The 72,089-nt window shown below is 33.7% G+C and overlaps 1 long non-coding RNA gene across 1 annotated transcript; it reads right to left on the bottom strand.

Moving 5' to 3' along the window:
* Nucleotides 1-35,194: 35,194 nt before the first annotated feature.
* Nucleotides 35,195-45,193, bottom strand: LOC309635310. Its single transcript, XR_014248753.1, has 2 exons — nucleotides 37,949-45,193; nucleotides 35,195-37,629 (listed from the first exon to the last, which is right to left on the bottom strand). It is a non-coding gene; the product is annotated as an uncharacterized lncRNA (long non-coding RNA).
* Nucleotides 45,194-72,089: the final 26,896 nt, after the last annotated feature.

Raw genomic sequence — 72,089 nt, 5'->3', positions numbered from 1 at the left:
TTTTTGTTTTCCAAATGCAAAAGTTCAGATCTTTTCATTCTCTTCTCATAAGATGAAACTACTCTTTTCAGTTCTCACTCCTATTTCTGGAAGTCTTTATTAATATTTTCATGAATTATTTCCATCTCACACTATAGTAAAAATTCTTACCCAGAGGTAGACTTTTTAAAATAGAAGAAGCAAGTTTCCCTTTGATTCATCTTGTTGTTTTAATGATATCTAACAGTTTGTATTTTTACTGGACTCAGCTCATTCCAGGAGAAATACAACATAGAAAAATCTATAGCCAAGTTTGCTCAGTGGTGTCTCCTGACTCACTCTTTAAAAAAATCTGTTTAGAACAGTGTTACTGAGATACAATTCACACACCATACAATTAACCCACTTAAAGTGTGCAATTCTATAGTTTTTACTATATTCACAGAGTTATGTAACTACTACCATCATCAGATTTAGAGCATTTTCACAACCACCACAAAATAAAACCTACAACCTTTAGAAGTCGTTCTCCATTTTCTCCCAAAGTCCTCCTCCCTAAGTTCTAGGCATCTATTAATCTATTTGTGTCTCTAACTGATATTTCCCTATTCTGGAAATTTCATCTAAATGGAATCATGCACTATATGGTTATCTGTGACTGGCTTCTTACATTAACATAATATTTTCAAGGTTCATTCATGTTTTAGCATGTAGCAGTACTTCAGATTTGTTATTGCTAAATAATAATCCATTGTATGAATATATCAAATTGTGTTTGCTCATTCTTGGGTTTTGGCTTGTTTCCACAATTTGGGTATTATCAATAATGCTTCTATGAACATTCCTGTACAAATTTTTGCATGGGCATATATATTTTTTATTTATTTTTTTGGAATGTGCCTAGGTATGAAATTGCTGAATTGTGCAGTAACTCTATGTCAAACTTTGGGGAAATTGTTGGGCTGTTTTCTAAAGTGACTGTAACATTTTACATTCCACAGCAGAGTATGAGGGTTCCAGTTGCTTCACATTCTTGCCAATACATTTTGTTATCTCTTTTTTTGATAACAGCCATCCCAGTGAGTATGAAGTGGTATCTCAATTCAGTTTTGATTTGCATTTCCCTGATGACCAATAATTTTGAACATACCTTCATGTGCTTTTTGGCTATTTGTATATATTCATGGAGAAATGTCTATTTAAATACTTTTCCCAATTTACAATTGGACAATTTGTCTTTTTCATTGAATTTAAGATTTCTTTATTTAATCTACATGCAAATCCCTTACTAGATACATAATTTAAAGACATTTCTCCCATTTATGAATCGTCTTTTCACTTTCTTGATGGTACCCTTTGAAACACAGAAGTTTTTCATTTTAAAAAAGTCCCACTTGTATACTTTTTTCATTTGTCACTTTTGGTTTTGGTGTCATAAGAAAAGTCCTTTGATTAAGGTCATGAGGAGGTACTTCTATACTTTTTTCTAAGATTTCTATAGTTTTAGCTCTTACATTTAGGTCTATGATACAGTTTGAGTTAATTTTTGTGTGTGGTGTGAGGAAGAGGTCCAACTTGATTCTTTTACAGAATATCCAGTTGTCCCAGCACCATTTATTGAAAAGACTATTCCCCCTTCCCATCATTGAATTGTCTTAGCACTCTTGTTCAAAATGAATTGACCATAAATGTGAAAGTATATAAATGAATTCTTAATTCTACTGAATTGATCTATATGTTTATTTTTATGTGAGTACCACTACAGTTTCTTGACTAATAATAACTTTGCAGTCAGTTTTGAAAGGAGGAAATGTGAATCCTCCAACTTTGTTCCTCTTTTTCAGAATTATTTTAGCTTTATGGGCTCCTTTGCAATTTCATATGAATTTTATGATCAGCTTTTTCATTTATGTAAAAAATACCTTTGGGACTTTGAAAGGGATTGTATTGAATTAGAGACCAATTTGGAGTGTAGTGCCCTCTTAGTCATATTAAGTCGTCTGATCCATGAACATGAGATGCCTTTATATTTATTTATGTCTTCTTTAATTTCTTTCAACAATATTTTGTAATTTGCAGAGTACAGATTTTGCATTTCTTTTGTGAAATTGATTCCTGTATATTTTATTCTTTTTGATGTTGTTATAAATTCAGTTGTTCTCTGAATTTTATTTTTGTGGGTACAGTTGATTAATGCATATTTCTCTTTAACCCTTCAAACTTGCTGAATTGGCCTATTAGTTTAAATATATTTTAAATGGATTTATCAGGATTTTCTGTATATAAGATCTTATCACCTAAAAATAAAGATAGCTGATTTCCCCTGTTCAGTGTAGATGATTTTTCTTTTTTTTTCTTTGACTAATTGCAGTGGCTAGAAACTTTACTACAATCTTGAATAGAAGTAGTGAAAGCAGACATCCTTGCCTTGTCTCTGATTTTAGGCAGAAAGCATTTAGTTCTTCACCATTAAGTATGATCTTAGTTGTGGATTTTGCAGATGTCCTTTATCATATTGAAAAAGTCCATCTATTACCAGTTTTTTGAGTTTTTTTAATCACTAAGTGAGGTTGGATTTGTCAAATGTTTTCTCTGTAACTGTTGAGATAATTATGTGTTTTTTGTCTTTTATTCTGTTTGTATAGAACATATCTATATCTATATATCTCTATATATGATCTTTTATTAGCTGCAAATGTTATAATTTTTTATATTTTCCTGATAATTAAACATTTTTTCATTATAATATAGCTTTATCTCTAGTAAGTTTTTTGTTTTAAAGTCTATTTTGTCTGTTAGTCTAGGCATTCCAGTTCACTTATGGATTTTGTTTGCATAGTATATTATTTTTCTAACCTTTTATTTTCTATACTGTGTCTCCTGTGAGCAGTATGGTGGTATAGAAGTTTTCTACTATTATCCACCCAAAGAACATTGATTTTGACCATCACCCACAAATGAGAATACTTTTGTAGGAATCCAGGAATCTTAGAAGAAAAGTTTCAGTACACTGTGAGAGCAAAAAATGCATAAATAGATGAATTGAAGAGGGTAAGAAAAAGTTTCACTTAACTAGTGTCACCCCTCCCCTAAGGTGGCACAGCTCAATACCAAGAGAGACCTCCCCAACTTAGACTTCAGTTTCTCCCATTGGAATAATGAGAGCAGAGTGAGTGAGTGTCTGGCTTCCCTATCTGTGTAGGATGCTGCCCAAGAGGGCTACTTCTTTCTAACCACACTCAGAATACTGAGGTTATCATCAGGGCTGAGGGGTTGGGAAAGGCAGGGAGCACAGCATCCAAGGATTGGAACTCATCAAAGGTCCATGTATCCCACAAATCACTTTACAGACTCCATCAGACCCATGACCCTCTTGGGACACCTCATCTTCAGAACCCATAGGTTGGCCCATGGGCACCTCTGACATTCTGCATACCTCACCTGCAACCCAGTGGCTGAATCTGCCATGTACCAGCCCCTATGGATGGTGCATGTAAACCTTTGCACATAGTTTGAGAGCATGTGCAGAAAGCTGGTCCAATTTTGTGGGATTGGGAGAAAACACACAGTCTTGAGCATTTCAGGGTCCTGCCCTAAGGAAAATAACTGAGATGCTCTCAGCACTTGGTCTGGCTTTGTGGAATTGAGAGAAGGCATACAATCTTAAAAATTACCCCCTAAGAGGGAACAAGAGTTCCCTCTTGTAGGTGGGATCATTCATAGAAAACATCTGAGAGAGCCTCATAATCCCTAGTCAGACTGACTGATGAAGATGTTTCTCTCCCAAAGCCAGTCAGTAAAGACTGAAGGAAGTGACTGCTTCTCTATATGTGAAGACAGCACTGCAAGACATCAAGAAATATGAAAAATCAATGAAACATTATAACACCAAAGAAACACCATAATTATCTAGGAACTGGCCCTAAAGAAATGAAGATCTACAAACTTCCTAACAATGAATTCAAAATAATTGTTTTAAAGACCCTCAATGAGTTACAAGAAATTACAGATAGACAACTCAGTGAAATTAGGAAGAGAACACATGTACAAAACAAGTTTAACAAAGAGATAGAAATAATAAAAAAAAAGAACCAAACAAATTCTGGAACTGAAGGATAGAGTGAATAAAATGAAAAATGTAATAGAGAGCATCAAGAACAGAGTTTGATCAAGCAGAAGATAGAATATGTGAATGCAAAGAAAAGTCATTTGAAATGATCCAGTCAGAGGAGACAAAAGAAAAAAAGTAAAGAAATGAAGAAAGCCTATGGAATTTATGGGACACCATACAAATAATAATATACACATTATAGGAGTCCCAGAAGGAGAAGAGAGAGAAGTGGCAGAAAGCTTATTTAAAGAAATAATGGCTGAAAACTTTCCAAATCTGGGAGAGACATGGGCATCCAGGTACACAAAACTCAAAGGATCCCAAATTCGTTCAACCCAAAGAAGATTTCACATGACACATTATAATCAAACTGTCAAAAGTCAAAGACAAAGTGAATTTTGAAAGCAGTGAGAGAAAAAGAGACTTACCACGTAAAAGGAAACCACATAAAGGGAAACTACTATGTGACCCAGCAATCCCACTTCTGGCTAAATATCAGAACAAAATAAAATTACTATCTCAAAGAGATATCTACACTCGCATGTGTATTGATTCACAGTATGCAAAATAAGGAAACAGCCTAAGTATTGATGAATGAATGAGTAAAGAAAATGTCACACACACACACACACACACACACACACACACACACGATGTAATACTATTCAGCCTTAGAAGGAAATCCTGACATTTACTACAACATGAATACACCTAGAGGAATTAAGCCAAGCGAAATAAGCCACAGAAAGGCAATTACTGTATGATCTCACTTATAGGTGCAATCTTAAAAAGTCAAACTCATAGTAACATAGAATAGAATGGTGTTTACCAGAGCCTGAAGGTTAGGGGCAATGTGGAGATGTTGGTTAATGGGTACAAATTTTCAGTTATATGATGCAGAAGTTCTGAAGGTCTAATGTACGGTATGGTGACTATACTTAATGTATTTTATATTGAAATTTGCTAAGAGAGTAGATTTCAAATTTTCTCATTAAAAACAAACAAAAAGTAACTGTATGAGATGTTGGATATGTAAATTAGCTGGATTGTGGTAATCATTCCACAATATATATCAAAACATCACATTGTACACTTTAAATATATACAATATTTATTCATTGATTGTACCTTAATAAAGTTGGAAAAAATGAACTGTGTGTCTTGTAAATGGCATGTAGTTGAATCTCATCTTTTTCATATTTAGTCTGACAGTCTCTGCTTATGATTGGATTGTTTAATCCATTAACATTTAATTTTATTGTCAATAGATTTGGTTTTATCTCTGCCATATTACATTTTGTTTTCTATGTAACTCATTTCTTTTATGTTCCTCTATTCATCCTTTATTTCTTTCTCTTTCATTAGGTGAATAACATTTTAAATACTTCAAGGATTTTTACACTATGTTTTAGAGTAATTATTAGTACTGGTTGCTTTAGGGCTTACCATATACATCTTAATTGACTCTAGTTCAGAAATACTAATTCTGGTAATATATAGAAACATTCTTATATAACTCTATTTCCTTTTCCTTCTTTTTGTGTCATTATTATAACACATATTACATCCATATATATTGCAAACAAAGCATTGCATTGATATAACTATTTATATAATTTGTGCATTTATCTTCTGTGAGTCTTTTTAGTGAATTATTGAACTTGAGGGTGGTTTTGGGTAATCCCCTGTATTAGTTTTTCTGGGATGCCATAATAAAATACCAAAAAACTTGTTGCTTAAACAACGAAAGTATATTTTTTTAAAAGTTCTGAAAATTGGTAGTCCAAGGTTAAGGTGGCAGTGTTTTGTTTTGTTTTGTTTTTCTTCTGAGGCCTCTTTCCTTGGTTTACAGATAGCCTCTACGTTTGTCAGGGTTCCTCAGAGAAACAGAACCAATAGGATATATATCCTTTATTTGCCCCTTTGCAGGAGTATTTTTTGAGGCTGGTTTTTGTGGTTTGTTCTCACCCTAGAAGGACTCTTAGTTATTTCTCTTTCTTTTCTTGGTTGTCTTTGGTAAACTATTTGACCTATAAATAAGCTTAATTTTTTAACGGATCTACTAGCTTCCTCTTAATTGCTTACTGCTAAAATTTACATAGTTTTTAAAAGTATCCTATACATGAACTTCCCAACACTCTGTTCCAAATAAATTTAGTTACTTTGGAGAGAATTTTGGATCTCTCTCATCTTATGATTTGCCTCTATCATTAGGCAAAATCTCTTAGTTACTACCCCAGAGTTGGTGGCAGCGATACTGGCCCACATCTCTGGGAGTGATACTCTTGTTTTATGAGCAGAGCCTAGGCAGAGGCATTAGTTTATAGTCTTCTCAGCTGCTTCTCCCAGCATGGATGTTCCATCCTGCAAGTGACCTAGGCAAACGCAATCAGGACCCAGTATTCTTAGTCTGCTGTGTCTGAGGCAGAAACTCTACCATACAGGAGAGTGCTGGGTTAGGGAAAGGAACCTTCAGTTTCTCAGCATCCCTTCTCTGGAATACAGCCTGTGAAATACAGGCTGATGTGAAATGCTGGTGACCTGCTTCTCCCTGAGAGATACTGTAGCCCTTGACTGGAATTTGGGGGAACAGTGAGATCTACCTTCTTGGTCATACCTACCAAATCATTGGTTATTCTTGCTCTAAGACCTTATACTTGCTACCTTTCAAGCCTTACTTTACTCTGAGAGATTTTTTCCTCCCATGCCATATGCTTTTTCCATTTTTTCCCCCTGAACTGCTAATAGAAATGTCTAAAGTCCTGGTAATGTTTTATCCAGGCCAATTGAGCAGTGACGTTTAAATATCACCCACCTTCACTGTGTTGACTTTCTAAATCAACAGTAGCCATCCACCATTAAAATAATATTTATCTTTTCGAAAGTAGGAATACAAGTATCTTCTTAATTTCCCCAAAAGACCAAGATTTTATTTCCCATGAAATGTAAACATCTTACTATTTCCTTTGGGTTATACAAATTCGCTTTCCTATTTTCTGCTCACTGTATCAGATTTTTCTCACATTTTATCTGTGGCTATAAATAAGAATTTTAACCATTCATATTTCATACTAGGTCTTTAAACTCTGGTCAGATAATCTATGACTCATTGTGATAACTCTTTTATAATTAACAGACATTTTAATGAAAATTATAGTATAAGTACTTCATTAAGAGTTATTTATCAATGATTTTTATAAAAAATAATAATTTATCAATTATGGATCTACTGTGGGCATACCCTTTTACAAGTGGTTTATCCACATCATATCATTATTGGTAACAAAAAACACTTTTAGGTGGATATTGTCATTATCATTGTATCACTGAGTAAATAATCAGCCTTTATAAAATAACACTATATTCCTACTTAATGCTTCTCGTACACAATCTATAGACCGTATTTACTCCAATCCATTGATTACTTTTTGGTTCTATACAAGACAAGAAAAACAAATATGTTATTCATATAGTCCCCATTTGTCCTATTACCTCTTATTTTCGTTCATCTTTTACCTCAAGACTTTTGTATTTCATTTGCCATTTATAGTTGCCTTAGGCAGCTTGAGATATGTAAAGTAAACCATATGAGCTTATAAACCATTATGAGTTTGCTTCAGTTTTCTGGGTGGAGTTAATCTTCCTTTCAAAGAAGATATCTGTTCTGACTCTTAATTTACAACATGGAGTACTTTGACAGTGATTAGGAGATTTTCCCACTGAATAAATAACAAATATCATCACTGAACGTGCTTCAGGGCAAGTAGAAGGTATAAATTTATGACATTAATTTGAAGTAAGAAAACACAAACATACATGAACTCCCCAAGCTTGGCTATAGGTATTAGTTACTTAATGTTTTCAGGAAAATAATAATATAGAACAAATTATTATTTACTCTGAAGGCTACTAATGGTTGCAATTAGATTTTGCAATAGATGAGTGAAAGAAAGAGATGCTGTTATTTTGTGTGAATCCATTTGTGTTAGCATTGTGGATTTTTAAGCAGGCAAATAAGTTCCTATCATTCTCTTAAGAGAAAGAAATGTTTCCCAGCAGAGTAAAATTGTGTGGATATAGCACCCATATTGATTAAACAAGGATCCACTAATATCTAGAAAATAACATTTAGAAAACTCAAAGATCTCTCTAAAGGATTTCAGACACAATAGGGACCAAATTCAAGGTAAAAGTAATGACAATGTTAAATTTCTTGGAAAAAATATACTTTATATACTAAAAAATTTTGATTTCAATCAAATAATTTTAATATTAGAAGCAAATAACTTTTTAATAATACTGACTTGCTATATAAATTTGAAATTTATCCATAAGAAATTGCATGATATGTTTTATCTTAAATATAACTGCTTTAGTGGTTATGAAATGGTACCTATGGACTAACTGTCCATAGTTTTAATTTTTCATCCATTAGTAATATGTTAACGGTGACAAAATACTGTATTTTCAACATGTGTGTTTACTTTGGTGGAAGTTTATGTATTCTTAAAGCTTCCACTCAATCAATTAATGAGTTTGAATTTGGTAAGAATAAAAACAACTGTGACCATAGATTTTATCACCCTGTATGCTTTGGGTGAAAATGTGGTACTATGGCTGCCATCAGTGGGAATCTCAAGGCAGAAGACAGGATATGCAATAAAAGGTAATGCATTGTGGTAGCTGATGAGAGAGAGCATATCAAACATCCTTGGGCAGCAAAGGCATTGTATTCATGAAGCGAATTTCTGTTGCATTTTCCTGCTTTACCTGTTCTATAAGATTTAATTCAAGGTCCTCTTTTCCTGGAAAACTTTCATGCCTTCTCCTACCTAGAATACTTGTTCTTCCTCTTCTTTTACAGCACCTTGAGTTTATAATGATCTTAGCACTTAACATGCTATATTATAACTCTCCATTTTCTTGTTTCGTCTATTTGACTAGACTGTGAGCTTCCTAAGGGACAGGATTGTGTTGGATTCATTTTAAATATCCAAAGCCTAGAATGGTGTCTTGCCCGTATGAGACATTTAAAAATATTTTTGGGTGAATAAATAAATGGATGAACTGAAATTCTAAAAGCTTCTGTGTTATCTAGGCTAGTAAGTGTAACTACATTTTTAGTAAAGAAAAAAACAAGTCAATTAAAGGTTATTTTCAAAACCAATAAGATTGTTTCTTTAGAAGAGTCATTAAGTTAACTTGGAAGCCAGAATGTTTTTAGATAATAGAAATAGAACCTTGGAGAAAAGAGACATAAGAAAGGGCTTCTCCTTGTTATATTGATAGGCATTTTAGACCTGTGTTGTGACTTACTATATGTTTAAGGTATTTACTTCATTAATGGAAAGAAACTTCATGTATCTAGTAAGTATTAAGTTTCTAGGAATATGTGGGGGTGGACTCCAACCAAGATTTGTCTTTCCGCTGTTCTGCTCTGACTATGAAGTGAGACCTGCCTTAGGGCAACGAAAATTTAGGGAAAAGAAAAGGCTATTTGCTAGATCTCATGCCACATTTGTTGTCATTCAGCTGTTGTTACCATTCACTTATGACTTAAATTCCTTTCATTACATCTCCATTTCACCACATGGGCATATAGGGTAAAACCATTTTTAGTGCACACAATTTCCTGTTTAGCCTCCAAAGACTTAGTTGAGTGCTTTTTCAATATGTGAGGCCTATTCAGCTTTCCAAATTATGTGTTCCTGGGGCATTTTGCCTACATCTTCTGAATTGAAATAAAAGATCATGGAAAATAAAACAGTGGGAAGCTTTTTTTGCTCTTAGGATAAAGGAATAGAATGGACATTTGAAGAATTACAGCAAAGAAACTAAAGAAACTAAATTTTAAAACTTTATTTTCCATTTCATGGGGCTTATGAATACAAATGTTGGATAGACATTTCTTCAAAGACATACAAATGGCCAGTGAACACATGAAAAGATCGTCTGCATCATTAGTTATTAGAGAAATGCAAGTCAAATCTCCAATGAGGTACCATTTCATACCCACTAAGAATTGGGGTATGTATTAAAAAAAACACACACCAAAGAGCAACAACAACAACAAAGAATAAAAAACAAATGCTGGTGAGAATGTGGAAGAATTAGAACCCTCATATATTGCTGGTGGGAAGGGTTCATTCTCTGTGTAAAAGAGTTTGGTGATTCCTCAAAATGTTGAACACAGAATTATCGTATCACCCTACAATTCCACTCCTAGGTATATACCAAAAAGAATTTTGAAAACAGTCATTCAAACAAGTACATGTACACATATGTTCGTAGCAGAACTATTTACAAGAGCTAAGAGGTGGAAACAGCACGATGTCCATCAACAAATGAATGGATGAGTGAATTGCGGTGTGTATATATATATATATATATATATATATATATATATACACACACACACACACACACACACACATACATACACACACACACACACACACACACACACAATGGAATATTGTTCTGACATAAAAGTCAATGAAGTACTGATATAAGCTACAATATAGAAGAACCTCCAAAATGAAAGAACTTGATACAAAAGATCCCATATTTTATGATTCCATATATATATGAAATACCCAGAAATAGATAAGTTCATAGAGACAGAGTACAGATTTGTGGTTGCCCAGGAAAAGGGGAAGAGGGCTAATGGATAATGGATTTTACTTTGGAATGATGAAATGTTTTGGAACTAGATAAAGATGGTAGTTGTACAACATTATAAATGTACTAAATGCCACCGAATCGCTCTAAAATGGTTAATTTTGTGTTATGTGACTTTCACTTCCACGTTATTTAAAAAATATAAATGTTGACAAATATTTATATATGCAAATGAGTTTAAGGAGTGGGATGATGGCAGACAGAGTTTGGATGAGATCTTAAACTTATTTTTAAGACTAAGTTGGTTTCTTTTTGAACTAATTGCTGAGTCTTAGGAACTGTGATTGTAGGATTTGAAAATGAGATTAAACCACTCTAAATATAAAGAACAATGCCAAAGGCATTTAATTACAATAATAATAAAAATAATAGTAATAAACATCTGGAGAATACATCGTCAAGGGTCCAATTCCATTAACAATTACCAAAACAATAAGTTTGTTCCTATTTCCTACACATCTCCTCAAAATTGCTTCTAGTTCTAAATTTTCTCTTAATAAACAACTGTTAAATTACTAAAGTCAAAATGATGTTTCTCTATAAAAGAAATCATTTTCTTGCTACTTTTTAAAAAATTTGCCTTTTATACAAGCCGAGAGACAACGTATTTTATCCTAATCTGTCAGCCTCCTCTCCATTATATGGCTATCACCATAATAACCCTCAAGGAATGATTTAACTTCATAATTATAAAGATTCAAAGAATGATTAGAACAATGTTTTCCTTCTGTCTCATTTCCTCTTGTTAATTCTCTAGCCTGCAATTCGCTTTTCCTTTAATGTTCACTGTCAGGCCCAATAATGCCCCCTGGTAGAAGCAGGATGAGGAGTTTATTCACTGCTGAATGATGAATGTCTCTGCATAGCAGGGGGATGCACAAGCATATTGAATTGATTGCTGGCTTGCTTTCCCCATTTCCTTTAAAAATTTGTTGTTTAAAGACCTGTAGTGACAAATATTAACTCTGACTTTTTGGAAAATATCAACAGCTATTTTTAGAGTTCTACAGAGCAATATTGACTGAACATATTTTATATTATTTTAAATATCTCGCATTTATATAATTGGCTGTAAGTGCACGTTCTAGTTTTAGGCCATGTAAACTCCTGGACATTTTATCACAGGGATTGAATTGAAAACAATGGATTGTGTAGTTGTGTCTGCCTGTCTTTTCTTTACTACAAGTCCTACTTAATTGTACACAAACGTTTTATTTTTATAGCTTGGTTAATAAATTAAGGCAAAATAAGGGTACAATTAAGGAGGAAATATAAATACATTATTAAGATGGACTCAAAGCAGGCTAAAGAAAACTGATATTTTAAAGGGATTATAACAGAATGCAAAATAGAAACTATTAAATAAATGCTTTTGGAAAAGTTAGCTATCTATTTGGGTCAAAAAATAATGTTAACCCCCTGGATAATACTATACCAAAAGTTGAAGATGTTCAAATAACTTAAATGTGGAAAAAATGTGCACACACTAGACTGGAATATAAGAAAATTGTTTCCTTTTTTTTTTTAAACATCTTTATTGGAGTATAATTGCTTTACAATGGTGTGTTAGTTTCTGCTTTATAACAAAGTGAATCAGTTATACATATACATATGTTCCCATATCTCTTCCCTCTTGCATCTCCCTCCCTCCCGCCCTCCCTATCCCACACCTCTAGGTGGTCACAAAGCACAGAGCTGATCTCCCTGTGCTATGCGGTTGCTTCCCACTAGCTATCTATTTTACGTTTGGTAGTGTATATATGTCCATCCCACTCTCTCTCTTTGTCACATCTTACCCTTCCCCCTCCCCATATCCTCAAGTCCATTCTCTAGTAGGTCTGTGTCTTTATTCCCATCTTGCCACTAGGTTCTTCATGACCTTTTGTTTTTTTTCCTTAGATTCCATGTATATGTGTTAGCATATGGTATTTGTTTTTCTCTTTCTGACTTAACTTCACTCTGTATGACAGACTCTAACTCCATCCACCTCACTACAAATAGCTCCATTTCGTTTCTTTTTATGGCTGAGTAATATTCCATTGTATATATGTGCCACGTCTTCTTTATCCATTCATCCGATGATGGACACTTAGGTTGCTTCCATGTCCTGGCTATTGTAAATAGAGCTGCAATGAACATTTTGGTACATGACTCTTTTTGAATTATGGTTTTCTCAGGGTATATGCCCAGTAGTGGGATTGCTGGGTCATATGGTAGTTCTATTTTTAGTTTTTGAAGGAACCTCCATACTGTTCTCCATAGTGGGAATTTACATTCCCACCAACAGTGTAAGAGTGTTCCCTTTTCTCCACACCCTCTCCAGCATTTATTGTTTCTAGAGTTTTTGATGATGGCCATTCTGACTGGTGTGAGATGATATCTCATTGTAGTTTTGATTTGCATTTCTCTAATGATTAGTGATGTTGAGCATCCTTTCTTGTGTTTGTTGGCAATCTGTATATCTTCTTTGGAGAAATGTCTATTTAGGTCTTCTGCCCATTTTTGGATTAGGTTGTTTGTTTCTTTGTTATTGAGCTGCATGAGCTGCTTGTAAATTTTGGAGAGTAATCCTTTGTCAATTGCTTCATTTGCAAATATTTTCTCCCATTCTGAGGGTTGTCTTTTGGTCTTGTTTATGGTTTCCTTTGCTGTGCAAAAGCTTTTAAGTTTCATTAGGTGCCATTTGTTTATTTTTGTTTTTATTTCCATTTCTCTAGGAGCTGGGTCAGAAAGGATCTTGCTGTGATTTATGTCATAGAGTGTTCTGCCTATGTTTTCCTCTAAGAGTTTTAGAGTGTCTGGCCTTACATTTAGGTCTTTAATCCATTTTGAGTTTATTTTTGTGTATGGTGTTAGGGAGTGTTCTAATTTCATACTTTTACATGTACCTGTCCAGTTTTCCCAGCACCACTTATTGAAGAGGCTATCTTTTCTCCACTGTATAGGCTTGCCTCCTTTATCAAAGATAAGGTGACCATATGTGCGTGGGTTTATCTCTGGGCTTTCTATCCTGTTCCATTGATCTATGTTTCTGTTTTTGTGCCAGTACCAAACTGTCTTGATTACTGTAGCTTTGTAGAAAATTGTTTCATAATTAGTGACAAGGTAGGCTTTCTATTTCTACTTAAGTTTTAACTGTAAAGCAAAAGATTGGTGGGTTTTGCAATGCAAAATTTCAAATCAGCACAGTGAAATATAAAAGGTACAATGTAAAATACAGGTTGAGAATAAATACATGAAAAACACTTGCTAAATAAAATATCCATTATATATAAATAGCTTATAGAAACCTATATAAAATGTTCGGACTTACTGAAAATTGTTAAAGGCAAAATGTTTCACATCAACAAATACGATTTCTTACATCTCATATTGGAAAAAAAGGATTGATGATATCTAGTATTGAACATGAGTGGTAATGTATATTTTCATACATTTCTGAAAGAAATATAAACAATAAATTCTTTTAAGGTCTGTTTATGAATAACAAAATTTTAAATGTGCATTCCTTGGCTTAGCAACCCTTTTAGAAATACTCAAACTAAAGAAATGTTTGTACATGTGCTCAGCTCCTTCTGTATAAGAATATCCAGGTAACATATTTTAAGAGGAATTTTCAAAAGCAACGTATATATCCATCTCTAGGAAATATTTGGATAAATATTAGTACATCTGCCCCCTATAAAATGGAATGAAGTAGATTTGTGATAATGTGAGAATAATATATTCATGATTTTTTGTTCCATGAGGGAACTTTTTAATTTACAAAAAATATTGATAGTATGATCTCATTTTTATTTAAAAATATCCATATGGCTGTGTGCATAAAAGTCTCTGCAACTGCATAGAAAAAAGCCCTGGATGGTTATTCAAATATTATCTCTGATACACAGAAAATAATGTATTGAGGACTGGTGAAACAGGACATGTAAGCTTTACCTAATATACCCTTGTACTGTTTGACATTTTTATAAGTGAGTAATATTTTAATAAGTTTAAATATTATAAAAAAGAGTAGAGAAAAACAACTGAGACATTGGAGTTTTACCTTTTGCATAATTTTTAAATTGAGATTTTTCATAAATTAGTTGTCTAAGAAAACTCCCCAAAACATTGGTTGCCCTAATATGTAAAGCAATTAAAATGAAGTCACTTTTCAAATTAACCTTTTGATGACATTATGGATTGAAATAAAATGGGTATATTCTAACAGGGCTCTAGGCATTTTCTCTGCATGTGTATTTCTGTGAAAGAGCTTAAAAATGTGAGGTGTTTAAATCAGAATGTCCTTGAGGGAATATGGACCCACGAATCCTCTGAAGTGTTGGAGAAATTACAAAAATCAAATTATTCATCTTGTGAAAAAGTAATCTTCAATTGTTACAGATTTCCTTGGATCTGGAAAATAACTTCGTTGCCTTTCACCTTGCCTGAACTTGTAACTCACAGTGCACTCCTTTTTTCTGACTACACAAACTCCTCACTAATGTTAAAGCAAAGCTTTGATATTTGTACATGATTTTCATATATGTGTTTATGCTAATAGGTACACTCTTATAAGGGATTTGTCTGTTTAGCTGCTCTTTGTACATTCTCTAGCATGTCATAACACACATTCAAAATACCTTTTATGAAAATAATTGAATTATATACTAAATTGTAGAATATACTTTCCTAATATTATATGAAGAGGGACTTTAAATCCTTTTTAGTTTACAATTACTGTTTTTAAATGAGTGTTTTTAAAAAAGTATGTTTAATATATGCCTTTTATTTTCTCTATAATTGGTTAGTTGATCACTGTTTTTTAAAAATAATCTCAATTACTGTGAATTTCATAATAATAATATAACAGTCGTGGTAACTTATTGGCTATACTGTGTGTGACTTGCCAGAATATAAATATACTTGGACATTCTCTATTGCGGAAAAGAAAATCTCTAAGGGATTCTCAATTAAAGGGGCCACTTGGATAATGTATTTTTGTTTGCTGGTTTCTCAACAGGTTTATCTCCATGAGTTAGAAAACTAGGAAGAAAAGAGTAACGGATTACAGAAAACCATCCCTAGATGATGCTCCCTTTTAACCAGTACAAAAGAGAGGTAGGAATGATACTTTTTTTTTTTTATCATTTACTTGGGCATGTTGTCGTGGATCTATGTTTTATAGATGAAAAAGGTTGTTAAAACATGGAAATTATAGCTAGAGACATCCTCCTTATTCTTCTCACTTTGCGCTCTTTTTGTTTTTCCTTTTCCTTAGAACTCTTTCCTCTTTCATTCAAGAAATGTAGGCATTTATTCTAAATTAGTTGCTGTTACTAAGAAAAATCCATGGGTCTAAAGTACGTTTATTTTTGCACATAAGAGTTATAGTCTGGTTTTTGCAGAATTATAGGTATTCAATATCCCATTAATCTCTGTGAAACCTTCTGTAATAATACAAATGAAACAACATTGCTGATAACATTCTGTATCAATCAACTATAGAAGTTGTTCTTTAGCATATTGCGTTTAGTTTATCTACAGTAGTTATAGTCTTGTCTTTGACAAGTTGCTTTCTAGGTTGCAGGGGTACTATTGTGAGTTTGTCCCTGTACTATTCTAGATATCTTCTTGAACTTCTAAAATATTAATGAGTGGAATTTGGCATAAGGTAATTTATCTGGGAATGCATGTTGCGATAATAATTTGGGACTAAATGATTTCCACTGTTGCCAGTTTATGCAACACTTAAACTGTTCGGTTGTGGTCTGCTTTTCTGAATTAAGGAGTAAGTGAAAGTGGTTATAAAGTCATTTTGTAAATAAGACAGGAGATTGGTAAGGTGCATATTCTGACTTAAATTCAGTGTCTTTCAGTAGACTTGTAGCCATAATGCAGGCATACTAATATGAAAATTGCCAGTTTGGTTTTCTTACCAAATATCTCTCACAAGTTCATTTTGATGATTATTGTATTTACTAAAACCTCAAAAAAACCTGTTTATGACCAAAAAAAAAAAAAAAACCCAAAAGACAGAAAACCTGTATTGTGTCATGTTTTGAGGTAAAATTTAACAGATATTCAAAGTAAGAAATAATACATATGTGACATTTTTGTGTGATTAAGAACAATCCCATTAGGACTTTCAAAACTTTAAGGGAAAAAAAAAATCATAGCTTTTCAAAATCTGTTTTTATATTACTTTATATAAGTCTGTTTAAGCATTTTTTTCATTTTATATATTATGGTCTCCAAATTATGTACCAATATAGCTGCCTTTTTTTTTTTTTTTTTAAGAAACATATGTTCAATCAAAAATAATTTCAGGTAGTGTAGATTCCTTGCTGGAGATTGTTTTAGAAGAAGATATGGTCAATATTGAGGAAAATTTTTAAGATATATCAGGACTTTGTATGTTAGATTGCTGTGTAATGATTGATTTATATTATAAAATTTAAGAGAAATTACCAATTGCAATTAGGTAAACTAAACTTTGGGAATATAAAAAATTTACAATTTCTAGTCCAAACTCATTAAATGATTCTTGCACTTTGTTTTGCTACTAAGGGGATAATCATTTATTTCTCTCAATGACTGGGGCTTTGAAACAATTGAGTCTGTACTAATAAACTAAGTGTCTTATTAAAGTAACCAAGGAACAAGAAAACATGTTTAGATGGTGAATCTATCATGACTTCTCAATTAAATTCTAATTCCATATATGCATGGTTAATATCATTCAATGCTGTTTTTATTACTGAGCCACAAATTACTGGTCATCGTTTTCCAATCTCAAACAAATTTCCCCACTTCATATATATATATGATAATATATATCATATTTATATATCATGCAGAATAGTTTCACTATTCTGTGAAAACAGAAATCCTCTGTGCTCCACCTATGCATCCCTTCTTAACCCCTAATCATCGGAAATCTCTGATCTTTTTAGTGTCTCCATAGTTTTGCCTTTTCTAGAACGCTGTATAGTTGAAATCATACACGATGTAGCCTTTCCAGATTGGCTTCTTTCACTTAGTAATATGCATTTAAATTTCCTCCATGTTTTTTCATGGCTTGATAGCTCATTTCTTTTTAGGGTTGAATAATATTCCATTATCTGGATGTACCACAGTTTATTTATCCATTCACCTACTGAAGGACATTGTGGTTGCTTCCAAGTTTTGGTAATTAAGAATAAATCTGTTATAAACTTCTGTGTACAGATTTTTGTGTAGGCATAAGTTTTCAACTCCTTTGGATAAATACCAAGGAGCACAATTACCGGATTGTATGGCAAGAGAATGTTTTGTTTTGTTGAAACAGCCAAACTGCCTTCCAAAGCAGCTGTACCACTTTGCGTTCCCAGCAGCAATCAATGAGTTTCTGTTGTCCCCCAACCTCACCAGCATTTGGTGTTGTCAGTGTTTTGGATTTTGGCCCTTCTAAGTGTGTTGTGGTATCTCGTTGTTTAACTTTGCATTTTCCTGATGACATATGACAAGGAACATCTTTTCATATGATTATTTGCCATCAATATATTTTCTTTGTGAAGTGTCGGTTAAGGTCTTTGGCCCATTTTTTAATTGGATGGTTAATTATTGTTGAGTTTTAAGAGTTTTTAAAAATATTTTGAATAACAGACCTTGATCAGATTTGTCTTTTGCAAATATTTTCTCCCACTCTGTAGCTTGTGTTTTTATTCTCCTGACAGTGTCTTCACAGAGCAGAAGTTTTTAATTTTAATGAAGTCCCAGCTAATCAATTCTTTCTTCCATTGATCATGTCTTTGGTGTCATACCTAAAAAGTCATCACCAAATCCAAGGTCATCTAGATTTTCTCCCATGTTATCTTCTAAGAGCATTAGAGTTTTGAGTCTTACATTTTGGTCAGAGTTCCATTTTGAGTTAATTTTTGTGAAGGGTGTAAAATCTGTTTATAGATTAAATTTTTTGCATGTGGATGTCCAGTTGTTCCATCACCATTTTCTTTATTGTATTGCCTTTGCTTCTTTGTCAAAGATCAGTTGAGTGTATTTATGTGGGTCTATTTCTGGGCTCTGTTCTGTTTTATTAATCTGTTTGTTTATTCTTTTGCCAATACCTCACTCTTAATTATTGTATCTTTATAATAAGTCTTGAAGTCAAGTAGTGTTAGTTCTATGTTTTTTTCTTCTCCTTCAATATTGTGTCGATTATTCTGGGTCTTTTGACTCTGTATATAAATTTTAGAATCATTTTGTTGATATTCATAAAATAACTTGCTGGCATTTTGACTGGGATTTCATTGAATCTATAGATCAAGTTGGGAAGACTGACATCTTGACAACACTGAGTACTCCTAAACATGAACATGGAATATCTGTCCATTTATTTAACTTTTCTTTGACTTCTTTCCTCAAGAGTTTTGTAATTTTCATCATATAGATCAAGCACATATTTTGTTAGATTTATACCTAAGTTTTTTATTTTTTGGATGCTAGTGTAAACAGTATTGTGTTTTTAATTTCAAATTCCACTTGTTCACTGTTGGTATATGGGAAGTGATTGACTTTTGTATATTAACGTTATATCCTGCAACCTTGTTATAATTGTCTTTCAGTTCCAGGGATTCTTTTTCTTGTTCTTCTTCTTTCGGATTTTCTACGTAGATGATCATGTCATCTATGAATAAAGACAGTTTTATTTCTTTCTTCCCAAGCAGTATACCTTTTATTTTATTTTCTTATTTTATTACATCAGCTAGGATGTCCAGTATGAAGTTGAAAAGCAATGGTAAAAGGGAACACCCTTGCCTTGTTCCTGATCTTAGTGGGAGAACTTTTAGTTTTTCACTGTTAAGTATAATGTTAGTTGTAAGTTTTTTGTAGATATTCTTATCAAATTGAGAAAATTCTTCTCTATGCCTAATTTACTGAGAGTTTTTGTAGTGAATGGGTGTGGATTTTGTCAAATGGCTTTTCTGTATTCATTGAAATAATCTGTGACTTTTCTTCTTTATTCTGTTGATGTGGTGGATTACATTAATTGCTTTCCGCAGGCTTCTTTCAAAGTACTAATTTACATTTTCCTATGGTTTAAGGGGAGGACTTGCCTTTCCATTTTTAGGTGCAGGACACATAGGTAAGGCTCAGATAATAGTTCTTTAACTATTTAATCAATTGACAAAACAAATACTCATGTACAATTTAAATCAATGATTGAAATATTTGCTACTAAAGTTTATATATGTGTATAAATGGCCCTATTTACTTTTCCACTTCTGCAAATCAGAGTGTATGGAATTTTCCCCATATCTGGAAATTATTAGTGTATTTTACTTGAAAGAATTTAAAATACAAACCATTATCTTATTGTTACCTTTCTGTAACCACAAAATTTATATAATTTTTTGTTGTTGGTGAAGAATGATAAGCTTCCACTTAATGATTCATATTATTGTTATCCATTGGAATAAGATTTAGAGGAATATCTCTAGAACTGTATATATGCTAGTTCATTGATATCACAGATGGAATGCTAACTTGGGTTATCCTCATATCATTCTTCCTACTTAAGAGTCAGTCTAGTCAAGTACCTGGTATGTTAACTTATCCACAAAACTGACTTGCAATTACAGTGCACTTAATGTTGACTGTATATATAGTTCTTTCTTTTTGACATACTCATTTGAAATAATTTTGTTCATCATATTTTCTTGCATCTAGTATTCATTAAATATTTTTTTGAGAATCTAGCAAATGTCAGGTGTTGTTCTAGGTACAAGGAGTATGACGGCAAACGTACTTTCCCTGCCCTAAAAGTCCTTACCTTTTAGGGAGAACGGTGTAGGGGATTAAAAAAAGGAAAAAATTGATGTGTAATATACTGGGTGTTGAAAAGTGTAAGGGGATATTAAGCAGGATGAGTGGGTGGAGAATGAAAGTGGGATGCTATTTTAAGGGAGTCTGAAGTCTCTGTGATATAGTGATATTTAAGGAAAAATCTAAAGAAAGTGAAGAGGAGAACCTCCATGGATATCTGGGATTAAATCATTACCTGCAGAGGGAGTTACAGTAGCAGTTCAGTGTGTTCAAAGAACAGCAAGTAATCTAATGTAGGTAGACCACTGAAAAGACTGTGCTTTCTTTACATGCTGTTGGAGAACTCTGAATAAAAGAGTTTTACTTTGTGACTCTGGCTATATTTTGAGAACGAAGAAAAGCAGGGAAAAGATAGAAGCAAAACTGTGAAAGGTGAAGCATAATGCTGGCTTGAACCAGGGTGGCAGTGGTTAAAATGGCACAAAATTGTTACATTTTTAATATATCTGGAAAGTGCATTGTCAGGATTTGTTTATGGATTGTATGTGGTGTCTGAAAGGAAGAGTCAAGGTGATGTTTAAGTTTTTGTTTTGAGTCAACAGAAATTCGGTGTTTCCATTTATTTAATGAAGAAGACCGAAGGAGGAAGCTTTTTGGAGAGAAAAAAATAATTTGGTTTTGGACATGTTAAATATGAAGTTTTAACTTGTTAAACATGTTAAATATGAAATATAGTCAGAAGTGTAAGCTGAATATGTAAATTTGAAACTCATCAGCATATATGTAGTATTTAAACCCTTTTAAGAGTGGATAATAGAATGTGGGGAGTGGGTAACCCTAGATATGAAAATATATCTAAGGACTAAATCCTTGAACAGTACAACCAAGGAAACTAAGAAAGTTAGCAACCAGTGATAAAGGAGGAGAACCAGAAGATGTTATTCTGGGTGTCAAGTGAATATAATGTTTCAAAGAGGGAGTTTTCTCCTGGGTCAAAAGATATATATGTATCAAACACTGCTTATATATAAGCTTGAGTAGGGTCTTACTTTTGAAGGCGTTTTTTTTTTTTTATTTAATTTTTTAATTTGGTGAGCTCACTGCAAGAGAGAAGCCAGGGACATATTCTGGGCTAGCAGGATTTTGTGTCTGGGTTCACTAAAATTAAATTTTGATACAGACAATCAAAGTAATACAGAGTTTCTCATCTCTCCTGCCCTCTGATCCTGCTGCCATAAGGAGAGCTTGCTTCCTGTAAATATATATTTTCTGTGTGATTTCATGTTTACTCCTAATTTTTTTGCTTCTTACAGAACCAGATGGGTCCAGAGAAGTTTTGCCAGTAGAGTACCCCTATGCAATTGTTTGCAAATCAGAATTTTTGCTTTTGCATGTGGGAAAATGAACTTTTCTGGCTCATTCCCAAATATGTAGCCACAGGGGTCTTCTCTGCTTCACCCAGAGCTCTGGATCCAGATCAATCTCCACTATGTCTGGCATAACTCCTACTTATTTTGAGTTAAGCTTTATTTCATTTGAAAATGATATTGGAAGATACATTGTACTTTTTTTCTGATGGTCTATAGAGGAGAGCTTTATTGTTTGTGACAAAAGAAGTTAACATTAAGAAATTTGTACCATGTTTTTTATATTTTATTTTGATAAAAGGGAAGAAAAATAGCTCTAAACTAATGAAACTCAAGATTGTTATGTAATAAATGATTTGACTAAAATTGATCTTACTTGAGATAACAAAATTATTAAATTTTAAATTAAGGGCAATTTTATGGATAAACTGATTATTTCATATGACTACTCACCTCTGGCTCCCTCATAATTCAACACAATGAATCATTATATAAAGTAGCTTCTTTTGTTTATGGGAAGGATCTGTCTCCAGGGAACATTTGAGATCCCTTTTGGTAGTTCAGATTTTGTTGCAGTGGCAGGCACATCAGAATGATTGTGAAACATCTTGTCTTTGTAAGTCATTGCAAAATTTGTGGCTAATGGTCACAGAAAGGGACAGATTCACCTGAAGTATTACAAATCAGACTTTTTCAGTGTTCAAACTGAAACTTAAAATTATGCAACTGTAGCACTATATCAAACTTGAATAAGGGAATAAATTGTTTATTGAAGAATCAGGGAAAACCCACTTAACTTTAACAGAACAGAGGACGTTGTGTCATTTTTTCCTCTTCATCTTCTCCTGCTTCTGTTCTACATGATTTCTACTGGCTTATTTTGGCTTGGTTTCAGAATGAATAGAGGAGAACGTTGAAGAAAGTGTGATTTACTCCATCTTTTCCAGTGTTACATTGCCAAAACATAGCCAGAAAAGGCACTCCTTGCTCCATTTTGGAAAGCAAATTATAACCTCATAGGTTTTAATAATAATATTTAAATGCTTATTTAAAGTTTACACAATTCTACAGGGAACTCAATCAGTCCTCATTTGAATCCCATGAATTATCACATTTTACAGATGAGAAAAATGAGGATTATAGAGGATGCATAATTTTTCCGTGATTAAAAGCTATCATTGTAATTACAACTATAAATTTATTAGTTTGCGGGCTTTTATGTTTCTGGTTTCACAAAGGGAATTATATCAAATAAATACAACTACCTCATCCTCTACTACATAAATTCAGAAGTTTTGAGTGTTTTTTCTTTTTATGTTCTGTTTATTTTTTGAGGTACAGACATATAATATGAGTTCAGATGTACAATATAATGATTCAATATTTTTATATATTATGAAATGATCACCACAAGAAATCTAGTTAGCATCCATCATCACACATAATTCTTTATGTTCCTAAAAAGTACTAGGCACTATGTGCTGTGACATTCTCAAGTAGAGAAATATTCCAAATAGCGCTCAGTTTCAGGCCAGAGAGACATAGATTGAAGATTTCAGAGCAAGGTGGGACAACCAGTGCTAAAATAGAGGGGTCATAATTACGTATGGGAAAGGTACTTAGGCAGGCCCATGGGCTCAGGTGAGGCCTCCTGGGGACAATGATACATGAGCTGAGTTTTGAAGGCTGTGAAGACAGTGATAAGAAGAGTGTAGGTTAGAGCAGGGAGGTGGCCGGTGCCATCCAGTGGTGCGCTAATGTTGCTGTCACTCCTAATCTCCTTATGATGAGTGCAAGGATAAGGCAGTCATATGAATACAGATAGACTTGCTGAGTTTGGTTTTTGCTGTAAATTGAACAGAAGGGAAGGACAATCAAATGGCACATAGTTAAGTTTTTTGATTTTTGTTTTTTGTTTTTGCCAGATCTAACCTTTTCACTCTGTCTCAATTCAAAACTTAGTCTAACAGTTCTAATTATTGTTGAAGAGGCGACCACTCTTCCCTTAAAGAAATAGCTTTACTGTTGATAACTTTTGTCAAATTCAAATAGTCTCACTCTGTGGAGTATAATGTAGAGTTTATAAGTTTACAAGACTTTGAAGTCAGAATGCCCGGATTGAAATCCGGGCTTTATCTGTTGTCTTTTGGCAACAAATTCAGCCTCTTTTTGCCTCTGTTCCCTCATCTGTAAAATGGGGACAATACTAATGCCTATGTTATAGTATTCTGTTTTATGGAATGAGTTAAACATTGGAAGAGTACAATGCCTGGTACTTTGCCAGCACTCAATAAACATTAAGTTCTTTATTATGTAATTGCAAAACTAACTGGAACTGCAGCAACAAGCAAATAGAACCTTGTATAAACTGGGGAATGGCAAGTGTGAGACAGATAGATGCATTTGCCTGGATTCGGGTATGGCTACTTTGAGAATGACTATAAATCCAAATGAAAGTGTCTACGAGAATGTGAGCAACTCACACTTTATCTGTGTTGTCAGTAGTTAAGTGTTTTAACAATGTATGTGGCGGGGTGGGAGAGTGGTCCAGGTTATAGCAATACCCTTAGCCAGGACAGTGTGTAATAGCTGAGGGGAGTAGTGGTGATAAGATGGAAGTAATGAGAATATAGAGAAGCTTTTCCTAGGATAGCAAGTAGCTAAAATCTCAGTAGAGAAACTGAGTCAATCAAATACCAGAGTATCACGCTGTACTGTAGACTGTGAGTCTCTACAAGAGATAGAATGAAAGCTTTTTTGCATAATAAGCAGTAGGATCCTCATTGTACCAGGAGGTCCGTGAAAACCCAGGACCTAACAGAGTAAATGAAAAATGAATACCTGGGTTTGGTTCATTCACTCCAGGCACATATGTTGCCTTAGGCAAGATACCTCCTAAGTCTTTCAGTTATTTCAAATATAACACAAGTATAATAATATGTACTTTACAAGGTTTCTGTAAGGATGGGCAAAAATCATGTAATAAAAATGTTGTAAACTTTGAAGTGTAGTACAGATGTTGTTATGGTTATTGTATTATTTTTATTTCCTTCTATTTCTTGAGAGTTTCTTATTCTATATGTCTTTTCAGAGGTGAATCTTATTAATATTTTCTACATTTAAAATTTTTTCTTAATATAACTAGGAACCCTCTTGTTTTTATCATCACTCTGCATACATTCTAGTGACTCCAGTATATCTTTGACTCTTCAAAGACCTTGTTTTACCTGAGGACTGACAACTCTAATCTGGATCATTCAGCCATTTGAAAAATCTGATTTTTGTAAAATCCAAAATGAGTTAGAAGCAGTATTAGGGCAGTGCTCTTGCATGGGAAACAAAGTGAAAACTGGTGGTTGGTTAGTTATTTTTAGTTCAAATTGCAAAGTCAGGATTACTGTGGTAAGAGTTTGTTTAGCCCAATTGAGTTTACTTATTTTATATTTACTAAACCAGTTGAATTTCACTTAGATTGATTCATAATACATCTACTTCATCTCTTTGAAGCTTGGTGAAAATTAATTTACTTTGGATCCTGCTTCCATCAAAGAAAACATCTAACAATTTATCTTTGAGTCATAAGTAGGAAAATCATGGGGGACTGATCATTTTATGACCTCCAAATTGAAAGAGCTTATTTAAGCTAGAAGCAGTGATAGCACATTTTCATTTATCTTTTTTCCTTTGCTAAAAATCTTACAGCTAATATTCTCTGGTGGCTGCCTTTACTAATGTGCAAAAATAGTTAACTCTTGATTAAATCCTACTGGCCGAAGGATAAAAAGAACCCATGGCCTTTGCTTGAACCATGCTTGCCTATTTATTCAGCACTACTCATGCTTTCTTTTTTCAGCAACCCACGGGATATTATTGGTAAGCTAAACATCATGTTCACAAGATGGAGCCTCTACTTTATTTTCAAATTCTTGTCTGAATAATTGAATATTATCATCTGAGCCATGCATTATAAAGTCATGCCCAACGAATCTGAAGAAGAAAATATGCATGGTTGACATGTAGTATCCTCAAAATACAAAGAATTCTACCGAGGTAGCAGGCTTTGACTTTTTCCAATGATACACACATTTTATTTTGATATGTAGTCACATGTTGCCTTCCAGAAAGGCAGCTTTAGTTCACATTCTCATCAAGAGTATGTTTTTGTGCTGGCTTCCACAGATTCTCTTCAGCAGTGGGCGTTCTAAGACTTTTAAATCTTTTCAAATCTGAGTCGTGAATATTTAAATGTTATTATTCTTTTTCTTTATTTTTAAAACAGATATTATGAATGAGACTGCATGTTTGCCATTTTGTTTATTTGATAGTCACATTTCTTTCTTTGTTGAGGTACAGTTGACATGTAGCATTATATTAGTTTCAGGTGTACAACATAACAATTTTATATTTGTATAGATTGTAAAATGATTACAATAAGTCTAGTTAACATACTTCACCATACATAGTTACAATTTTTTCTTATGTGATAATCACATTTCTTACACAGATGGTCCTTGACTTATGATGGTTCAGCTTAACAAATGTTTGACTTTACGAAAATACAGAAGCAATGTGCATTCAGTTCAAACTGTACTTCGAATTTTGAATTTTAATCTTTTACCGGGCTAGTGATATGTGGCACAATACTCTCTCATGATACTAAGCAGCAGCAGTGATTCACAGCTCCCAGTCAGCCACATGATCATGAGGATAAACAACTGATACACTTACAACCATCCTGTACCCATACAACCATTCTGTTTTTCACTTTCAGTACAGCATTTAATAAATTACATGGGATATTCAACACAGTATTATAAAACAGGCTTTGTGTTAGATGATTTTGCCCAACTGTAGGCTAATGTAAGTGTTGTAAGCATGTTTAAGATAGGCTAGGCTAAGCTATGATGTTTGGTAGGTTAGGTGCAGTAAATGCATTTTCGACTTATGGTATTTTCAACTTACAATAAATTTATCCGGACTTAACCACATGGTAAATTAAGGAAGATCTGTACTGTGATTTACTTACTTATGTCTCTTATCCACTTTTCTTTTGAGCCATTGGTCTTTTACCTATCCTTTTAACAGAAGGTTTCTTAGTATTAATAGGTAATTGTGTTTGAGGGTTTATTATATGTTGAGTAGGCTTTGACTTTTAAAGCAAAGGATCTCCTGCTAAATATGGCATTGTTTGGTTCTTTCAAAACTGTGAGCTCTTTGTAAAAATTGAGCATGAAAAATCATTTTTCAAAATTCTAGCTTGAGTTTTTTTCCCTCCTATTATATTTCTGATTCACGCAGATTATTTTTTGTCTATGTAATTTAAAAAAAAAATAAATCATTCATGGAGACAAATTTATATCGTGCTTCCAAATGTTACTCATTCTACTACTATGATTAAAAAACCAGTCATTATAATTTCAGAGACTCATCAACAGAATATCTAACAATAAGGACTTCTTTTTAATTTGGTTGTAGTGGTTGTACCTAACTAGTTTTTTCAAATTCATGATAGTGGTCTCTGTTTTGCTTGTTATTACTTCTATTCAAAAAATAGAACTCATTGAAATTGACAGATTAAAATAAAGATTAGTGTTTCTAACCAACTCTTTCAATTATAATGCCCAGAAGTCTACCTATGTTTTGTGTGGACTGCATTCCTATTTCATACAGACAAGGTTATGATTATTTGAGACACATTTATAGTGTTAAGCTCATGTGATCAGCATTACACAAGGCATAATTTTTTTCACATTTACTTTAAGCAACTATGTTTTAAGAATCTATTAAAATCTGTCACATTTCAGCCTGTTTATTGGCTTAATTTAATCAATTCTAATTAGACAGTGTATACCAGTTAGAGAGATATTAATTGATTGTGAGACATGTGTGTCACAGAAGTAGGGCTGAAACTGTAGCACTGATTATTTTCCCTTGAATTTTTCCCTAGATAGCCATAACACCAAGTTTTCTAATGGAAAAGAATCTTAGTAACCACATAGTCCAGTCATTCTCCATTCTGCCTGCATATTAGAAACCCTGGAGAGTAATTACCCTGACAGAATTTTAATTATAAAAATCAGAAACTTGAACAATGCAAATGACCATCAATTAGGTAATAGATAAACCTACTATGATACATTTATAAAGTGGAATATTACCCACCAATGAAAGTCAACATATTGAGTAATGGAAACCAGACACAATGAAAAACATTTTGTCTGATTTCATTTATACAAATGTCTAGGATAGGCCAAGCTATTGTGGGAGAAATCAGATCATTGGCTTCTTGGGGAAACTGGCAAAAGGGAATTTATAGAGAAGATGGCGATGGCAATGTTTTTTCCAAAATTTTATTATGCAAACTTTCAAATACACAACAATGTTGAAAGAATTTACAGTGAACATTCATTCATATATCCATGACTGAGATTCTACCATTAATATTCCACTATTCTCCATTTGTTAAAAGTCTATCCACTTATTTCTCCCTTTATCCATTCACTGATCAATCTTTTTGGTGCCTTTCAAAGCAAATTGTAGACATCAGTATACTTCCCATTAAATACTTTAGCATGCATATCATTAACTAGAATTCAATCAGTCAAATTGTTTTAAATTTTTATTTTGAAATTTTTCTTGCCAGTATGTATAAATAGGATTGAATTTTGTATAGTATTCTTGTATTCTGCAACCTTTCTTAATTCACATAATGGGCTTAGGCACTTTCCATATTCCATAGGTTTTAATGTAAAATATTATGTCATGTGCCAATAGAGACAATTTTACTTCTTTCTTTCACATTTTAATAATTTTTATTTCTTTTCTGTTTTTTATTGCAATGGCTAGTACCTCCAGCATGATATCAGATACAAGTGACAAGAGGAGACATTCTTGTCTTTTCCCCAATCTTTGTGGGAAGCGTTCACTATTTAACCTTTATATATGACGCTAACCGTTGGTTTTCTGTAAATGCTCTTTATAAGTTTGCTGATAATTTTCATTACAAATGAGTATTGATTTATTCCAAACATAATTAATGCATCTATTGAAATAATCATATAGGTTTTTTTCTCCTTTATTCCTTTGTGATGATGAATAATATTGATAGATTTTTTTAATGTTATACTAATCTTGCATTCTTGGCATATACACTACTTTATCATTATAATATATCTTTTTTATATTTCTGACTTTGGTTTGCTTATAACTTGGTAAGTATTTCTTGTTTCTGTTCTAAGGGACATGCCTATGATACACTTTTTTGTATTTTTGCCAAGTTTTGTAGTAGGACCATGGTAGCTTTATACCATGAGTTGGAAAGTTTACACTCCTCCTATTTTCTAAAATATTGTGTGTAAGATGGCTATTTTTTCTTCCTCACATATTTTATTCAATAGAATTCACAAGTGAAACCATCTATGTCTTTTGTTTTCTTTGTGGGAAGGATATATATATATATCTCCCCAAGATAGTGCAGGTTTTATTCCAGGACACTACAATAAAGCAAATAACACAATAAAGTGAGCCACGTGAAATTTTTTGGCTTCCCAGTGCACATGAAAGTTATGTTTACACTATATTGTAGTCTATTAAGTGTGCAATAGCATTATGTCTAAAAAAAATTTAAAAATTTAAAAACAACATTAATTAAAAACAATGTTGTTGGAAAAATGGCGCTGATAGACTTGCTCAACTCAGGGTTGCCATAAGCCTTCAACATGTAAGAAATATGGTATTCCTGTGTATATAAAGGAATATTCTGATGTACTGTTTCATATTATGTCACTTTTATTGTGGTAAGTTGTATATTTCAGTGGATTAGTTCATTTTATCTATGCTGTTTATTTTATTGGCATAAAATTATTCATGCTATGTTATTATCTGCTTTATGTCCATAGCGTCTATATTGATAAGCCCTCTTTTATTTCTGATACTGATCATTTTTGCTCTTCTCCTTTTTTCTTGATCAGTCTAGCTAAGTATTTATATATTATTTTGAACTTTTTCAGTAACCAAACTTTTGGCTTTGTTAATTTTCTTGATTGTTTTTCTGTTTTCTACTTGATTGGTTTCTGCTCATTTCTTTATTATTTCTTTCCTTTTACTAACTTGGGTTTAATTTTGTCTTATTTCTTTTAGCTTCTTAAGGTTAAACCTTAGATATTTGAGTTTACGTAGCATTTAAAGCTGTAACTTTCCCTTGAAACACTCCTTTAGCTGAATATTACAAGTTTTTATATATTATATTTCCATATTATTCAGTTTGAAATATTTTAAAATTTCCCTTGTGATTTTTTAACACATGCACTCTTTAGAATTATACTGTTGAATTTCCCAATACCCTGTGTTTTCCTCTGCATTTTATTATTATTAATTTCAAATATAATTCCATTACTGAATTAGTTTCCAATGACTGCTGTAACAAATTATGATTAACTTGATGTGTTAAAACAGCACAAATTTATTATTTTCTTACATTTCTGGAGGACAGATGTCTAAAAATGTCCTATGGGCTAAAGTCAAGGGGTTGGTGAGGCTAGTTCCTTGTGGAGACTCCAAGGGGAGAATCTGTTTCCTTGTCTTTTTTTAGTTTCTAGAAGCCACCTGCATTTCTGGGCTCATGACTTCTTCCTTGCATCACATCACCTTTTCTCCCCCTGCTTCCACTGTCGCATTGCCTTTTTCCACTTCTATAGTCAAATCTTCTACTGCTTCCCTCCTATAAGGATGTATGTGGTCCAGCATAATCTCTTCATCTCAATATTCTTAATTTACTTACATGTGAAAAGTCACTTTTTTGATGTAACATTTACAGGTTCCTTGGATTAGGACCTGGATATCTTTGGGGGCCATTGTTTAGCCTACCACTGTTATGAACAGATATGATTTCAATCATTTTATGTGTATTAAGACTTGTTTTATAGCACAGTATATGGTCTATCTTGATGAATGCAGCATTTGCTCTTGGAAGAAATATGTATTCTGCAGTTACATGGCTTAGTGTTCTAAAAATATCTGTTAGGTCAAAGTTGTTGGTTAACTTGTTCAGATCATCTGGAACTTCATTAACTTTCTTCTGATTTTTCTATTATTTGCTGTTCTTGAGTGTTAAAACCACCAACTGGGATTGTAAAATTGTTTAATTTTCCCATTGAGTCAGTAAAGTTGTGCTCTGTAAATTCCAAAACTCTTATGATTTATTAGCACATTTATCAGTTTACATCTGCTTGATGCACTGACCCTTTCATCATTATGGAATGTCTTTTTTTCTGGGAATGTTTTTATCTGAAAGTCTTGTTTGTCTGATATTGATCTAGCTACTCTGGTATTCTTATGCTTATTGTTTGCATGCTATATCTTTTCCATTCATTTTTTAAATCTCCCTGTGTCTTTTTTATTTAAATTGCATCTTTTTTTGGTAGAAGACAATCTCTGAATTTTACTAGAGTGTTCAATCCTTCAACATTTAATGTGTTAATTTATGTAGTTGGATATAGCTCCACCATAGTATTATTTTTTGTCCATATTGCTAGTTTGTTTCTCTCTTACTCTTTCCTGAAATTTCTATATTTTATACTCAAAAGTTTATATTAATTTTAAAAATCAAAATTATATTTTATTTCAATTTGTCTTTGGCTCCTTTGCTATACCTTCTTTACATTGGTTGCTTTGATAATTACAATATATATTCTTATATTTTTAAAGTCTACTTATAATTAATTTTTCTACTTTCCATTAAATACAGAAAACTTGGAACTGTTCAGGTCATTTGTGCTATAGTTTTCATATGTATTGCATCTAAATACATTATAATCCCTATACAACAATGACTCATATATATATCATACTCTTCATATCTACTTGAAGATGTATATTTTTACCTGTATTCCTTTAATCTTTCTTATACAGCAGGTCTTTTGGTGACAAATAGTTTTGATGTTTTTAATATAAAAATGTCTTTATTTTGCCTTCACTGTTAGGCACAGAGTTCTGGATTTGTACTTTGTTCATTTATTTATTTTTCTCTTAACACATTAAAGATGTTGTGAAACTGTCTTTGAACTCCATAGTGTCTTATATTATGAGACGTCAGCAATTTTCTCATTGTTGTTTCCCTGTATGTACTGTCATTTTTTTTTTCTGATTGCTTTTGAAAATTTCTCATTAACTTTACGTTTAGGCAGTTTGACTGTGACGTACCCAGGCATTTAAAAAATCCTACTCTGATTCATGATCTTAAATATGTAAATATATATATTTTACCAAATTTGTGACATTTCTTAGGACGTACATCTTCACTTTTTTTTTTTTTTTGCCCCACTTGCTCTTTTTTTTTTTTCTTCTGGAATTTAAACTACATCCATATAGTAGACTTTTTGTTATTATACCAAAATGGTCTCTGAAGCTCTTTTTTTTTTTTTTTAAATCTTTTTCTCTTTTATCATCATGTTGGATAATGTCTATCTTCAAGTTCTCTGATGTTTTCCTCTTCTTTCCCCATTCTGCTGTTCCACTAAACCAGCAGGTTTTAAATTTCAAGTAATATAATTATCAGTTCTATGATTACTTTGTATTTTTGTTGTTGTTGTTGTTTAGTTTTTACTTCTTTGCTAATAGTTTCTATCTTTTCAGTTATTACAGGTATACTTTCCTTCAGTTTATGGCCATAGGGGTTGCTTTGAAACCTGTGTCTGGAAATTCCAACATCTATATCATCTTAGATTTGATCTCATTAGATTATCTTTACCTGTGAGTTAGATGTGTTTTCATGATTGTTTTGTGTGATGAATAATTTTGGGTTGAATCTTGAATGTTGTGAAAGTTATGTTTTGGAAACTCTGGATCATTCTACTTTTCCAAAGTATATTGATGTTTTTGTTTTAGTGAGCAAGTTACTTGGTTGAATTCAAATATTAAATTTTAGGTCTTGGGCTACAGCTCAGATCTCCATTAAATGATTGTTTATTTAATGGTCACCAGAGAATTGTGCCAACTTTATACATCAAATCAGTGGCCCCTTCTCTCTGAACCCCTGCTTTCCAGCATTTCTTTCTACTTTCTAGTGGTTCTTGTTACCTGAATTCTGTTCTTTCAATCATTAGGCAAAAAATGATTCTGGGTTTTCTGAGTTTCGTTTCTCCACGTGGGACTGACTTTGTCCTGCTTTCAGTCTAAATACTGTGAAAATGGGAAACATGTTGTGCTAGTACTTTCTTCCAAGCTTTTACTACACTCTAGAGTCTTCTTAATTTAAATCATTTTCCAGTGTTTTTAAATCATTGTTTTTCTATTTTGTCCAGAGTCTATAACTGTCATCTGTAGGAGCATAGGTCCTGTTGGAGTTTCCTTGTAAATTTCAGAATCTGAAAGATCTTACATTTTGATTGATGTGATTATATTACTGATATGGTATGCATCTGTTAAATTCATAAAAATGTATAAGCATATTATTTAATTGTATGTAAATTTTTCTTCAGTAGGATGAAGAAAAGTTTTAAAAGTTGACATGGCACATATAACTTCAAATTATTACATGCCAAAACAACAAAAACTAATCCAGGTTATAACTTGAACCAATGGTTCTCAATGAGGGAAAGGAGAGAATTATGACTTCTAAGGAATGTCTGGAGATATTTTTGGTTGTCACAAGTGAGGGGGTAATTAGGTGGATCCTATTGGCCATCTAATGAGTAGAGGCCAAGGATGGTACTCAGCATATTACAATACAAAGGAGAGTCCCATACAACTAAGAATTATCCAGTTCCAGAGTTGAGAAACCCTGTCTGAGTCTATTAAATCAGACATTCTGGATATGAACCTGGGTACTGGTTTTTTTTTTTTTTTTAAATTTCCCCAGATTATCCTAATGTACAGAAATGATTGAGAAATAGTTACAAAGTTCCATCATATAATTTTACTAATTATAGAAATTAGAAAATTTAAGTAATTCATCCCTATTTTATAATTAGTATGTGATAAATCTTAAAATAGAACTCAAAGTAAAGTTAAAATTTCTTTGCTACTTCTTATCATGGCATTTGGTCTGATTTCAATTCACCTTGACAATTCTATTCATATCAATTTTTTCATATAAAATATTTTCTAACCACACTAAACTTATCATTCTTGACCACATCAAGCCACTCACATGTTATGCCTTTGTGTGTGTTCTCTTACCCATTTATAAATTAAAAATAACCAAATCCTTTTTTGAAGTCTCACTTGACTGCCTCAAAAGCACTGATTGACTCTTTCTTCTGAGTATCTACAGTGCTATTTATAGAATACTTTTTCAAACATATAAAAGTATAACAGTATTTTTCCTTCATAAATTGTGAACAACTATAGAGAGATATACTTGAAAACATTTAGAAGCAGGAATTTTGGCCAAGATAGTACTTGATTGCCCACTTGTATACAACTGATTTTTTAAATCTATAAACTTGATTTCATAGAGTTTGCTTTGAATCTTATAAAGCTTGTCTGCTATTGGAGTGAGAAATGCTTGGATATTGCAGGCTGTGTATTGTAGCTTTGGAATAAATATTTACCTTTTATGGTAGTTATCCTATCCAAGGTTTAAGTATTTTAAAATTGCCTCTCCATTTCCTAGATCCGATTTCCTCATTGCTAGCCCTGTTAATGAGATCATCAGTGCCCACCAGCATCCCCTACACTTTGAGGACATTGCAACTGTCTGAGTGCTAATAGCTCAAGTTCTACCATTGATTCCTGAAGGCTCTTAGCTGATATTGGTGGTCCAATTTAAATTATTGCTCGTGCCATCCCATAGATTTATTTTTATCGTTTAGGAAACATTCCTCAAGCTTCCAGTATAAATCCAGTGCTTAGTTTAATTTTAATTTTACTTACGCCATCTATTTTTTTTAACTTACTCTAAATAAATTTTCTTAAAGGTGATTAAAAAAATAAATTTCAGTATTACTTTAGAGGCTTAAGGAACTAACTCTGGAATCAGACTCTAAATTAAAATTTTACTTCTACCAACTACTAGCTGAATGAACTTAAGTGAGTTAAACTTTCTGTGAATGCTATTGTGAGAAATAAATCTTAATTTTGTTTGGTACTTAGAATAGGTCTTGCTTCAAATTATGAGCTCACTAAATGTTGGCTATTATTTTTCTCACAGACTTTAAAAAAAGTAGTTAAATCTCCATTCTTCTTTTTTTTTTTTTTTTCTCAAATAAGCCCATACACTGCATTTGGTTATCCCTTAAGTTTCTGTAGTCCACAGGCCTCCCCTCTCTTGTAGTTTTTTTTTTTTTTTTAATTTTATAGCTACTTTATTTATTTATTTATTATTTTTATTTTTGTCTGTGTTGGGTCTTCGGTTCGTGCGAGGGCTTTCTCTAGTTACGGCAAGTGGGGGCCACTCTTCATCGCGGTGCGGAGACCGCTCTTCATCGCGGTGCGCGGGCCTTTCACTATCGCGGCCCCTCCCGTTGCGGGGCACAGGCTCCAGACGCGCAGGCTCAGTAGTTGTGGCTCACGGGCCCAGCTGCTCCGTGGCATGTGGGATCTTCCCAGACCAGGGCTCGAACCCGTGTCCCCTGCATTAACAGGCAGATTCTCAACCACTGCGCCACCAGGGAAGCCCTCCATTCTTCTTATAAATATTTTTAAGTAGTATTCCAGAAGTTCTCTTAACTGATCTCTTCTTAACTGGCTAAATTAAGTAACAATTTCCTTCTCCCTCTAAAACATACTAAATATTTTAAATGTTATACAGAGTTCCTCCAAAAGGCTAATTCTAATGTGCTGTCTGCTTTTGAAACCATAAGTCAAATTGTGATACCAAGAATCTGCCAGGTGCTCCAAAATATGTTTATATTGATTGTATTTGCTATTGATATTTGCTAATTGAAGGACAAAATATGAGTTTGAAAGAAAAAGAGCTAACATTTTTTATTAAAAATATGATTTGAATGCTTTGGTAAAATCTAATAAATAGAAGTCAATGGAAAAATATGCTATTAGTGATGTGTGGGTAACAAAAACTATAAAAGACTGGATGTAGATTATAAAAATTCAGAGGAAATATGCACTCAGTAATTACTTTATCATTCCTCTTTAAAGGAAGAGAACATAGAAATTGAACATAAAGTGTTATTTTCTGGCTTATGCAATAAAGATAATCTGCAAATCCAAAGTGTGGACCCACACTAAAAGAAAAGGCCTGATCTCACATCAAAAATTTGTAAAAAAAGTATGATACGTGTAGAAATAAAACACTAGTTAAATTTGGAATTACCAAATACAGTTGTTAAAGTATGAAAGAAACAATTCAGAATCATGGTTTGTGATTGACTTTTCTCAATAATTTATTTTTTAAGTATAAAAGTATTAGCAAGAATAACAAAGATTTGAACAACACTATCAACCAATTTGACTTTATTGAAGTTTAAAAATACCATATCTAACGATTGCAGAAAATATTATTTTTTCATATAGAAACAAAACAGGTCTGCATAAATTTGAAAAATTGAAATCTTAGAGATTATGCTTCCTTATCATTAAGTTACCTTAGAAATTAATAACAGAAAGATGTTTAGAAAATCCACAAGATTTGGCAACTAAAACTAACTTTGTGGGGTCCATGGTTCAAGAAAGAAAGAAAAAAACGAAGTTAAAAATAGTCCAAACTGTGAGTGATAACGGAAAAACAATATAAACATTTGAGGAATGCAGTAAAAGCTGTGCTTAGAAGGCAATTTATGACATTAAATGCTTATATTAATTAAAACAGTTATTTGGATTCTATCCCAAAAATCTAGAAAAAGAGCAAGTTAAACCAAAAATAAATAGGGACATGAATATGATGAATATAACAGCAGAGACAATGAAATATAAAATAGAGAAACAAAAGAGAAAATTAACAGTGAGAAGTTTTTTCTTTAAAAAGATGAATAAAATTGGCAAAATTTTAAATACATTAATCAATTTAAAAAATGAGAGAGAGAAACAGGTCAGAATTCGAAGAGAATATCACCATAGATCCAATAGACATTTAAAGGATTCTAAGGTGATGATGGTGTGCGGAGTTACATGACAATAAAATTGACAACATAAATGAAAAGGAAAAAATCCCAAAGAAACAAAACTTGCTAAAATCAATACACATTCTACATATTGCTAAGCTTTTTATTTATTAAAGTAATTAAATTTCTAATTATAAAACTTTCTCATAAAGAACATTCTAGTCCCAGATAATTTCACTTTTGAACTTATTCAAACTTTAAGGAAGACATTATCTAATGAACAATATTCTTCAGAAAAATGAAGAACAGGAAGTATTTTCCAATCAGTTTCATGAGGCAATATATCCCTCTTGCATAATCACGACAAAGACATTATAAGAAAAGAAAGCCACAGACTGATATCATTGTGAGAAAGAAGCTACAACCTACAGGATAAATCCAGCCACACCCATTCATTCATATATTGTCCATGGCTGCATTTACATTAGGCGAGCAGAGTTAAGCAGTTAGATCCATTAAGTGAAAATATTTATCTTTTCCTTTATAGAAAAAGTCTATGCTGCTGGCATACATTTAAAGACATGTAACAAAATATTAGCACGTTGATCTAGCAAGAAGGACATAAGAAGGAAAATATATCACACTTATGTGGGTTTATCACAAGTATGTAGGTTTGGTTCAACATTCAAAAATCAATTTAGGGCTTCCCTGGTGGAGCAGTGGTTGGGAGTCTGCCTGCTGGTGCAGGGGACACGGGTTCGAGCCCTGGTCTGGGAGGATCCCGCATGCCGTGGAGCAACTGGGCCCGTGAGCCACAACTGCTGAGCCTGCGCGTCTGGAGCCTGTGCCCTGCAGCGGGAGGGGCCGTGATGGTGGGAGGCCCGCTTACCACGATGAAGAGTGGCCCCCGCTTGCCGCAACTAGAGAAAGCCCTCGCACGAAACGAAGACCCAACACAGCTAAAAATAAATAAATAAATAAATAGAGTAGCTATTAATTAAAAAAAATATATCAATTTATACCATTTGCCACATAAGGAGAAAAATCATATGATCTTTTCAATGGATACCAAAAAATTAATGAAACGTAATGGCCATTTACGACAAAACCGAAGAACAAAGCAGAAAACTTCCTCTATTTGATAGCATAGCTACAAGATCATACAGCTAACCTCATAAATAATGGTAGTGTATTACATGATTCCTTGTTATGATCATGAAAAGACAAGAATTTTCTCTGTCATCTCCCTATTCACCTTTCTAATGCAAGTCTTAGCCAGTGTAATGTGGCAAAAACAATACATATTTGAAATGAAGGAATAAAACTTTCTCTGTTAGCAGTCACAAATTTTAACTTACAATACGCAGCTAAAAAACAATTACTTCAAAATGGTTAATAAAAATCAGATATATGAATACATAATAAATATTTATTAAATAATAGTAAATGTTTCCTTTTATTTATTATTACGATAGAAAAATGGGACAAAATGTAAGCAACTGATGAATTTGGGTTGAGAGTAAATGGGAGTTCCTCGTGTTGTTTTGGAACTTCTATGTGAGTATGTAATTATCTCAAAATAAGAATTTAAATAAAACGTATATTATTAGTTAGGATGAAGGCTAATCTGCTTTAACAAACATCCAAAAATGTAGTGGCTCAATAAGAAGTAGTTTATTTATCTCTCATTTTAACAGTTTAGGGCAGGTGTGTATGTGTGTGTGTGTTCTAAGTAGACACCTGGGGATCCAGGCTACAAAGTGGCTCTGCAGTCTTTAACACTTGACTTGTAAGATTGCTTTGGTTAAAACCATTTCCAGCCAGCAGGGTGAAAAAGGGGAGAAGCAAGTCCTGAACAAGCATCTTTAAGTGTATGATAAGTGGCACTGAACTGCATTTGGTCTGTTTGGTAAGGAGGGTTGTTTAGGGAACCTTATACATAGGAGCAGAGTGGGGTGGGGGGGACCTGCAGTTGGCCATGCCAGGCCCTTCCTCTCTAGATATCAAGGCAGCACAAAATATGAAATTTAGGCCTTACACCAAAGAGGGTAATACATAAATAATTATACATAAATAATTATAAAAGTAATCATTAGATTAATTACCATCATTAGAACAAAAAGTTGAACCCTCTAAAATATCAGGAGAATTACACATGCATAGATACACACATATACCCACCAAAGAAAACAAATCAGATATTGAAAGGTTGAAAAATAAATGTAAACAGGAAACAAAAATGCAATAGAAAATAATATGATACAACTAAGGACAAACATATCTGTCAGGATAGTAAAATTTAAGTTCATCTATTTAAACAAAAGTGTTTTCAGCAGACAGGATAACAAAACAAAGCCTAAGTTTTTACTATTTACAAGAAACACACCTTAAAGCATTATAAAGGGCTGAATATTAAAGAATGGGCAATGATATAACAGATGATTGAAAATAAAGCTAGTAGGGGTAGTGATCTTAATATACGTGGGATTCAGACAAACGTGCAGACACTTTAATGTCAAATATTGTCATCATTCACAATAAAGGTGTAACATTTAGGAATGTCTACTGACAACAGCAGTAATATTCTTAAAAATAAGGGAAAATTGAAGGAACATACTAACTTGATATTTTATTTGACCTCTTTAATAAATAAAAAAAGAAAGAAGGTGTGACTAATAAGACAGATCTTACTGATATACACTGAGGTATTTTTGATACACATTGATATACATGAATATACAATTGATATACATTGAAGGTATAACTTATTGGTATACATTGAAATGTGTTATGTGAAAATAGAACCCACAACTTCTTTGCAGGTAGCTAAAGAGTGTTTAAAAATATTGATGGTACCTTAAGTTATGAAGACAAACAACCTCCATGAGTCCCAAGCAATAGAAGTAGTACTGAGAGCACTGTCTGCTCAAAATTCAATACACCTAGAAAATAGGCTGTTTCACCTGGAAATTAAGTGCTTCTCTCTTAAGACATTATCTTTAGAAAATCATTAATTATTTGGTCAAAGAAGAATACAAATCAAATAGTACTAACTCTAGCAAAAATAATAATGAAATATTAGATATGAGAATGTTTTCTGTACAGCTAATCAGTTCACATAGAAATTCATAGCCTTTATTGCATGTATCAACAAATAAGGAGATAATGAAAACAAATACATTCAGCACTGACTCCCAAAATTAGTAAGAGCACTAGATAAACTGAATTGAAGCAAAAGGATGAAATAAAGTTAAAACAGATATTATTTAATTGAAAACAGAAAACATACCAGTAATCATCAATAAATCCAAACTTTAGATCTTTGGGAAAAATCAGTAAAATAGATAAGCTGATCAAATAAGATGAAGAGAATATTTAAACGTGTAAAATACAAGGGTGAAAAAAACACAGAAAGAAAGGAAAATAAAATAATTAAGAAAATAATGAAACTACCAAAGTTGCTTTGTAGCTCTTTGCTTTTATATCCTCCGTTATTACTCTACCAGCTTAAAGTCTATTGTAAAGTATTTAAAAATTAACCTTGCTCCTCACTTGTTTCACCATGTAAATTAGGCAAAATACCACCCTGATTTAGTCTGACTCTGCATCTCCTCTGTACTTCACCCAGGCCAACTGAACGTGGCTGGAGAAAAACTCAACCATGCTGACTGGTCTCATTCTCACTTAATGATCATTAGCCTCAAATGATGCTTCCAAGTCATTACAGTCTACTTCCATTTGCATCTTCTCTTCTTTCCTAAAGCTTTCAACTCCTACCTTCCCTTCTTTACTATGTCAGCTGATACCTTTGTTCCCTGTATCACTGAGAAAATTGAAGCCATAATAACAGAACATTCCCATTACCACATACTTTATATCCATATATTCTTCTGCATTCACACATTTGGCATTCTCTTTGGCTACCACACATAAATTATTCATGCTTCTACCTAATACCTAGATGCCATTTTCTTGAGGAACATCTTCAGTTGTTATTTTACCTCATTTCCCCCAAATATTTAATTAAAATTGTGTTCACTTGCTTTGCTATCATCCTTATGCACAATGTATTTTTAAGCAAGCGAGTGTTTATTCATAATCACAAAGACAGAAAAAAATCATACTGTTTCTGGTGAATGCAGAACCGTACTGTGGTCCCTCCTTACAATGGACTACAACTCAAATAAAAAGAATGAAATGTGATACCTACAACAATATGGATGAATCTCAAATACATTACACTAAATTTTAAAAATCAGGCTTAAAATGCTACATATTATATGAGTCCATTTATTTGACATTTTGAAAAAGGCAACATAGTAAGGAAAGAAAACAGATTAGTAGTTTCCAACTATGGTGGGACTAGAAAGGAGCAGCACAAGGGAACTAATCTGTACATCGATTATAGTGGTAGCAACACAACTGTGTGTCTTTCTCAAAACTCAAGAAATGAAAAAAAAATGTTAATTTTTCTGTATGTAAATAAAAGTAATATAAAGTGAAAAAATAAGGTTCAGAAAATATATATGGTATCCTACCGTTATATGAGAAGATGGAATAAGAATATATATTTGCTTTTTTACATATATGTATAGCTGACTCTGAAAGGTTACACAACAGTATATTAATACTTGTTACTGATATGTGTACATGGAGCAGATGGGTTGTTATAGAACTTAAACAGGGGCCTGAAATACACAGAGGCTTTCACTCCTGTATCTTTATATTTGTATATTTCTTTTGTTTTTTAAATTATGGAAACAAGCACAACCTGTTAAAATATCTCTACTAAAAATGATGAAAAATAAGCCTGATATAATGGAATTTTTAAGTACAGTATATTGCCAAAAAAGGGACAGTTAGAATCACAAGGAAAGATAAAGTACTGTCATTCAAAGAAGAGAAATGTAATGATAGTACTCTGCTTGTCTTGGCTGTGAACACACTCACGAAGACATATTGCCATAAACGTTCTTGTAAGGTTTAATGGTAAATAGTGACATAATACTTTGAGAAGATGGAGAAGGACAGTTGGGCTTGTTATAAGATTACTTAATCCTCATCCATCATAGCATAAAGTAAATAAAGTGTATAGATTTTATCATTTTAATTAGCAATGCAAGTATTTTAAAAAATAGTGCTAATTTAAACAAGAATCTGAGTCAAAACTGGTGGCTTCTGAGGAGAGGGAGGGGAGGGTGGGGAAAGTGGGATCTGAGAAGTGTTGATTTTCAGTATAATATCTTTGGTACTATTTGACTTATAAACCATGTGCATTGATTACTTCAGTAATTTGAATGAAATTATCCAAGGTGTAGTATAAAAACAGAGAAAAAAATCCATGGGGAAAATCTTTCATTACAATCTGTAAGGATTATTTTACCCCCTCCCACAAATTTATAAACTGTTGATCTAAGACAGTAGACAAATTAACATCCTTTGGCCAAATTCATTCTGCAGATATGTTTTACTTGGTTCTAAGGAGTTTGCATGTACATGCCTTTAGTTTGGATATGCATTCTCCAATTTAACCCAGTTCTTGGCCTTCAGCATCCAGCCTTCAACATCCAGTATGCTATATACATTAAAGTTCCCTGCCTCATTCAAGAGGCATTTGATTTGCAACTGCTGGGCAGTTTGCTGCTATGAAAATGAGAAGTCAAAGAAATGCTCTTTATAGGAATAGGGAATCATGCTAAGGGAGATAACAGTTTTAAGACAGAGGGATGAATCAACTGGTGAAATGAGGCAACTAAGAAGTCATAATTGTAATTACACACTCCAAGCTAGTTTAGCCGCTCTTAACTATCAGCACTAACCTCTGCTAATCTTTTGGGTGTTTGCTGATGCTATATATCAAATCCAGTTGAGTTCATTAAACATAATCACCCACACACAGAGTCTTCACTGCAGTAATCCAAACAACAGAGACAGACACATACCTATTTTATATAAATGAAGATTTGTTTTTTCCTTGAGAGTTATGATGAAATTATGGTGCATTGTAATTAAGAATACTTTTTGCAATACTTTAGTCTCAATTTTTGAGCTCAATTACCTCTTTAGTTATATCAAACTTTTAATGAATGCTGTCGACGAGATTATATTTCAGTATTTGCAATCTGGAAGAGTAAAAAGGGGTAAAAATTATTATTTTAAATAGGCTACAGCTATTTTCTAATTCATCTTTGAAGAAGGCTAATGTTTATTTTGGGGAAAGATATTGTAATGATCTTTTGCTTATGTATTCAATAGAAGTTGAGCCAAAATCCTTTTATGATATGAAAGTGTTTAAATAAGTGAGGAGGTAAACCACTTTACATACCAGTGTAAAATGTTGTCTTTCTCCTGGTCAGAGTTTCACTTCAAGGGGTTGTGTCTACTTTGAGTAGACACAGACTTTTGTTCTGAGAGTAAAAAACAATTTCACTTTTCTTGCAAAGTGCTGCAGTGTGATGGCAGATTATGGATTGGAAATGCTCCACTCTCTGCTGGGAAGAGGACTCTATAGGCTTTGGGTGCTTGGGATTCTGGAAGGCCGGAGACTACGTGCAGTTTCACGTTCTTATGTGGAAAAAATAACAGGGAGATTTTTGAGATTGGATCCTAGCGGTATGTGTTCTCTGTGGCTAAAAGTTAGTCAGACAAGATTTTGCATGATTATACAAGTTTCGTGGGGCAATTTTTGAGAAGACTTAAGCTAATGGGACAACCTCTCTTGCTTTGAATTTCTCTTTTCAAGAAGGGCCCAACGTCTTTTAATGGCTCACCCAATTAGATCATGCCCACCCAGGAAAATTTATCTTCTGAGTAACTCAAAGTCAGCTGATTTGTGGCCTTATGGCTTTCTAACCAATTAAGTGAGGTTGATCCAGTAAATCAAGAGAAAAAAAATGTTGACCAAGTACTTCAGAGTATAACTTTTTTGGTGTTTGCACTCTTCAAAAATACAGCTATATTACAGTGATCACCCAAGTTTTACAACAGGATATAATAATTTTCTAGTTAATTGATTTACTTCTTAAAAGGGGAACATTCTGCTTGAAACTTGAATTTAATGGCAACATACTTGTACATTGTCCTTGTGCAATATAAAAATTGAAATCACTGATTAAGTTAATGGTTACTAATTGATGGCTATTAGAACAAAGAGTTCAGGGCAAAGAAACTAAACTTTGAAGTATAAATGTATGACTATTAGCAATTTAAAAAAATCTCCACTGTATATTAAATGTTTATTATGTGCTGGATCTTAAATTCAGGTAATAATAATTACCTGAGTATTTATTTTGTGACTGGTATTGTTCTAAGCATTTTGTGTGTATTGTTCCATTTAATCCCTTTGAAGTAGATTATTATTATTGTTATTACTTCCAGTTTGTACATGAGAATTTATGTAACTTGTCTCATACCAGCTAGTGGTGGTGCCAGAGTTTAAAGCTTGGTAGGCTGACTCCAGAGTCTACACTATATGTCTCCCAGAATAAAAAGGAATAGACCTTCCTAAAGATCCATTTAGAGTTGTAATATTTATTCTTATAATAAACATCCAGTGATCCTCATATTACTCAGAAGAGATAGTCCTAGTTTAGTTTAGAGTCTGAGTTTTTTCCTACTAAAGATTGAGTCTAGCAAGCATCCACAGAAAAAAGTGATTAATTCCTTTTTTTATGGGCAATTATATCCTCACGTATGGCAAGGATAAAGGTAGTTTTTTGATATAATACATTCAATAAAGATTTTTTAAAAATATGCATTTTCTCTTTAGTTGTATTTATTTAATATAACTTTTTTTTTAAAACACACTTTTACAGGCATTTTTATTTATTTATCTATTTATTTATGGCTGTGTTGGGTCTTCGTTTCTGTGTGAAGGCTTTCTCTGGTTGCGGCAAGTGGGGGCCACTCTTCATCGCGGTGCGCAGGCCTCTCACTATCGCGGCCTCTCTTGTTACGGAGCACAGGCTCCAGACGCGCAGGCTCAGTAATTGTGGCTCACGGGCCTAGTTGCTCCGCGGCATGTGGGATCTTCCCAGACCAGGGCCCGAACCCGTGTCCCCTGCATTGGCAGGCAGATTCTCAACCACTGCGCCACCAGGGACGCCCCAATATAACTTATTTTTATGTTCTTTAAAGAAATAAAAAAAACACTGGAATCTCTTCCTTTATCCTTTCCTTAATTCCTTGCTTTCTCCTTGTCTAGTCAAACACTTTATGTACTGAATACTCATCCCCTTTGGCAAGATGATTGTTTTGTTCTAAAGACTACACAGATTAGGTTGTGATCTATCTAAAAATTATGCTGCTCAGGGCAGGTGCATCCTGACAAGAAGTGACATTCTGCATGTTGACACTAGGAGTTCTTTAGACAAACACTGAAAATGTGACAGTGGCATTAACATTAAATAATAAATATTATAAATAACCAGAGCAGTATGAAGTGGAACTCAGCAGCTTGCTAAAGAAAGCCTACATATTTAAAGCTTATACATACATGACCCATCATTAGAGTGAACCGAAGTGCTAGCACAAATAGAGCTGAGGATACCATATAAAGCAGAAAAGTAATTGCCAAAGATAATATTTATCAGATAACTAGTATAAAGTTTAAGCAATTAGCAATATCCTTGAAAAGCTCTCAGATCTCAATCCCTGATCTTTGAATGTCAACATATCATAGAATATGCATGTGTTGACACAAATCTTACTTTCAAATGATTATTTCTTACCATTTTTGAATAAGACAGTGGAATCATTTAATGTCTTTGCATTTGATTTTTTTTTTTTTAAATGGATTGACATGTTTTTATTTATTTATTTATTTTTGGCTCTGTTGGGTCTTCATTTCTGTGCGAGGGCTTTCTCTAGTTGCGGCAAGTGGGGGCCACTCTTCATCGTGGTGCGCGGGCCTCTCACTTATCGTGGCCGCTCTTGTTGAGGAGCACAGGCTCCAGACGCGCAGGCTCAGTAGTTGCGGCTCACGGGCCCAGTTGCTCCGTGGCATGTGGGATCTTCCCAGACCAGGGCTCGAACCCGTGTCCCCTGCATTGGCAGGCAGATTCTCAACCACTGCACTACCAGGGAAGCCCCTGATTTTCTCTTTACCTTTTTTCATGTCATGTTGCTTTTGCCTTGAGTTCTGAATATCATATTTCAAGATTTACTGTTTTAACTTACCACTGTTTTCAAGTTAAGAAATCTAATTGCAAGTTCATTTAGATTTTTATCTCTCCTTTTCCGAAATATTTCTAGCTTTAAAAATTTACTTTCGTAGAATTTCCCTCGGCTTTCTGTTAGAGTTTTCAACTAGTAAATTATCTACCAGGGACAATGAAGAGATGGGGTAGGGAGAGGAAGAGTGGGAAGATAAATTTTAACTATTTACCTAACTAGATACTTAATGAATGTAGAGGAGAATGTTATGGTGAGGAGGATATACAGGTTTGCCTTGCCTGATCCAGCTGTTGAGATGTTTTTGATGTCTATTTTTCTTTATTTGAAAATTTTTCAAAAACATATTTTCTTTTTTAGATTTTCATTTCTTTTATTTCCTTTCATGCACTTAATCCCTCAAATTCTGTAACATACCAATTGGTTTTTTGTCTCTTTTTCTCTCCCCTTTTGCTATCTTATGTTAATTTATAAGTTATTCCTTCAGTTTCTTTCAATCATAGAAACTGGTAGAGTTTTCTCTTCACTCTAACTCCTTCTGTAATTCTAGGATACCTCAATATCACCACCTGAGGCATACATCATTCTCCCTTTATTAATTGGGCTGGTACTCAATGACTCTCAACCACGGAAGGGAAGGGCATTTTGAGATTGACCAATGTGGATACTTTTTCACAGTCTTCTGGCAGCTGAAGGGATAAAGAAGAAGGATTGTTTGATCTGTATTTTTGATCACCATTTCCTTTCTATCCATTATATGCTCTCTGCCCTTTTCCATGATTTTGTTCTTTTGCCCTTCATTCTGAAAACTGTATGTTCTCTACATCTTTGGGATCCCCTGTTCCTTAGACCAGGTTTGTGTTCTCAGGGTTGGCAGCTCCCTATTCAACTCATGGAGTGGAACTATATCTTATTTCATCTCTGGCTTCTTTTGTGGTATAGTCAGAGGAATGCTCTACCCCTACTGGGGGTTGTCCTTCAGACTCAGAAAAGTACTTGTCTAAGTCAAGATGAGACTCCGAAATGCCAGGAGGAAGTAGAGTCAGGAAGGAGGTGCACATTCCACAGCTTTTCTTAGTCCTGTTCCTGCACGTGGTGGTTCAACACTGTGTAACTCCCAAAGCCTTGCTCATCTGCTAAGGCAATAGTTGCTACAAATGGAAATCCCCCATATCTATTAATTCCAGTATTTTCCCCACTACACTAAGAAGATTACCTTTCAGTTCAGGAGAATGGTAAATTTTGTCTGATAGGACCTTGCCACATTTTGAAAATCCGAATAAACAAAAATGCCCATGGCCTGCAAACTTCCTTTAGGTATAGCTCCATACTTGCTGTCTATTTCTTGGCCAGGCATCTCATCTATCCTCTATTTCCATTCAGTTTTTAAAAAATGTCTTTATAATTTGCCACAAAATAGACAAATTATAAATTTTTCACAGTTATCTCAGTCTGGGGCTTGTGTCCTTTGCTGACATCTCTCAATATGACCATCGTTGTTTTGTACATAAGAAAAAAAACTGTATTTTCTCGAGGTATGTGGGTAATGCTTTTCTCTATCCATGTTCATACCAGAGTTTCTTTATTGTGAAAGTTTTCTCATTTTGTTTTTGTTTTATTTTGTTTTATTGTCACAGAGTTGAGACATCTTCTATTACTAGGCTATCATTGTCTTCCAATTCCAAGGGAGAGTTATTGAGAAGAGAATGTAGCATAACAAAATGATATTTTAAAATATGATATTTTAAAATATGTTAAATAGAGAACGTAAAACTAGACGTAGCCTGTTCAAGCATCTAGGCCTATGCTGATAAGGGGCTAATGTGGAAATGTAGGACAGTGTTATGAATTAGAGAAACATGGCACTTACATTGGAGGTTAATTTGAAGGGAATGTAAAGGAGATGGATAAGCCTCAGTGACATAAAGGTTTTTGAGCCTAGCCATACCAGTTAAAATAGCTGTTACTGTAGAGAGTATGAAACACTGCAGGAGACATATGGAGTGAGAAGTTTATCAGTGAAACTCACTGAAAGCTCTCTGCATGAGAAAAAGCTGATTCTAGATATATAAAGCTGTTTTGCAGATGTTATATTAAAATTCTACCATCCCCATTTGAGCAGCTGCTAATTTTCCTTTGACATAATAAATGCAGTCCTTCAAAACTTACATTCAAGTTATAGGTGCTGCTGACAAGTACAATTATACACAAGTTGTTAGAATTCTTATTTTCCATAAATGGGCATTGCCAGTGTTGCAAGTAAGTTTTGTAGTAGTTCAAACCCAGAGGTATTCTGTTTGGTGTGCAGATTTTATACTGAATGCTTTGCAAATGAATTTGCTAAGCATTAGTTCCACTCTCTGGAACTTACCAGATTTCCGTGTAACATAGAAGTATAAAGAAATTATTAATGAACGCAGTGGTTAATAAGAAACATTAACAAAAAAAGTCAATGAGTTCACTGAGAAGATCTTGGCAAAGGAAACAATGCAATCACACTTTACAGATTTTTTCAAGAAAAAAAAATTATGCTTTCCCCCTGTAGTCAGACTTGTGTACCTATAGTCCTGACATGTATGACATAGTTGGTGAGAAACATCTTCATACCCAGGTTTGGGCTTAAGTTCCTTCTCCTGTCCCCATTTACCATTCCATCCTTTCCTAATCATGTTTGTCCTCTCCAACAAATTCTCATCTAAATGAAATAAGAAATAGAAACTTCTTTCTGTAGCAGTGTAGTATAAAACCTGACAGTTGGTTTTTCTTGTTTTTTAATGCAAGTGCCTGACTTAAGCTTTGATTGCCAGGTATCGATTTCAAGGATGGTTATCTAGAATAAACACATCACCAGCCATGTGAAAGAGCCGGAGCCCCCAGCCCAGGCTCCTTTGTTTTAGAAATCTTGGGTGATTTCAGTAACTGATTATTTTGACTGTTTGGACTGCTTGCTTTTTGTTGTTGTTGTTGTTTTTGTTTTTTCTCTTCCTGGGCTTTGAATTCCCACTCTTAAGTTTCAAATTCATCAATAAATAGTGAACTCCAGAAACCATAAGCCCCCACCTTTAATCCCAATAAAAGCAGAACCCCAGGCTCATGCTCACACTTCCACTCTCCACCACCCAGCTTGCTGTGTGGCCCCCGGTGTGCCATGTAATTTTTAGGGCATGTATGTGATAAACCTTTTTTTTCCCTCTAAGTTTCCTGATGGTTATTGCTGAGGGTGTCTTGCAATCATAAGAACCACAAGGGCCATTCCAGCCACGTGATTGATTACTGATAGCCTGAGACTGGCACAAAACAAGCAACTACACAAATTTCTTATAAACAAGTGCTAATGAAAAATAAATTAAAAAGGGAAGAAAATGGGATGATAAATTATCTGTGTATAGCTGATTTTTATAATGCTTACTTCAGCCTAAAAAAGGTTAATGGTGGTTTTTCATGGTTGTAAAATATTCAGTGACAGTGGAGGAAAAAACCCTGCCAAAATTCAGGTTTTCTTATATCCCCAAATATACTCTTTTCCTAAACACCCAGTATAAAAAAAAAAGTATAGCCATTTCCAGGAGTGTATAATCGGTATACAAGTATGATACAAAGTTCGACATCTGACCTGCAAAATAGGCCAAGTGAACTGCCCATATTCCCATTGCTGGTCATGAGAGACTGCTCTGCTCTTTGCTGTATGCAGTTCTCAACATGGTGCCTTGGACTATACCACTTCTGAGGATAATATAATTATCTCACCGTCCTTTGGGATATAGTGCCTACAATGTGGTAATCAGGAAAAGTATAATCCAGAAATGTGAGTGTATATTCTCTTTTGCAATTGCTTATGGAAGCACTTTTTTAAAGAAAAAATTAGAACTCACCAAGCGCTCATGAATTTAGACTTTTGATATCTATTGTTGATGGCTCTTTAATACTGTTGGTGTTTACCTGGTATCTATGTGCATTGTCTTATCTAAACTGATTTAAACATTTTTTAGGTTCAATTTTTGGGAAAAAAAAAGGAGCTAAGGATGTAGAGATCACTGAGATTAACATAGCCCTTTCAAAATGCTGTCATAAGGAGATATTACAGATGATAAATACATCTCATTTTATGCTCTCTAAGCAAGCAAAATTTTAGGTATATGTATGACTTATAGTAAGCTTCATGAGTGCAGGTACTTTGCCTTTTGTGTTTACCATTGAAACCAGTGTTTTGAACTCAACGTAATATGCCAAATTCTGGTTTTCTGATATAGAGTAGGTATTCATTAAATATTAAGAAATGTATTTACCGTCTCAAACTCTTTTGTCATGTCTTTTGGAGGCTCTGTCCAGCATCAATACAAATGAATTTTTCACTGAAGCAACTAATTTGTTGTCTTAACTGGACAATTTAGTTGTCTTAACTGGAGAACTAATTTGTTGTCTTAACTGGTTGGACTCTACCATAAGGAAAGCCTTTTTCTTGAAGAAGCTTCCTTAAGTGACTAGTGCTCATTTTTCCCATTTCAGGTACCACTATCACTCTGAAAATGCATATTCTCAGCTTCTACTCCTACTATAGCACATTACATACTCATTCACGTGTAAAGATTCTTTCTCTGCGGCCATGCTGTCTGATTATAACTGTACCTTCTTGAAATGTTATCTAGTAATTATCTACTATTCATCAATGGCTCATGCCTATGAATTTCAAATGATTTATGGGGCTTCAGCATCTACAGAGTTGATTCTTCTAATATTTAAGCTACATATCTTTGACTTTTTTCACTTTCATGAACTTTACTTCCATCAAATTCTGCCTCCTGTACCCATGTTTACACCTTGGTCTTTGACATCATCTAGGATTTAATCAACTTTGAAATCATAAAATATAGCATACATAGGACTTATTAAATAGTGTTTAGATTGCAATTTTCCAATTACTCAGTTACTTATAAAAACTGAAGTGAAACTTTATAAAATAATACTAAAACCCAAGGCTGGTAGAGACAATCATTGACGTAGATGAGAGGAGATAGAATTTATCGTAAGTGAGATCTGAATTGAGAATACTCCACCCACCCACACTTCTGGGCAAATCTGGCTTTTACCTCATAAAGAAAATGCCAACTGAAAAAAGGCAGAAAGACACATCACACCTCTTTAAATGCAAACAGATATAAATGGAAACGGGTGGGCATATATTATTTTAGGCAATATCTATATTTTTACTGAATTTCATTAAAACTACCAAACAAATGTTGTGAACCATTTTTTCCTACGGTTACTGCAATATTTTGCTTCAAAAGTTTGTCTTTCCACACCCTCTTGTATCCTATGCTGTTTGTCTGTTATGATGCAAAAATTTTTTTGAGGCCCCACATTTATTCTGTTTTTCATCCTTGAGCATTTGGCAATCTAACTAAGCCTAATTTTTTGTCCATAAAGAGAAGATGCATTTTCTCACTCCACGTGAGTGCTGGAATTTCTCTGCTAATCTTAACCACCTGGAGTAGTAATTTATATGTAGAGTCTCTAACCCTATTTCTGGAATATAAATTTTTTATATACTGGGTAAGCCCCTTTATCTAGTGAGACATCTCATTAACTACTCCCTGGAATAAATAGACTTTTTTCTGTAATAGCCTGAAACAGTCCGAATTTGGTATTTATTTCATTAAAAATTTTTATAATGTTCTTCCTGGAAGAAACAGTAAAAACTACCACCTCAAACTACACTGTGTAACTGCTGTGACTCTTCCCAGTGGACATGTGTCTTCATTCACATGAGATGGCTGACAAATGAAGTCTTAAAAAATATATATATTAATGAAAAGAGTAGGGGTATGGGCTTGCTCTAGCTATACTAGAAATCAGTTTTTAAACAGTCTTTGCTCAGGTAGGCAAGGGGCCAAGTGTGTGAAGTAGTAGCAGTACAATATAATGGTTAAAAATAGTCTCCCAAGTCTGATTATCAGACTGTGTTGAAATCCTGATAATACCAATGACCCAATTACTTGATTTATGAACTTGTAGAAGTTCCTGAACCTCACTAGGCATCTCAGTCACCAGTTCTTAACGTGTGTAAAATAGTAGGCTTCATTCTGAGGATGAGGTATGACTGTGTATGCCCTGCACTTTGTCCATAAGACAAGTGGACAATTGACCCATGATGGGAGAATTATCAGAATCTTCCAGAATATTAGATCTGGATATCCGTGACATGCCATTTTTTTTCTGCTTCTGGCCAGAACTTTAACTGGAAACTTGGGAACTATGTTATTATCATATTAGGTCTTCCATAATGTTGAGGAAGAAGAGAGAGAAATAGAATAATCAGATATGTAAAGAGAAGAAAATGTAAGAGATTTAAAAATTATTTTGATCGTTTTCCACATCCTGGTTACAATCTCTCTTTTCCATGGCAGACCCCCACCATTGAGTTCTGTGAGATAGTTCTATTTTCTTAGGACAAATTTATCCTAGTCCTATCCCAATTTTATTTTGTAAACTAGCTCCAATATGCTTCTTTCACTTGAAAACAATCAGTGCTAACTAACATATCCATCTTTTTTCTGTGTCTGAATTACAACCACAAAAGCCTTCTCACACCACCCTATGTTCTAGTATGCCTCTGACTATTTGGTTACACTGCAGAACAAAACAAACAGAAAAAACTATCTATTGTCCTTTCTTTCTTTATATGCCCATTAAAGTTTTATTTCCTTTGTGGTTTAGATTAAATGATTCACCCATGATGTCACTCCTATTTCCTCAGTTGAATTAATTGTCCCTTCCATGATCTATCCATGGACATATGTACCTGCTTTGTGGAAGTTATTTCGTTTTGTCTCACATTATAGTTACTTAAAAATCTGCCCCAGTTTGAGTCTCTAACTCTTTTAAGGGCAGTGCCATATTTTCTTACTCATTTTTATATTCCCCATGGACCTAATATATATCTTTGCATATAGTGTGTATTTAATGAAAGGTCATATATGTGAGTATATATATGAAAATCCATTTCACACATATATTTATCCCTTTTATCACATATAGTCAACATTTGTTGAAGGTTTACTGCATTCTGTGTCTGTGTCTGTGTGAATGTTTGCATAGCAATATATCACAGAAGAGAGAGTAAATATCTGACTAATATTTGATTGGGTGATGAGAAAAGAGCAAGTAAAAAATCAGAGCAGCAAGTTTCATTCAAGCAACTCTAAGCAGGGTTCCAGGAACATAAAGCATAAAGTTTGATGAGAACAATCATGATAGATACAGAGGGCAAGATAGCTAGGAGCTGGGTAAAAAGGGACCTTTTATAATATAGTAAAGAGATAACAAATTGCCAAATTTATGGAATGTAAATTAAGTCATTTGGAAGTATATTTACTTTTCAGGTCACTGGAAGAACATTGAATGGATGTAGCTGTAGTATTAAAGAGAATGCATTAATGGCCTGAAAGACTAATTTGGTCTTCTGTGGCATCTAGATAAGGTAATCTACTTTTAGTAGCACAGACTGATTCAAAATTAAAGAGACTGTTAAGCACTCTGAATTAATTGGCTTCAATTTTATATTTGAATATAGATTTGAATTTCACTATTGAAATGCAGTCCCTGCTCATTATCCCCTGGGCAGGAAATCTAAGTGCAAATGTGCTAAACTGGCAGAGATAGCTATTGTCCATGTAATGCATAATTAATGATAAATTGTATAAATGTATATGTTCCTAAAAGATTAGGAAGTTCCAAAACAAGACAGGATTGTGCACTGGCAAGTTTGTTTCACTTATTTCTTTATTACTTTTTTCTTTTAATAAAGGAAAAAATACAGAGTAAACTGCTCCTTCTTTCTCTTTAAAGTTATACTGAAAGCATACTTTTAGTCATTAGAAATGCTGATGTTATTTGCTTCCTCCTTTGGGTAATGAATGCAGAGCTTAAAGGTTACTGAATAGTGTAAAATAAGAATGCTTGGTATAATAAGTACCAAGAATCGGTTGGTATAACAAATCAGAATAGTCTATTATACATGAATTTTTTCCTATTTATCTCCCAGAAAATTTTGTAACCTCAAATGGTTTATGATCAGCACACTTAGAGTACTTATAATAATATATCAATTATTGAACCTGATAGTTGATCTCTAAAGTATAGCTCAGGGATCAGCTAATAGCATAATATATAATAGAATTTATAAATATCTGCACACCTATATAATGTGATTTATAAATATAATGTTTATAATGATTTATAAATATTATATAAATACTAATTTATATAAATTTATAAATACATTTGTATTATATTTATAACATGTTTTATGTACACATGTCCTTAGCAGAAACTCATAAAAATTCTGAGATTTCTATACTGCAGATTCATCAACATCATGATGTCTTACAGACTTTTTCTACCTTCTATGTTATAAGATTATTTAATAGTGGTATTTCTCATTTTTGACAGTTTATAGAGCAAAGGGTAAGAATCAACTGCTTATAAAACTCGATACAAATTAATTCCATTTCAGCCTTACTCCTATGCATGTTGAATCATACAGCTTCTTGCCAGAAGTCTGGTTTATGTGTATGTATGTTTGTTTTTTTTTAAATTAATTAATTAATTAATTTATGGCTGTGTTGGATCCTCGTTTCTGTGCGAGGGCTTTCTCCAGTTGTGGCAAACGGGGGCCACTCTTCATCGCGGTGCGCGGGCCTCTCACTATCGCGGCCTCTCTTGTTGCAGAGCACAGGCTCCAGATGCGCAGGCTCAGTAACTGTGGCCCCACGGGCCCATTTGCTCCGCGGCATGTGGGATCTTCCCAGACCAGGGCTCGAACCCGTGTCTCCCGCATTGGCAGGCAGACTCTCAACCACTGCGCCACCAGGGAAGCCCCTGTATGTTTGTTTTTATTGGAGCTTTTCTTTGCAAGTGATAGCAACCTGACTCAGAATACCTTAGGGAGAAATGAGATTGCATAGGCTCATGTAACCAAACTATGGCAAGGGCAGGGCTGCAGGTGTGTCTAAAACCAGAGATTTTAGTGTCTTAAAGAAATTCTGTGGTTAATAGTGTTGAGGTCATTTTCCAGTACTACCGAGACTTTCTTTTATTTAGGCAGGAAGCATTACCAGATACTCAAATATCTGAATGCTAACCATCTGATAGGAATATGGTGTCTCTGGTCGAAAATGGGAATGGATATTGGAAGGAGAAATCATCAGAATTAAGTAAGGAAAGCAGAAGCTACCCTAGACAGTCAATATGGGAAGAAGTTTATTTTAGGGAGGTAGAGGTTTATAAAATCTTTGCAAGCCAGAACAGATTAGAAGGGTAACTTTCAGGACTACCAGAAGGGTCAGAATCACATAAAAGGTAGTATCTATGTTTTTCTGCTTCCTGCTTCCCCTAAGCAGAGCGGGTTCTTCTCCGGAAGTTGTCCAGAAATTGCTGGCAAAAACCTACTTATGCACCCTCCTAACACCAGTGCATGTCTGAGCCATTAGAAGTCTTCTACAGCATACCGAAGAAGTTCTGGTTTCTCAGATTATTTTCCGGTGTTGCTGGCATTTCATTAAGCAACCAAGCAAATTGTGAGTGCTGTTCTGTGTTCAAGCTTATAGGTTAAATTGAGAATCTCTAGAAAGTATACTCAAAACTAGTAAATTTGGACAATCCAAAATTATATTCTTCCTCCTTGATCTAATATCCTTAGAATCCATCCTTAAGCATACTCCAAATGTTTCCATCTGTATATATTGGAAAAAGTTTGCAATTTGTCTGGTATTTATGTACCTTCTCCTGGGACAGACTTTAATTTGTCTTCCTGGGTTGCTAGGATATGACACTAAATATAGATCTATAAGTATTTAGAGTAGGTGGCTCTATGGGTCCTGAGAGGAATCAGCTTTCCTTACAAGCCAACTCACTCAAATGGGATCATTATTGGGTCTTCAGAAAGTGGAAGCAGTGGCAGAAAGTATGCTTATCATGGCAAGATAGGCTCAGTGGAATCTTGGATTGCAAATGTGTTTGTGTTATTAAGAGTACAAACAAATATCACTATTTCAATTCTCAGGGAACTCTTCCCCTAATCAATCTCTTGACATTAAGGATAGACATCTGATAAGGCTGTGAATTCATCCTACATTATAATGCAGTAAACCACAGGATCATTTTTTTTTTTTTTTTCTGATTTTCAGTAAAACTCATCTGTACCTATGAAGAAAGATATTATTTCAGGGCAGTAGTAGGAAATCTCTGGTTGTTGGCTATACCTTTACCTGAGAATTTAAACCCTCTACTTATGATTTTCTGTAAGTTCTTCATTACAGTATGACTTAGCCATCCTTTATCTATAATCTGTATACTCATTATTTCCACTATAATGTTTTATTGCAACAGTGACATGGTCGTTTAAATTCCATTTTAATTACCACATTCAAACAATAACAATGTAAATTTGTAAATGTAAGCACATACCAGAATCTTTGCATATACTGGCATGAGATCATTACTTGCTTTCAAATCTAACTAGATCAGAAAACCAATTCCAGATTCTCATATTTGGGGTTGTTTCTTTAGAATCACTACAGGTAATGAATGTTGATTTGGTTAGGTTTAGTTTGGAAACTGAAGTCGCTCTAGGTATTTAAAATGAAATTACATTTAGTACAGAGAATTAGAAACTTGCATAACACTTTGAACCCTGAGGGAGCAAACATCAGCAAGGCCATTTACAAAAAAATCTGGGTGTGTTGAAATGACAAAAAATTTGTTACCAATAGTCCTAGCTTCCATCAACAAAGAAAATACCCCAAACTTTCTTTGAAAAAAATCCCTAAACCCACCCACATTCATAGCTGCCAACTTTTATTTTTCTTTCATCCTTCACAAATCATCCCAGTGCCTCTCATGGTGAAATTTATTTGGGACTCTACTCACAGAAGAGTCTGGGAAACATAGCTTCCTTGACTCCTTTGGGAGTCAGGGATGATCTAAGAAAGATAAGGATAGTTCTGAATATTAACAAACTATCTGGAGTATCAGGTATGTCCATAAAAACAACACCAGAAATCATTATTGATGACAAAATATTGAAAGTCTGCTTTTAGTTCAACAATGACACAAGGATTCGCACTATCACCATTCCTACTCAACAATTTATTAAAGTGCTAGCTAAAGCAAAGCAAGATAAAATACATCAAAATAAAGGAAGAAACAAAAGCATGCTGTTAATACACTATAATATTGTCTATATAAATAATTCCAAAGAACCTATAGCTAAATTCTTAAAATTATTTTGCATCCTTAGCAAGGTAGGAGGTAAAATATAAATCCACAAAGATTGATTGGAGTTCCTTATACTCATAAAAAAGTAGTTTATAGGTATAATTTAAAGATACTATTCACAGGACCATCAAAATATAAAGTAGACAGAAAAAAACTAACAGAAAGATTTAAAATATTTATAAAAAATTTATAAATTTATTGAAAGATATTTTAAAAACCTCTAAATAAATTTAAAATGACTAAATATAATATTCATGCCTTGTTAAAAGTGTCAATTCTTTCCAAGTCTTAATGGAAATATTTAGGAGTCTTAGTTAATTCTAAGATTTAAATAGAAAAGAAAAGTGTCAAGAATAGCTAAGACCCTTCTGAAGAGGAATAAGGTTAGGTGACTTTCTGACCTGATATCAAGAATTATTGTAAAGTTGTAGTAATTCAGATGGTGTAGTAAGAGTAATTGCACCATGCAACTAAATAGAGAATCCAGAAAAACACCCAGGCAATATGGAAATGATTTATGAGAGGTCTGGCAGTGCAGAGTAGTAAGAAATAAAATGAGAAGAATGAAGCTGGGCCAACTGGCTCTCCAAAAGGATAAAAGTGAAATTAGACTCTGTGGTCAGCAGAATTCTAAAATGCCTCTAAGATTCTCACCGGTGCACATACTCTGTATAATCTCCCTTTGTTAAGTGTAGGCTGAACCTGTGAATTCGGTGGGATATCACTCCCTAATTAATATTACACCACGTGGCAAAAGGGCTCGTGCATATGTAATGAATATCCCTAGTGAGCTGATTTTGAGTTAATCCAGAGACAGATTATCTTGAGTGGGCACAGCCTATTCAGGTGGTCTCTTAAAGAAACAAGAAACAGTAGCAGACACTCTCCCGCGGGCTTGATGAAGTAAGGAGCTATGCTGAGAGCAGTCCGTAACCTACAGCTAGCAAGAAAACTTGAACCTCAGTTATACAGCCACCAGGAAATGAATTTTGCCAACAACCAGTGAGTTTGGCAAAGATACCGAGCTCCGAATGATAACATTTCAGAATTGACACCTTGAAATCACCTTGTGAGCCCTGATCAGACAACCCAGCTATGCCACATCTGGATTTTGACATATAGAAACTGTGAGATAATTAATGAGGATTGTTTTAAGCCACTCATTTTGTGGCAATTTATTACACAGCAGTAGAAAATTAATACTGATCCTTACTTCCATCATAAACAACATCAATTCTAGTTGGATTAAAGACTTACATATGAAAGAAGAAAAAAGCATAAAACTTTTATAAAAATGCATGGTTAAAAAAGCCTTTATAACACCAAAGTAGAGGAGTATTTCTTTAAAATATACAAAAAGCACAGACAAAATGAAATAATTTATGTTGAGTACATTAAAATCAAAAATATTTTTTCTAAAGATACAATAAAGAGAATGAAAAACAACCCAAAAAATTAAGAGTTTTATAAATACCTAAAATTGACAAAGGATTAGTATCTGGAAGTTATAATAAGCTGTTATGAATCAGCAAGAAAAATACAAATAGTACAATAGGGAAAGAGGTAAAAGAGATGAATAAGCACTACACAAAAGAAGATATCCAGATGGCTAATAACCATAAGAAAAGATGCTCAGATTCATTAACAACAAGGAATATACAAACAAAATAAAAATGAACTACCAACACACAAACTCTAGATTTTGGGAGGAAGTAAAAAAAAAAGTTCCACCAGAAATAAGGGTTGGCAAAGATACGGAACAAGTTGAACACAAATACTGTTGGGTCGAGTATAAATTGGTAAAGCCCCTTTGGGAACAAAACAAAACAAAATGTGGTTTTTCCTAGCGTTGAAGAAGCACATGCCCTATGACCCAGTGATTCCGTTTCAATTTAAATACCATAGAGAACCTCTCACACTGTGCATGGCAAGACAAAAGTAAGATGTCGAGACTGTGTTGTGATGCTTTATTTCTTACATAAATTTTGTAAATATTGTTTTGTATCTACTCAATATTTCATAAAGATATTCTTAAAAATTCTTGGAGATTGTCTTTTGTTGTGTTTTCTTCAGACCAATCACAGTTGTCAGAAAAAAAGATGAGTTTCATTTGAAATTAGATTAGAAACAATATTTTCGAAACTAGTGGGTGTTGTTTGTTCTTAAAGTCCAGGATCAAGACAAAAAAAAAAAAAAAAAAAAAAGAAACTACTTTTGCTTTACAATAAAATCTGAAATGTTAAAAGTGAAAGTTAAAGAAAAGTAAAACAATTGTGATCCACACTATATAATGATCCACACTATATATGCCAAATTATAATGATCCACACTATATATGTCAAATTAGTCTAATTAATCAGTATGCCTGACTGAAACTCTTGGCTGATGGTGAGACTGAATAGTTTCTCAGCAGGAAAAATGCCGTGAGCAGTTGTTAGTGTAAACTATGGCGGTAGTAGGATAGAATGGTGGGCAAAGTGTTTTACATATTTGTTAGTATCTTATTTATATACTTGCTTAAAATAATCCAAAATTTTTACTGAAAGCATTCTACCAGCTAATGATAAAGTGAAAACCTACATAATTGCAAAATTCATAGTGTTCTTAAAAATAAACCAATTACTCAGAAGAAATACAACACTTCTTAGATAATCATTCTAGAAATATACTTCTTAGATAATCATTCTCCTGAAATCCTCATAGGTGTGTACAATTTTATATATTGTACTATTGGTTTTTAAATAATAGGTGTAACAGGGAGTTGCACAGGGTTGTCTTACACTGATACTCAACATAAGCTGAAGGTATCAGACTAAAAGCAAACCAATAAAAGTGATTTTTGCCTTCAAACGATACCAGAGGTTCAGGTGCCATCTTTCTGCTGATTATAGTTTGAATCAGAAATAAAATTAGATTAGATGAAAGAAAAACAGGTGTACTTCAAATGGTTTTCTCCAAATATTGTTTTTATCATTTCACAATTTTATGGATTTGAAATGTATTTTATGAGCACTGACAATTTATCTCAGAGACATTTGAAAGGGAGTGGGGATTAGTTTAATATTTTCTTGTGAGGACTGAGGAGTCCCTGGTCTTTTACCACATCAAGGAAATAAACTGATGGCACAGATGTAATTCGGAAAAAATTATACTTAAACATTGTTTTGATTGTACTCCAGTGAGCTAATGTATGAGTAATGGAGGGCCCAGAATTCTAATTCACAGAGGGTTTTTTTCCCTTAAAAATGCACATTTCATGGCTGTAAGCAATGTCAGTTTACCATATAACCATAGATACTGTTCAAGAAAGTCACTGAGAACCCAGAGCCGTTCCTGAGTCCTCCTCTGCCCATTCAGTTTTCTTTGTCTCTGTCTCAAGAAGATTCTTCACTTTAAGAAACCATTATCAGCACTGCAGAAAGTAAAAAGAAAAGGATTCAAGGCAAAAGGCAGGTAGCGCCTGTAAGGTCTTTCCCTATTTATCAAAAATCTCCTATGGCTTTCCTAGAAGCCCCATTTAGTATACTTCTGCTTACTTTTTTATTATTATGAATGGACTTTATTTTTCAGAACAGTTTTAGATATACAGAAAAAATGAGCAAACAGTACAGACTTCTAACATATTACTTCACATATAGTTTCCCTCTATTATTAACATTTTATGGTGGTTTGCTACAGTTAATGATTTGATATTGATACATTATTACTAGCTAATGTCCATAGTTTACTTAAATTTCCTTAGTTTTGCTGTAAGGTCCTTTTTTTCTGTTCCAGAATCACATTTATGATACCATAGTGCATTTAGCAGTTATGTTTTCCTAGGTTTTTCTTGCCTGTGACAGTGTCTTTGTTTTTGGTGACTTTAGAAGTTTTGAGGATTATTGGTCAGACATACTGTAGGATTGGAATTTTTCTGATGTCTTTCCTCACGATTAGGCTGCAGGGTTATGGGCTTTTGGGATTACAGAGTTAAGGTGCCATTTTCGTCACGTGTTTTATGACTATTGATGTTGACCTGGATCACCTGGCTGAGTAGCGTTTATCAGGTTTCTCCACAATGAAGTTACTGTCATTCTCCCTCTTTCTATTCTATGCTCTGGAAGGAAGACACTACACACAGCCCATACTTAAGGAGTAGTGAGTTATTAATGTATTTAATCATTTATTCATATCGGCATGGCCTTATAAACAATTATTTTATACTTATAGTCCAAGTTGTCTTATAACCCAATGGTATTTACTTTGTTTTGTTGCTCAGATCATTCCAGCTTGGGCCACAGGGAGCTCTTTCAGTTGACTTTTCATTTGGCTTTTGTATCATTTTGACAAGCCTCTATCAATTTTTTTTTTATAACTATATTTTTCTTCCCTCTCTTTGTTTGCCAAGTGCTATTTAAATTTATTTATTTATTTTTATTTTTGGCTGTGTTGGGTCTTCGTTTCTGTGTGAGGGCTTTCTCTAGTTGTGGCAAGCGGGGGCCACTCTTCATCGCGGTGTGCGGGCCTCTCACTATCACGGCCTCTCTTGTTGCAGAGCACGGGCTCCAGACGCGCAAGCCTCTATCAATTTTTTAACACTGTTTGTTTTCTGGTATCACGTGATGCTCCAGGCTCATATTATATATTTCTTGCCCCTCTCTTAGAATCAGCCATTTCTCCAAAGAGCCTTGGTCCCTTTTATTAGAGAACGATATTAGAAACCAAGATCTGAGTGCTAGGTGTTCTGTTGACACTGGGGTATTATTTCTTTTAGGTCTACTCACTTGCCTGAGCAAGATAATACGTGTGCATATTAATATTTGTATATACAGATAGCTGTCTATATATTTTATATGTCACCATTTGCATCTATATTAAGCAAAACATGAGCTCTTACTGATGTCTGCAACTTTAATTTATTACCGTATGAATCATGCTAGCCTCTTCCACTTGCTTACCTGCACGTTTCCACCCCGACAGTGAGAACCTGGCTCCTGTCATCTGCCATTTATTTACTTTACTGTTCGATTATACCACACATGTAGAGCAGTACCAAAATTGTTTAACCATCCCCCAGGGTAAACACACTTTATCAACTAGAATACAATGCTTATGTGCAATTCTTTTTATCTATAGTCTACAGATTCTATTCACTTTAAAAGTTACTCAGATTATCACCTTATTCTCTGTCCCTTTCAGTGAGGTTTTTCTCAAACATTTGTAATATAGGTAGATTATTCTGTCATAGTCTGCGTTCTTTCCTTGGAGTCCCCAGTCTCCTAAATGATCTTTAAAAATGTGCATTCTTGAGAGTTCACTTTTTCTGTTGTAGACTTCTACAGGTTTTGACAAACGCAAAATATCACGTATCTACCATTTCATTATCATACAGAATATCTTAACTGCCTTAAAAAATCCTCTGTGTATCATCCTCCTCCTATCATCCTGAAACCTTGGCAAATAATGATATTTTTGTGGTTTCTAGTGATTTGCCTTTTTCAGGATGTCATATAATTGCAATTATACAGTATGTAGCCTTTTCAGACTGGCTTCTTTCACTTAGCAATATGCATTTAAAATTCCTCTATGTCTTTGTGTGGCTTGATAGCTCATTTTTTTATTACTAAAAAAATTCCATTGTACATATGTACCACAGCTTGCTTATCCAACTACCTATTGAATAACACCATGGTTGCTTTTAATGACTATAAATAAAGCTTCTATAAATAATTTTGTGGAAGTTTTTGTGTAGATATAGTTTTCAACTCAATTGGGTAAATACCTAGCAGTTATGATTATTAGTTCATATAATAAGACTATGTTTAGCTTATGCCAAACTATCTTCCCAAGTGTACCATTTTGTATTCCTACCAGCAATAAATGAAACTTCCTCATCATATATGAATGCAGTTCTGATGTTTGCTTTGTCTCTTCAGATTGTGTTTTGTCTTGCCTTTTAGCATGCTTTGTCATTTTTTGTTGAAAGATGATCATGCAATGGCAAGTGAGGTAAACAGGCATTTAATGTGAGATTTACGCTAATCTGGCTAGGTGCTGGCTGTGTTTAGTGTTTATTGTAGCTGTAGATACCAGAGGCTTAAGTTTCCTCAGGTGTCCTTTTTTGTTTTTGTTTTATTGAACCTTGCTGTCTTTGGTTTTCCCTCACTACTCCTTAAGTAGAGTCTGTGACTTGCATCTCTTTTAATTGTAATCCTCTGTTACATTGGAGCCCTGTTGATGTAGTGGCAAAGTGTGGAGAGAGGAAGCATTCTATAATATTGTGATTAAATCTGTCTTTTAGTGGGCCTGAGACCCTGAGCTCTGACCTTAGAAGTGTTTCTTAGTGTTCCTCCTCCTGTTAGGTAAGACTAACAGGAAGAGGAACAGGTAATTAGAAGAACCTGAATTCGGCTAATTGCCCTTTCCCCAAGTTGCAAAAAGTCTCTGGTAAACTGGTTTCCTTTAGAGAACAGGTTTTTTTTTACAGGAAATGCTATGGAAAATTTTCAAAATGGTTACTTTGCTCCTCTTCCTGCTAGAAACAGGAGGGGATTTTTCTCAAATCTTTACCATGACAACGTGATGGGTTTCCTGGAAGTAAAACACATGAATGTGTGGAGTCCTTCTTAAGACAGGGTGCCCAGGAGTTTTCACGCTCAAGTTTGTCCATACTCAACCTCCAACCATTCTCCAACATTACTATTTAAGTGTTCTTACCCGTTTATGCCTTTAGTGGCTTCTGCTTCAGGTAAGCTTATTGTGGCTGCAATTTTCTGTATTTGCCTATTCTTCAGATGTGGGGGCTGACAGTTTTCCATGTACTCTCAGTTCTCTAATGGATTTAAGAGAAGTCAGTGATTATTAGTTTCTTCAGATTTTTTGTTGTTGTAAATTTGAGAATAATGACTTCCAAGCTGAAACCAGAAGTCTTCTGCCTACTTTTCTTTGGTAGAATCATGCCATTATTGCTACCCTGTCCACACACTGCTACTCCTAGTAGTGCATATTGTCAAAATTAGAGGTCTGTTAGTAAATGATGAAGGAAGAGTGAACATTGGGTAGGCACTAGTAGCAGTAGTTACGTTTACTAAAAGTAAAATAACTTCAGAGAGAAAGTTTTTATTCTGTTAAATTATGTTGTCTTCTAAAGAGAAAGGTCTTTAAAGCTGGTTCATAATTTGAAATATTTGAGTTTAATTCAATTTTATAAAATTATATATTCCCTAGTGGTTCAAATCTTATTTATGACATTTACAATCCATGTAAATATTATTTGAATTGAAGGTTCTGATAAGTTTTACTGAAAAAAATATCTGATGTTATTTATCATTGTATCTGATATATTTATCACTGAAAACAGGAGAATGATTATATATATAAAATATTAATAAGAATGATGGATAGTTGGCAAAACATCAATGAACTTCATATCCAACTTTATTTATTAGTATGCATTTTCAAATCCATACTATAAATGAATCATCCACACCTGGTTAGCCTCACATCCATTGCCTTTTAATCTGGTGAGGTTTCAGTTTATTCTGCTTTATCCAACTACCTTATTAACCTTGCCATATCTTTTTTTCTTATATAACAGAGGAAACTACAGATAAGTAGAATTAAAGTTTAGCCTAAAGCTTAAGGTTGGCAACTGCATGCTTTTTAAGACAATATATTTATCCATATCTTCCTATTCAGAAAGTAGAAAGCTAAATCTAGAGTTACTGCTTTGAATCAGTCTGACAACGTTTCAGCTTGTAATGGAAGAGAGTCAACAGATTTGAAAGCTCTTTCTGCATTGGATTCTGAGTGTTTACATGTATAAACACTTTCAATTATTACACAAACTACACGAAACAGATACTGCTATTTAAAAATGAGGGAAGAAAAATGATATGTAACTTGGCTATGTTTATATAACTACTAAGTGACAGGATTCAAACTCATATTTTTTACTTCCAGAGTCCCTTCTTTTAAATTCTGTACAGTAACTCCCCTACATACGAACGAGTTCTGTTCCAAGAGCACATACGTAAGTCCAATTTGTTTGTAAGTCCAACAAAGTTAGCCTAGGTACCCAACTAACACAATCGGCTATATAATACTGTACCATAATAGGTTTATAATACTTTTCACACAAATAATACATAAAAAACAAACAAACACAAGAAATAAAACATTTTTAATCTTACAGTACAGTACCTTGGAAAGTACAGTAGTACAGTACAACAGCTGGCATACAGGGGCTGGCATCGGGTGAACAGGCAAGAAGAGTTACTGACTGGAGGAGGGAGAGGAGGTGGGAGATGGTACAGCTAAAGGATTGCCAGCAATAAGAGTCAGAGGGCAAGCTACAATTTCACTCACGCTGACATTGATGGCACAGCTTCCGGTTCCTTGCTGGATTCAATTCTGTCTTTCCTTTTGAAAAAACAATCCAGTGATGTCTGGTTAGTAGCTCATTTTTTGTCATCATAGATGACAGGGTAGCACTGGATTGCATTCTGAACGGCTGCTGCAAACTTCGTGTACTGTTCTACATTCAGGTCCTGTGCCTCAAAAACTAACAATGCCTCCTCTTGCCATTTCCTGTGTCATGAATCTCTTTGATTCTTCAGTTACTTCTTCCTCTTGTCTCTCTTCGTCCTTTCTCTGGGCATGTTCGCCATCTTCGAAAGTTTGTAACTTGAAGGTTCATGTGTAGGGGACTTACTGTACTCTCAGTAAGAGAGTGCTTTTCATTCCACTTTCCTTGTAGAATTTTTCTCCCAATTTACTGCATTTTATGCTTGAAAGTTATTTATTTATTGTCCTATTTGTCTTTAATAAAATATGTGTAAAAGTGACATTTTATATTTTATTTTCTATGACATTGAAGATATAAGTATTCAAATATTCACTGGATATTTTACTTCTTTTTATTAAGTAAATTTTCACTGAAATATAAAATACATGTATAAATAGTCACAAATAATAAATATATATTAGCAGCATTTTCATAATGTAAAATTATGTTCATAGATCAATAAATAGAAAAAGACCAGCAATCGAGAAATCTCCCTCTCCCTCTTATTCACTGCTTCCCCTCGAAGTGACTATTATCCTGATTTCTAACATTATAGAGATTAGCTTTGCCTACTTTTGAACTTCATGTAAGTGAATCTTACGTTAAGTGCTTATTTCTGTGGCTTCTTTTCCTCAATGTGCGCTTGTGAGAAACTTCCACATTGTTGCATGTAGCAGTGGGTCATTCATTCTTATTGCTATTTAGTGTTCAATTATGCGACTATAACATGTTTTTTTTTATTTCTCTCTACTTCTGCATCTACTTAGTCCTCTAAGGTTCCCAACTGAGATGATGAGGTGTCTACCAAGGGTGCCTCTCCTTGGTGAGGTCTTGAACTTTAATTTTTGTCTTCTCAGCACTGAAAACTGCAGAAAATGCCTATTTGACCACCAGGAACTTTCTGTCTAGCTTCTTATATTCTGCCCTGTGCAGTTCAAGGATTTGGCAATTGCCTTAAGGACAAAACCAGTATAATGTTAGGTTTACTTTCCTGTGCCACATTCTCACAGGAATATATCAGCTAACTTCCTCTCTCCCAAGTTCTGACTGTTTTTGTACTCATAACCCTTACTTTGTTTCCTGCGGCCCCATGAAATCAACAGAATATCTCCTGGCTCCTCTGCCTTTAGTAGTAGTATTCCCTACTTGGACTATCTCTCAAGATATATACCAAGAATTATCAAATGGCCTGAGGGATGAAGAGTCTGCAGAATTTGCTCCTTTATCTGTAGTTCCCTTTCTCTTTAGGATATTGGCTTCTTGAGTACTGTTTCTTCTGGGAATTCTCTGTTGCCTTCTAACGATTTTGTTGTGGTGGTGGTTGCTATTTGTTTGTTTTTTATATTTTATCTGGCTATTTCCATATTTCTCCATGGTAGATTTGACTGTTGCAATTATTTTATCATAGCCCTGTAGAAAAGTCTACCATCATTTTAAGGAGACTGTTTTTGTTAAAGCATAACATACAAATAGAAAATTGCACAAATACAAATGGACAGATCCAAGAATTTTCAAAAGTAAATGTATGCATATAACTAGCACCCAGATAAAAGTAGTAAATTAATACCCTTGTGCCTGTTCACAGCCAATCCCCACAACTATCCAAGAATATCTACTATACTAGCTTCATAGATTAGTTTTCCTTATTGTTGACCTTCATACATAAGAAATCAGCGTGGACTTTTGGCAATCTTACTTTGCTTAACATTTTGTTTTTCAGTCAATCATTTTTTTTAATCATGTTGAGGTCTATTTTTGTTAATTGGTGAATTGATTTATTTTCAAATGTTAAACCATCTCTGAATTCCTAGAATAAAATTTGGTTATGACAGTTGGCTGCAATATATTATCTGGATTTGATATTCTGATATTTTGTAAGAATTTTTATATATGTTAATAAGAGTTATTTATTGCATTTAGGCTTAATGTAATTATTTCATATTTTTTGGTTTGTGTCTACATTTTACTATGTGTTTTCTATGCGAACCACCTGTATTATACCTTTTTATCAGTCTTTACTTGACTATTTTGATCAATCTAGTGTATTTATCATTGAATTTTATCATTTATTAACATGTATAATATAGTTATTTATTATTTCCTTATTTTTTAATGGCTACCATAGGACTTACATGTATCTTTGATTTATTACAGTTTAATACAGTGAACACTTATCACTTACATCTCTCCCCTAATAACTTTAATAAAGTTAAGACTTTAAAACAATTTATTCCCATTCATGTACCTCACTGTTGCCTTTTGTTTTACTGTTTCATGCATTTAAATTTTAATTTATATATATTTGAAACCCCATAGACAGTATCATTTTGAGCCCTCCTTCCCTCTCTCTCTCCCTCTCTCCCTCTCTCCCTCTCTCCCTCTCTGTCTCTCCGTCTCTCTCTCTCCCCCTCTCGCTCTCGCACACACATACACTCCCACATGTCTACCTCTTCTGTTCTTCATAACTTCCTTTTCTTTTCCTTATTTCCATCTGAAATGATCATTCTGCATGAAGAATATTCTTTGATTTCCTTTAGATCAAATTTAGGTTGGTAATAATTTTTGAGCACATTCAAGATGTCTTTATGTTGGGAAGCCACCTGTCTATTTTATTCTATTGCTGCTCTGGTGAAGGGAATGTATCTTTATTCCTTAGTTGCTTTTAAGATTTTCTCTGTCCTGGGGGTTCAGCCATTTTACTAAATAAACTAGGTTTGGCTTTCTTTGTGTTTTTTTTTTTTTCTCCTTAGAGTTTTCAGAGCATCTTGAAATATATTTTGATATATTTTATGAACTCTGTCAAATTTTCTCTCCTCTTTCTCTGAAACTCCATATAAATATGAAATCTTTTCATTGGGTAGTATATGACTCTTGCTCTTTTTTTCCCTCTGTGCTTTAGTTTGTATATTTTCTCTTGGCTTGATAGTTCACCAATTCTGTCTCCTGCCATTGTCTAATTTCTTATTATGTCAATTAATTATTTATTTCTGTTATTGAATTTTTCAGTTTTAGATTTCCTATTTAACTCTTTATTCAGTTCCATTTTTTTTGGTAAAGTTCTCCAGGTTTAACAAATTTTTTCTCCATCTTATACTATTTCTTTAAAATTTTAATCATGATATTTTAGTCTTTGTGATTATACTCTAATATCTGAATCACATATAAATCTTCTATTTTCTTGATTTTCAGTTATATTTTCCCATATCTTGGCCATTCTAATACTTGTTGATTAAATTATGGACATTGTGGATAAAAATTTTAGGTGTTCCACATGGTATACTTCTCCTTCAAATACAGTTCACCCTTTCCTCTCTTAGGGAGATAGAATGGGGATCTTTACCTTAATTCAATCAGAAACAGCTGAGCCAAACTCTTCTGCACATTTGGTATTACTCCATCTACTTCTGTTTCCCTCCTGTCCTTAGAGAAAAATATCTAAGTGTGTTATTGAGATGCCAGTCCTCATGGGTATACATTCTATTGCTATGTCCTGAACTGAAATTTTTTTCTGTTTAACACATCAAGATATTCAAAGAAGTTTTTGTATTGCCTTTCTATCTCTTCTACTTATGTGGCCTCCAAAGTTTTCAATGTGTTGAGTAGAAAACTTGTTTCATTTAAGCTCAGTTCTCTGATCATTTTTTTCTCATCAGAATCGTGATATCCCTAGCTTCTAATTTTTTTCCCTCAACTCCTGAAAAACTACAAAATTTCTCCTGATTTCTCTATCCCCTAGAAGTGTTCCTCTGTCTCGAAAATGCCAAGGTTCTAAACTTCTTGTCCTACATTTAGTAAGAGAAAATATCAAAGGGAAAATGCAGCTGCCAAATGTCAGCTCATCTCTTCACAGTTACTACTTCTCTGGGATTTTGCTCTTCTATTTCTGATTGCTTCATTAGTTATCTGGTAACTTTATTTTTTTTTTATTTTTTAACATCTTTATTGGAGTATAATTGCTTTACAGTGTTGTGTTAGTTTCTGCTGTATAACAAAGTGAATCAGCTATATGTATACATATATCCCCATATCCCTTCCCTCTTGCGTCTCCTTCCCACTATCTGGTAACTTTAAATAAATGTTTATTACTATTGTGGTTGTTATTTAATATGTTTTTTTTTCTAGTTATTAGATGGAGCATTGGTTTTCTGTACAGTACTTCATCATACTCCAAAGTGCACATCTACTTTCATTTTTATTAGATAATTTTGATGGGTATAAATTTATATGTTCAAAGTCATTTTCTTTAAGCAATTTAAAGATATTTTAATATTTGCAAGTACCTATTGTTCCTTTTGAAAATCAGCTGTCATTCTAATTTTTACTTGCTAAATAATAAGGTAAACATTCTTTGTTTCTCTGCCTCCTTTCAAAGAATTTTCTCAAAAGTGGAACCCAGTCATTTCTGCTTGTATCAAATTGGTCATAACTGGGGGCACAGCCACACCAATTGGTAAAAGAGACCAAGAAATATGTTTTTTCAGCTGATTTTATTGCATGCCTCTTCTTATTGCACACAGTGAGAATGGAAATTTGACATAGATATTTATTTCTCATTCAAAATATAATCATTTTGAGGAGACTGCTATAATATATCTTATGTTTATGTTAGGAAAGATATGTTAAATGAATTATTTTAACGGTAAAATTCTACAAATTTAAGTAATTTTTCTGCAAGGAAATAATCTACAGTGTGTAATACATCTATAGCATGTAGCATATCTATAGCATCTATCTACTTACATCTATCTATTAACTATGTATCTATTTGTCTATAAAGATGAGAAGCAGACAGAAGAGCTATGATAATCTTATAGATTTTCTGTACGTATGCCAATGTTGTGGCAGTTGTGGGGTGGAGATGGAGTGCAGTAGATGTTACTAAGATGTAATGACAGATATGACCTACAACAGTGTTTCTAGAGAGTGGCATGGACATATATACACTACCAAATGTAAAATAGATAGTTAGTGGGAAGCAGCCACATAGCACTGGGAGATCAGCTTGGTGCTTTGGGACCACCTCGAGGGGGTGGGATAGGGAGGGTGGGAGGGAGACGCAAGAGGGAGGAGATATGGGGATGTGTGTATATGTATAGCTGATTCACTTTGTTTTAAAGCAGAAACTAACACACCACTGTGAAGTAATTATACTACAATAAAGATGTTAAAAAAAGAAATGAATTATATCCAAACACACAAAAAAGAATAAATTTGCAATAAACATTTATATACAGAAAAAAAAATATTGGTGGTGAAGGACATTTGTGTAAAGATCACTAATCACTTACAGGCCAACATTTTGTAAAATAAACTAAAAATAAATTACAACGAAATAAACTGACAAACAGACACGAAGATGTAATCCCAATTTGATTATTAGATTCAACTGACATAAATTATTGTGTTAAATTGCTATGAGAATTTCTAAATATTGTCTCTATTTCTGTACATATCTCATCCCAGAGTGCTAGCAGTTTGTAGACCACACTTTCAGTTGCACTGATCTAGAGGTTGTGAAGAATGAAACAGAAAGGGATACACTCCTTTTTGGCTATTACTTTTGCATTAATATGAATATAATTTTGTATTCGTATTCTTATAATATTGGTATTGGATTTATAGTTTGAACAACTGCATGGGTGTTTTTAAAGGATACATTTATATTGAGAAAGCTTAAAAAGAATTATTTTGACAGGCACCACACTGAGATTTGTGTGTAGCATGTTAACTTTGAAATTTCTTTGAACATTCATGATTGATATTTCACGTAGACACTAACACCTGCAATCTTTCCAGAATACTTAAAGTTGAAATTACATGAGATATTATTTCTGCCATTAATAGTCTCTTAGTATACTTTCCTTTAGGATTCTTAGCTATAGTATATATCATATGACTAGATATATCTTTCCAGTCATATATCATATGACTGGAAAGATCATTGTGTTTTCTTTCTGCTTGAATGTTATCTTGTATTGAAATTATATTTTCAAGCTCTTGCTTCATTTTCTTCCAGAATCCATTATGGCTATTCCATACCAAATTTTCATTTGCTCTTTTATAACAATACTTTTAATTTTTCTGTCTTTATCTGGATGATTTTGTAGTTCTTAGTTATCCCTGTTATAAAATTGCATCCTGCTCAGCAATTAAAGAGCACTTAAAATTTATAA

This window comes from Balaenoptera borealis, assembly GCF_965194805.1.
Source record: "Balaenoptera borealis genome assembly, chromosome: 9".
Classification (NCBI taxonomy): Eukaryota; Metazoa; Chordata; class Mammalia; order Artiodactyla; family Balaenopteridae; genus Balaenoptera; species Balaenoptera borealis.
This window is presented reverse-complemented; position numbering and strand designations above follow the sequence as displayed.